General features: G+C 38.8%; 4 protein-coding genes and 2 pseudogenes across 6 annotated transcripts; 3 read left to right on the top strand and 3 right to left on the bottom strand.

Annotated features, from left to right (window-relative positions):
• The first annotated feature begins 276 nt into the window (after positions 1-276).
• Positions 277-1,377, top strand: LOC306666950 (E3 ubiquitin-protein ligase ZNRF2-like; annotated as a pseudogene). The gene has a single exon. The product of its transcript is annotated as an E3 ubiquitin-protein ligase ZNRF2-like (transcript).
• Positions 1,378-9,410: 8,033 nt separating this feature from the next.
• On the bottom strand, positions 9,411-17,498 carry LOC306666042 (HLA class II histocompatibility antigen, DQ beta 1 chain-like). Its single transcript, XM_079147851.1, has 6 exons — positions 17,301-17,498; positions 15,580-15,849; positions 11,879-12,160; positions 11,275-11,385; positions 10,783-10,806; positions 9,411-10,184 (listed from the first exon to the last, which is right to left on the bottom strand). The coding sequence occupies exons 1-6, from the start codon at positions 17,407-17,409 to the stop codon at positions 10,171-10,173; spliced, it is 810 nt and encodes a 269-aa protein (XP_079003977.1). The 5' UTR covers positions 17,410-17,498; the 3' UTR covers positions 9,411-10,170.
• A 23,557-nt stretch (positions 17,499-41,055) lies between these two features.
• On the top strand, positions 41,056-48,815 carry LOC306666949 (HLA class II histocompatibility antigen, DQ alpha 2 chain-like; the record flags this gene model as incomplete). Its single annotated transcript, XM_079149210.1, has 5 exons — positions 41,056-41,367; positions 45,294-45,542; positions 46,051-46,332; positions 46,566-46,727; positions 48,778-48,815. Exons 1-5 carry the CDS (start codon positions 41,286-41,288, stop codon positions 48,813-48,815), a joined length of 813 nt encoding a protein of 270 aa, XP_079005336.1. The 5' UTR covers positions 41,056-41,285.
• Positions 48,816-49,119: 304 nt separating this feature from the next.
• On the bottom strand, positions 49,120-49,935 carry LOC306665664 (eukaryotic translation initiation factor 4E-like; annotated as a pseudogene). Its single transcript has one exon. The product of its transcript is annotated as a eukaryotic translation initiation factor 4E-like (transcript).
• Positions 49,936-56,132: 6,197 nt separating this feature from the next.
• Positions 56,133-58,127, top strand: LOC306666057 (uncharacterized protein). The gene is made up of 2 exons (XM_079147872.1): positions 56,133-57,270; positions 57,304-58,127. Exon 1 carries the CDS (start codon positions 56,374-56,376, stop codon positions 56,788-56,790), a length of 417 nt encoding a protein of 138 aa, XP_079003998.1. The 5' UTR covers positions 56,133-56,373; the 3' UTR covers positions 56,791-57,270; positions 57,304-58,127.
• A 3,566-nt stretch (positions 58,128-61,693) lies between these two features.
• Positions 61,694-68,708, bottom strand: LOC306666050 (HLA class II histocompatibility antigen, DQ beta 1 chain-like). Its single transcript, XM_079147865.1, has 5 exons — positions 68,530-68,708; positions 65,163-65,432; positions 63,763-64,044; positions 63,100-63,210; positions 61,694-62,042 (listed from the first exon to the last, which is right to left on the bottom strand). Exons 1-5 carry the CDS (start codon positions 68,630-68,632, stop codon positions 62,029-62,031), a joined length of 780 nt encoding a protein of 259 aa, XP_079003991.1. The 5' UTR covers positions 68,633-68,708; the 3' UTR covers positions 61,694-62,028.
• Positions 68,709-71,604: the final 2,896 nt, after the last annotated feature.

The following is a 71,604-nucleotide window of genomic DNA, read 5'->3' as shown; positions in this document are numbered from 1 at the left end:
GAGATACAGCCAACAAAATCCAGAATGTGGAAATTTCTAATGGATAAATGGCTCAGTTTCTTCAGCAAACAATTTGCAAGAAAAAAAAAATAGAGAAAAGAGAAACTATACATTAAAAAAAAAAAAAAAATAGATGAAACCCATCAACCAAATGCTGGACTGTTTGGACTTATATTCAAACAACTTAATAAATTCTTAAAAGGCTGTCAGAAAAATTGACACTGACTGTATTCATCAAGTATTTACCTAATTTTATTGTGATAATGGCATGGCTGTATGTTTCTAAAAAGTCATTGTAGGCAAGACTCGGTGCACAGCAGCCCCGAGGACCGCGGCTGCGGCGGCGGCAGAGACTGGCCGGCGGGCGGGGCCCCTGGCGGGCCGCGCCTGGTGATCGGCTCCCTCCCAGCTCACCTCTCGCCGCACATGTTTGCAGGATTTAAGTGTCCTGTATGCTCAAAATTTGTACCCTCCGATGAAATGGATTTGCACCTTGTGATGTGTTTACAAAGCCAAGAATAACCTATAATGAGGATGTGCTGAGTAAAGATGCTGGGGAATGTGCAATACGTCTTGAAGATTTGCAGCAGGGAGATACTATATAGCACGACTGCCTTGCCTATGCATATATCATAAAAGCTGCATAGATGAATGGTTTGAAGTAAATAGATCTTGTCCTGAGCACCCTTCAGATTAAGCATCAGATTCCTGTTTTATAGGTTTTCTTGTCTTTTGAAGATGTTGAAAACTCTAGAGGATTTGAGAAACTGTCTCTGGAAAAACAAAAAATGCAGGCTTACTCAGCCAGAAATCTGGGTTCTGTGAGACTTGGTAATACAGAGATGGGCAATCATACAGGAAAAAAGAAAAAAATAATCCTGCTGAAGAGAGGACAGTAACCACAGAACTCAGTACACCAAACTTGCATATAAGGGACACACAGGGATTTTGAAAATGCTGCGCATCCCTTAATAGTCATCTACATAGGTAATACTGGTGAACACTTTGTATTCAGATGCCAAAGTTAACTGATTTAAAAGTTGATTTACTTTTTATTCAGTTCTCTAGAGCTGCGCAACTAGCTGTTTTGATTTGTTTTGTTTTGTTTCTTTTGTTTGGGGTCTCTTTAATTCCCCCAACATAATGTTTCTGCATTCACTTATTCTTAAATTGAAAAACCATATGAGTTACTTCTCATAAATTAAAGTCTTAAGTGTGAAACCAAGAAATGTAATCAAGCAGTAAAACATTCTCTGAATGTAGACCATGATCTCAAGTTCTTCCATTCCCCCCGCCCGCAGTGTGGAAAACTAATTTCTACATAGGAAAACTAAAATATGTGTATGTTTTTAAATTAAAGGTTTAATGTTATCAGAAAGCCACCCAAAAAGTAAATCAAGTTACATAACTACATTTTAATTAAATAAATGTAGAAATTGTCTACTGAATTGTAGTTTATGAAATATATTGTTTCCTCTTAAATAAAACTGCTGAACATTTAATCAGCAGTCAATCATCTTGCAGCTATGCAACTTTTAAAAAAATACAAATTATCCATTTTAAGTGCTGCCGGCTATAACTTTGTTTTAACGGGTATTTTTTGTTTGTTTTTTTTTTTTTCTTTTTCATGTAATTATTTTATTGTGCTTTGCATCTCCAGGCAGTTTCCCCATATTTGGGTAAAATGTGTAGCAGGTTATATACTTAATAATTTATGAAAAGAATAAAACAAAAATTTCTGGAGTGGAAGTTGGCCCATTTTTGAGGGATATTTTATATACTTTTAAACATCAGGATTTAATTGGGTGTCAGATTTATAGCAATTTGCATCTTTAATTTTCCAGATAATCTGGAGGTTAGCATTTGATAAATGATTTTTAAAGCAAATACAAAGATTTTGTTAAAAAAGAATCCAAAACCTCCATTGTGACAGCCAACAGTTTCATAGGTGCTTTTTAAATAGTTGTAGAAAATTATTTTCCCTCAAGAGAAACATTCTTCCCATAATTTTTTTTCATGAAATCTTATTTTATTTCACGTTTTCAGTTGTGTAAGCTTTCACACCCTCCCCTCATGTTCCCACAGGGAAAGCCTCTTAGACTGTGAATAATTAGTTTTCTACTACTGGTATATTGTGATAAGAATTACTTTGCTGTCTTCCATTCTTAAGAGATTAATACAGCTGTGGTAATTAACTGTTTATATTCTCCTGAAAATTGATTTTCTGATATAGCTTACTTGTGAACTCTACTTTGTGAACTGTACTGGCTTACGTTCACTTTTGCTTCTTCAACTTGTCCCATATTCTCAGTCTTAATAATTTAGCCTATGTCTGTCATAAGGCTCTGTGCTGCAGCTGCTACAATTGAAACTCCTGGGGTTTTAAAGAAAGTTTTAGTGTTTGTCAGTGTCAATGCTACTTTGATTATTAATATTGAATTTACTGAAATCTGTTTAAAACAACCCCTTTTTGTTAAAATTTACAAAGTTGTCATTTTTATTTTAAATTCAGTCTCTAATGACTTCCTAAAATGAATAATTTAGGGAAGAGTGGGGGTTTAAAACTGAAATGCTCCAGTTTCTATTCAAAATCGAAGTCATAATTCTGGAAAATACTATCAGTGATATTCTATAATGTCTCATAATATTTGTCAATCTTTATGCAAACATGGAATAGCTTAAGTTAGATATTTAAATATTCAGCTGAAACTACTGAACACTAAATACTATGGAGATTGAAAGCCTGGGTTGTCAAGTTGGTTATAGCTTTCTAGAATCTTTGTAAATACCTGTCTTCAAATAAGGTTACATGTGCGTATATAGAAAGCAATATGTTCTTAAATTTCACTTTAGTGCCACTTTTTGTCCATAATGGATTTATTGCCAATTTTGACATCCTATTTTGATCCATCTTTTTTTAATTTTTTGCTGTTTGCTAGAATGTTTAAGAGACAAAAATTGTTTTGTCTTACTCCTTGCTTTTTGCCAGAGAAGTAGACTAACCGTAGTCTTCATGTTTTGCAGATTTAGTTACAAATCAGATAGATCTATAGATTAAGAGCCATGTTTATGATTGAATAAAAACAATCATTTCTATAACTGATTTTTGGTGATAGAAGAAACATTGAAAAGTCATGTTATTAACTACTGCATAATATATACGTTTTGGTTTCTTAAGTGCAAGTCTTATAAATGAGAACAAACACACACCATATCAAAACCTCTGGGACACTATGAAAGCAGAACTTAGAGGAAGATTTATTTCATGGGGCACATTCAACAAAAGAAGTAGAAATCAACAAATAAACGACTTAACACTACAGCTCAAAGCCCTAGAAAAAGAACAACAGACCAACACCAAAAGTAGTAGGAGACAGGAAATAGTTAAAATCAGAGCTGAAATCAACGAAATTGAAACAAAAGAAACAATCGGAAAAATTAACAAAATAAATAGTTGGTTCTTTGAAAAAATAAACAAAATTGATAAACCCTTAGCCACACTAACAAAGAGAAAGAGGGAGAACACTCAAATTACTAAAATTCGGAATGAACAAGGAAATATCACAACAGACACGAGTGAAATACAAAACATAATTAGAAGCTATTTTGAAAATCTATACTTCAACAAAACAGAAAACCTCGAAGACATCAACAAGTTTCTAGAGACATATGACACTTAAATAAATCAATTTCAAGCAATGAAATAGAAGAAGTCATCAAAAGCCTACCAACAAAGAAAAGTCCGGGACCAGATGGGTTCTCAGCTGAGTTCTACAAAACCTTTAAAGAAGAGCTCATTCCAATACTTCTCAAAGTATTCCATGAAATAGAAGAGGAGGGAACCCTCCCAAACTCATTCTATGAAGCCAATATCACCCTGATACCTGAACCAAACAGAGACCCATGGAGGAAAGAAAATTTCAGACCAATATCCTTAATGAACATTGACACAAAAATTCTCAACAAAATTTTAGCAAATCACATACAAAAACATATTAAAAAGATAGTGCACCACGATCAAGTGGGTTTTATCCCAGGAATGCAAGGTTGGTTCAACATCCGGAAATCAATAAAGGTCATTCACCATATCAACAGACTAAAAGTTAAGAATCACATGATTATTTCAATAGATGCAGAAAAAGCATTCGATAAAATACAGCATCCCTTCATGCTCAAAACACTAGAAAAAATCAGGGTAGTGGGAACATTCCTTAACATTGTAAAGGCCATCTATGCTAAGCCCATGGCCAATATCATTCTAAATGGTGAAAAACTGAAAGCATTCCCCCTAAAAACTGGAACAAGGCAGGGATGCCCTCTTTCACCACTTCTAATCAACATCGTTCTTGAGACTCTAGCCAGAGCAATTAGACAAACCAAAGAAATTAAAGGGATACAAATTGGAAAAGAAGAACTCAAACTATCCCTGTTCGCTGATGACATGATTATATGTTTAGAGGAACCTGGAAATTCCACCAGAAAACTCTTAGAACTCATAAGTGAATTCAGTAAAGTAGCAGGTTACAAGATCAATGCTCATAAATCCAATGCATTTTTATACATAAGTGATGAATCTTCAGAAAGAGAAATTAGGAAAACTACCCTATTCACAATAGCCTCGAAAAAAATAAAATACTTGGGAATCAATCTCACAAAAGAGGTGAAAGACCTCTACAATGAGAACTACAGAACACTAAAGAAAGAAATTAAAGAAAACCTTAGAAGATGGAAAGATCTCCCATGTTCTTGGATAGGCAGAATTAATATTGTCAAAACGGCCATACTACCAAAAGTGCTATACAGATTCAATGCAATTCCAATTAAAATCCCAATGATGTACTTTACAGAAATAGAGCAAGCAATTATGAAATTCATCTGGAAGAATAAGAAACCCAGAATAGCTAAAGCAATCCTCAGTAGAAAGAGCGAAGCACGGGGTATTGCAATACCAGATCTTCAACTCTATTACAAAGCAATAGTAACAAAAACGGCATGGTATTGGTACCAAAATAGACAGGTAGATCAATGGTACAGAATAGAGGACATGGACACAAACAAATAAATACAATTTTCTCATACTAGACAAAGGTGCCAAAAATATGCAATGGAGAAAAGATAGCCTCTTCAACAAATGGTGCTGGGAAAACTGGAAATCCATATGCAACAGAATGAAACTAAATCCCTATCTCTCACCCTGCACAAAACTCAACTCACAATGGATCAAGGACCTCAGAATCAGACCAGAGACCCTGCATCTTATAGAAGAAAAAGTAGGTCCAAACCTCCAACTTGTTGGCTTAGGATCAGACTTCCTTAACAGGACTCCCATAGCCCAGGAAATAAAAGCAAGAATCAACAACTGGGATAGATTCAAACTAAAAGGCTTTCTCTCAGCAAAGGAAACTATCAGTAATGTGAAGAGAGAGCCAACAGAGTGGGAGAATATCTTTGCCACTCATACTCCAGATAGAGCGCTAATTTCCAGAATCTATAAAGAACTCAAAAAGCTCTACACCAAGAATACAAATAATCCAATCAACAAATGGGCTAAGGAAATGAACAGACACTTCACAGAAGATGTGCAAGCAATCAACAGATATATGAAAAAATGTTCAACATCTCTAGTAATGAGAAATACAAATCAAAACTACCCTAAGATTTCATCTCACCCCAATTAGAATGGTGATTATCAAGACCACAAGCAACAATAGGTGTTGGCTAGGATGTGGGGAGAAAGGTACACTCATACATTGCTGGTGGGGTTTCAAATTAGTGCAGCCACTCTGGAAAGCAGTATGGAGATCCCTCAGAAAGCTTGGAATTGAACCACCATTTGATCCAGCTATCCCACTCCTTGGCCTATACCCAAAGGACTTAAAATCAGCATACTACAGAGATACAGCCACATTAATGTTCTTAGCTGCTCAATTCACCATAGCCAGATTGTGGAACCAACCTAGATGCCCTTCAGTTGATGAATGGATAAAGAAACTGTGGCATACACACACAATGGCATATTACTCTGCCATGAAGAATGATAAAATTATGGCATTTGCAGGCAAATGGATGAAATTGGAGAATATCATGCTAAGCGAGATAAGCCAATCTCAAAAAATAAAGGACGAATGATCTCGCTGATAAGCGGATGAGGACATATAAGGGGGGGTAGGAGGGGTTAGCATTAGCGTTAGGGTTAAGTTTAGGGTTAGGGATAAGGAGGGTGGTAAGAATGGAGGAAGGAAGGACTGTATAGAGGGAAAAGAGGGGTGGAAGGGGTGGGGGGAAGGGAAAAAAATTACAGAATTAATCAAACATTGCCCTATGTAAATTTATGATTTTTAATTAAAAAAGTCATTGTATTTCAGATTTTCATAAATAAATATAAATGAATTAAATAACATATTTGAGAGTATCTACAAACTAAACCAGTGTGAATATAAGATCAAATGAGTGGGTTTAAAAAAAAAATGAGTGGGTTTACAAAATTTCCCATAAATTGATCATTGTTAAAGCTGGACTATTGATACACAGTACTCTTCTCTCTGCTAGTGTATGTAGTTGGAAAACAAAATTGAATACAAAATTGAAAAAGAAAGTATTCCAAGAAAACCAAAAAATTATAGGCAGTGAATTCCATTTGAAGTTATGTTAACTAAAAACCAAGTAGTTTATAGGAACCTCTCAGAAATATGACTCTAAATATGTATGCAGCAGTGAATAATAGCAAAGGAAAGTAATGTAATACTTTGTTATTGACTAATCTAAGCCTCATTGTTTGTATATTCACTAATTCATGAGTAATGCAAAAATGGTCACTGAGTATCAATTTTGTAATATGTACCATACTATATTTTTCCAAAATAATGTAAAAAATACATTCATTATTTTATAGAACTTAAACATTTGTTATCTTAACAGAACATGTACTCCATATATGTCTATTACATATATGACACATACATATACATATATTTATTTTCACAAACATACAAAGTGAAGAATTTATAAAGGAAAAAAATAACGTGAGAGAGTATTACATAGGGAACAGCTATAACCTGGTGGGATTTAGAAGAGATGTGGTAGTCTTCTGTTACTATAGCAAATACCTGAGACATATCAAATTTTAAAGGGAAAACGTTGGTTTTGGCCCATTGTTTTGGAAGTTTCAGTCCATGATCAATTGGCCCTATTCCTCTGAGCCTGCGGCAAGACAGCACATCACAGCAGGAGTGAATGACAGAGCAAAACTGCTCACCTCATGGTCAGGAAGTGAAAAAGGCAAAGAGACCAGGATCCCATGATCTCCTTCAGGATGTGACCTTTCAGTTCCCTAAATTCCCACTATGCCTAATTGTTCTCTAGTACACCCATACATTTTCCTCCAAGTTATATTCTTCCTAAGACTTGGTTCTTCTTGGTTAGCAAAATTGTTTAGAAATTAGATTCTTGATATTTTGATTAAGATTATACTGCCCAGTGAAATCTCAGTACAAAAACTACTTTCATGAAACTCCCTGGAAGAAAGGGAAGACTTTGACCTTTGTATTAAAAAAGAATCTTTCAGGATCAGTGAGTAGAGGGAAGGAATTGGGGAGATAAGGGAAGAACAATGGAATGGATCTGACCTAACTTTCCCATGTACATATATGAATATATCACAGTGAATCTACCATTATGTATATCTATGAGGCACGAATTTTAAAAAAACAATGAATAGCAGAAAGATCAGTAGATGAGAGGGAAGGAAACAGGGAGAGGGAGGAGAGGAAGAAAAGGGGAAGTAGTAGAGACTGAATTAGAGCAAATTATATTCCATGCTTTTATAATCATGTTAAAATCATCCTAATGTGAAGTATAACTAAAAGAATCAATAAAAAAAGAATCTTTCAGAATGTGTTTTATGTGACAATGTTGAACTGTACGAATGTCCTAGAATGTACTCTTATTCTGTTCCACTTATATTTCAACTAGAACAAATGGATCTCAATGTCTTTCTAAACTCTTTTTTGAGTCTGGCTCCATACTCAGTTTTTCTTCCCTTGCAAAGTCAAAAGCAAAGAGCTACCCATAGAGACTGAGGACTCTGAAAAAACCCAGTGCACGTTTTTCCCATTTCCCCCAAGAATGCCACTCCTTTTTGATCCCTGTAAGTAGCAATGATCACTCTGAGGAAGACGACAAAACTTCTGACTCCACTCAACATCTCGCTCTGGACAGATTCAGACCATGACCTTGGGAAGCAGAACCCCAAGTGTCAGTGTCTGCCTACACACCCACAATGTTCCTGGATGGTGATGTTCATTACAGTGGAATGAAAGAGGTAAAGCTCCCAAGGAAGGCTGGGTCTCCATTCTGATTTCATTCAGGGGAAGGACAGTCTTGCCAAAGGTTCCTCAAGCACAATGTGTCAGTGAGGGAGAAGGGAGGGCATATCTGTTCTTCAGGGACATGGCCTTCCATAACCTCAGAGATAAGCTCCCTGACATCTAAATGACAAAACCTAGAGACTGAGATGGAGACCAGCTTCCAGGGCTGAAACATCAAAGAGGCCACAGGGTATAGTGACTTCCCCAATAACCAGGTAGAGAGCGTCATCAGGAATCAACAGGTCACAATGTCCACAGATGAGACGAGCCCTAGCCTCTAAGATTTTCGGCTCAGCAGTGCAATCAGGTGAACATGCAAGAGACAAAAAATGGAATGCATGTGAACCAGCCCCTCCCATGAGGGACCCTAGAAGTAGAAGGAGCTCTGTCATTTGTTTTGTGGGTTCCATGAGAAACTTGGTGAGGAGGCTCTGGTAGCTGGGCTGCTCCATGTGGAGATGTAGACATCTCCATGCTGGAAGATCATTTCCAGCATCACAAGGAACTGGAAAATCCAGTCCTTGTTCATAATTAAGGGGCTGGACACAATCCCGGTTGTCTACATCCTGTGTACGAGATGAGGTTATTGAGAGTTGAATGCATTGCTCAGGCTTGGTCAATGGGATTTTTCCTATAATTGTTAAAATTTTGGTAGACATTCTAGAAATATGAAACAAAGACAGAAATACACAGAGAAACATAGGCAAGATGTGCAGAGAAGAGAAATGTAGAAAATAGAGATGCAAAAAGAAAACAGAAAAACAGATGCAGATAGTGACAAAGGTATAGAGAAAAATAGGCAGTGACATGTGAAAAAGACTAGATGAAAAGGGACATGCATAAAGAAGTATACAAGGACAAAGAGACACACAGGGAAAGAAAGATGCACAGACAGACGTATAACAGAATGAGAAAAGAGATATAGATCTCCTTGAATAACTGGATCTGGCTCTGGTACCCAAAAATAAAATAAAATAATAAAATAAAATAAAAACTCGACCCTGGTTTTCTTGTAACATGAACAAAATGAGTTTGAATTGGGTCTCTAATCATTTGAAACTACAAATAGTACTTTTATTGCTGGCTAGTTACTCAAAAATAAAATTAGCCTTGATCAACATGACTTGCCAGGATATACTTGAAACATCAGTGACCAGGTCACTCTATCTGTCCCCAAATAATTCTTATAATACTTACCAACCTGGAAGAGTCTGAGATAGTATAAGGTCGATGTACTGTACAGCAAGAGTTCACGGCTCTTAAATCATGAAGGATGTGACACTGATTTCCTACCCCTTCTACCTACCCTTACCCAGCATCCATGATGTTCTAGTCTTCTTTCAAGAACAACCCCTCCTCTGGCACAGGCAGGTAGGGGCACCACAAACCGTGTTCCTTTCATTTCACACTGCTTTCCACTCTCTGTTCAGTAAAGGAGATTTGGGATACAGATAACTCAGAATCATGTTTAATCATGGGGGGAAAAAACTCTTCAACCAGGAAAATGGTTTTAATGCATCCCTTGAGCAGTCTTTGGGGGAATGACAGAAACAGAAGAAGCCCTTGGGGTCTGAGTAGACACTGCTGGCAGTGCACGGGCAGAGGCTCCAGGGTCAATACAGGAAGCAAAGTCACAGCAGATCACTGGGGAGGGGGTCACAGGAGGTGAGCTGGCATTTGCACTAAAGCCACTACAGACCCTGATCTCAGAAGGAGTCAGACAGCCTGACATGTTGGGAACTCTGGGCAGGGACAGGCAGGCATTGCAGAAGAGTGATTGCCAATCCCAAAGTGCATTCAGGACTCAGTGCAGAAGCCCTGTGGATGAAAAAGTGGGGAGAGTGATCAGCACAGGGTACCCTGAGAGATCCCCACACTGCTCCCTTCTCCTGGATCCCCTATTGCATCAGACAAAGAAAGCTGAGGTCCAGGCCACACCGCTGTTACCTCATCCAATATCTGTGTAAAGGTGAAATCAGCTCAAGAGGACCCAGAACTTCATCTTAACATAGATGTGTGGGAGGTAAAGAAAGAGTCACGACCCTTCTGGGAAATATGAAGGGTTCGTTCTCTTTAGTAAGCTGGATGGTGACTCACCTTCTTCCCACCATGCAGCCTCTTTCAGGCACTGGCAATTGCCTACAGATAGTACCCACCGATGTATGGCACTAAGTTGGCATTGCCCAAGACATGGCTCTGGCTTCTAGTTTCATGGAAAGATGCCACCAAAGTTATGGCCAGGTTCTGGGAACAACCTCCAGAGCTTCAGAAGGCCACCTTCTCCCTCACTCTTGATCCCCACAGCAAGAAACACCAGGAGATGAGACCGTTGTGTCAAGTACCCCAACCTCACCCCATGTCCCTCCCTCTTATACCTGTGCTTCTTCCCTGCACTGAACAAAGGTTGAAATATTACCTGAAGCTGCAGGTCCACGAGTTCCTACAAAAAGAAGTTACAGAGAAAGGTCTCATTACATAACACTGACTCTCTCACACACCCCAAAGGGAAATGAACTATGCAATTTAATTGGAGAGTTATATTCTCTCCCATCCATGTTCTACAGGCCCTAAGCACCCCAAAATAAAATTCCCCAAAGTGAATGAAACTGTTACTAGACAGAAGGGAAAACAAGGCTCTGACTCTCTTAATGGATGAAGTTCCTAGAAAGAAACCAATGAAACACTAATGAACAGTAAGGAAATCCTAAAATTAACTCTGCCAGTCAGTTGTGTGGCAAGGCTCTTTCGGATTTCAACTTCTCCCCCTGGGTTTTTCCATCTCCTCCTGCCTCCATCCCAACCTCCTTGCTTTAGGACAGGAGGAAAAACTACCTCTAGAGGCAGAGCCTCCCTTAACGGAGGGTCTCAAGTATGGCCTGTCTTCCCTGTTTACCCCAGAATGCCTCACCTTTCTGACTCCTGTGACGGATGAGAAGGCCCAGCCCAAGGAAGATCAGCCCCAGCACAAATCCCCCGATGCCACTCAACATCTTGCTCTGTGAAGATTCAGACTGTGCCCCTGGGGAACAGAGTCCGAGTGTCAACATTTGTCCTCACACCCTCAGGGTCCCTGGCTGAGGGTCTGAAGTCCAGCCTGAGTTACAAGAGGTGGAAGTGCCAGGGAACCTAGGTTCTCCATGTGGACATATACAGGGGAGGGAAGGACCAGCCATCAGATCGGTGGACAGAATTGGTGGGCAAGGGAGAGGGGTAAGTGGATGCCTGTTCCATAGGAACATGTCCACAACCTTAGGCTCAAGATCTAAGACCCCGATCACACCATATTAGCCAATCCCTCTGAGCTATCAGTGCTGGGTTCAAGGGCCACAGTGTATACAATGATCTCCCTGCTATCTGGAGAAAGAGTTAAGTCAGGATTCTTCTGACATCCTTGCTAGGGACAAAGGTGTTAGTCTGTGAATCCAGGACAAGGGATGAGAAGGTTTAGGCCAGAAAGAGCTCTGCCTTCTGTCTTCTGGGACCCACAGTGAGAGAAATAAGTTGCCCCTTACTCCACTCCACTGTGACGGGGCTCTGGAGGCTGGGATGCTCCACATGGCAGGTGTAGACATCTCCACGCTGGGGAGTCGCTTCCAGCATCACGAGGATCTGGAAGGTCCAGTCCCCATTCCTAATAAGGGGAGTGGACACAACACCAGCTGTCTCCTCCTGGTCATTCCGGAACCACCGAACTTTGATCTGGCTTGGATAGAAATCCGTCACTGAGCAGACCAGCAGGTTGTGGTGGTTTAGAGCCTCTGTCCTGGTTGGGGAGATGGTCACCTTTGGCTCCACTGTGAGTAACATAAGAAAAGACAGAATGAGTGAAATGTGAGACCACACAGCAAGTCCTCTAGGAGTCTCTCCTCGGTACCAGAGTGGGAATCCCTGGATTCCAGATTTTAGAACAAGATTCATTCAACAAATATAAATTTGAAAATCACTGGGAATACAGTTAAACGGTCGACCAGGGTCCCTGCTTTTATAGAACTCACAATCTAATAACAGAGACCAAATAGTGAATGCTACTTCTAAGAGTTAATAATTTTTGAAGTAAAAGTAGAGGAGCCTTGCACACTCATACATTGCTGGTGGAGTTACAAATCAGTGCAGCCACTCTGGAAAGCAGTATGGAGATTCCTCAGAAAACTTGGAATGGAAACACCATTTGATCCAGATACCCCACTCCTCAGTTTATACCCATAGGACTTGAAATCAGTATACTACATGATGCAGCCACATCAATGTTCATAGCTGCTCAATTCACAATAGCTAGATTGTGGAACCAACCGAGATGCCCTTCAATTTATGAAGGGATAAAGAAACTGTGGTATATATACACAAAGGAATATTACTCAGCCATAAAGAAGAATAAAATTATGGCATTTGCTGGTAAATGGATGAAACTGGAAAATATCATGCTAAGTGAGTTAAGCCAATCCCAAAAAACCAAAGGCCAAATGTTTTCTCTGACAAGTGGATGACAATACATAACAAGGGAGGGGGTAGGGAGAAGAGAAGAATGAAGGAATTTTGGATGGTGTAGAGAAAATGGGACAGGAGGGGATGGGGGAAGGAAAGATAGTAGAATGAAACAGACAGTATTACCCTAATGTGTATGTATGATTACATGAATGGTGTGGATCTACATTGTGCACAACCATAGAAATGAAAAGTTGTACCCCATTTGCATACAATAAAAAAATTAAAGAATTAAAAATTTTAATTAAAAAAAAAAGTAGAGGAGCCTTGAAACAAACACCACCACCAAAGCATCCTGCTTGCCCATGCCTTGGTTCTCATGGACAAATAGAGCCCTGCTGAGTTTACGTATCGTGTCCTTTACATCGCAAGTCATTTCACTCTATTTCCCTTATTCCTTTACTATGAAACTATACTAAATATTCATTTTTTTTAATTTAAGGATATGGTATGTTCTCTCGTTTTTCTTTTTTTAAATTTTTTTTACACTCTAAGTGAATTTAATTACTAGCCTCCTATCCTACTCCACCCCCTCGCTATGAAGAATCACTTCCTTGTTTTGCAATCAGACATTACCACCTATGTTCTCTATAGAAAGTATTCTGAGATTTTTGCAGAAGTTGGCCTGGGTTAAGGAGAAATGTAGGTTGAACATATAAATATGACTCAGAGATGCCAAGTTTGGCAGGTTGTCTCAGAACCTGATTAAACTGATACTCATGAGGATAATATTTTCAGTTTGTATTTTAACCCTGAACTTCTTCCTAGACTTAGACTGAAATCCTGGCCAACTATATAGATTTACAAAATCTGTTCATCTTAAATAGATTAGAAGTAAAAAACAGGGGGCACAAATTCCTAAGAAAGATGTGAGAATTTTTTATGAAATAGGAAAAACATAAGTAATTGGTGGAATGATGATGTGGGTTAGAAGGAGAAGAGATTGTGAAAATTAAAAAGTGTTGTGAGTATGCATAAATAAACTGGGGTTAGACTAAGGATTGGTTCATTAGTGAATTTTCAGTCCTACGAACATTAAAAACAGAGAGGAATAGATTCATACTGCTGCTTTCAGTCATAACCAGTTTTAAAGAAGCTTTGCTCGCATTAGTTTTTTTGTTTTTTTGTTTTTTTGGTTTTTTTTTGGGGGGGGGGGAGGTACTGGGAATTGAACCCAGGGGCACTTAACCACTGAGCCACATTCCCAGCCCCTTTTTGTATTTTATTAGAGACAGGGTCTCCTTTAGTTGCTTAGGGACTTGCTAAATTGCTGAGGCTGGCTTTGAACTCGTCATGCTCCTGCCTCAGCCTCCCAAGGTGCTGGGATTACAGGTATTCATTACCTTGCCCAGTTTATCCACGTCTGAAATGCCTGCTGTGTAATTTGGGGAGCCTTCAAGATTTGATGAGTAATTTGGGGGCTAATTACCTAAAGTTTTTATTATGTATCACTATTAGCGTATGTAAATTGGTATTGCCAAACCCTATACCAAGGTGGCTGTGAGATCAAATGGCACAATAGATGGTGCTTGAGATGGTAACTGTCTAGAAATGAGTGTTCCCTAAATGGGTAAAATTAGTTTTTAGAATGTTTACCCCTAAAAAGGATGGTAATGGTGGGCGGCAGGAGTGGGGAATCCTAGATCAAAAGCAATCTAAAACAATTTTTATTCAATCATTTAATGATTTCCATTTATTTATTCTAAAACTTCAGCCCTTCCATTATGCCATTTGTTGAGCTTTTCTAAGAAATTAAAACTCTGCCTTACATCATTCAAGTATTGTTTTGGGGGCTGGGATGTAGCTCAGTGGCAAAGCACTTGCCTCACATGCTCATAACCCTGGGTTCTATCCCTAGTTCCAAACAAGAAAAGACAAAAAGAAAAAAGACAAACCCTAACCGAGTATTGTTTTTGTTCTTAGCAAACACTTTTTCCTTAGACTTGTGTTTGTAAATTCTAAATTATTAATATCCAAGTCAATTTGAGTTTACTTCAAAGAGTTAAGCAAAATAATAAAGAATAATTTGTTTTTAAGTTTTATTTACCTTTCTGTTTTCTCCTGAGCCTAAATGGATGGGCATCTGAGTATATATATTCATAAATTTAACAAAGTTTTTTTGAGCTCAGACTATACCAGTAATAATTTAGAATCAGGTACTAGGTAGGCATACAACAATCACAAAATAGTCTCTTCCCTCAAAGAGCTCTAGGATAAGTAACAGTCATTTAAGAAAACAGACTTACCATGAATTCACAGCACAAGTCAAAAGACATTATTTCATGGCTATGATCTATCACAGGTGTGCAAGGTGTCCTGCACTCTCTGCTGCAGCAGCCCTATCTCCAAAGCCCGTTAGGCTTCTCAGGGGCCGAGCTCTGAAGATGCCTCAGTGGGTAACTCGGAGGAGGGCCAAAGGAAGGTCAAAGGAAGGGCACCCTGGGCACGGGACTTAGGTAAGGAACCCAAGGAAGCTTGAAAACGGCGGCGCGGGGCGAGAACGCACAGAAAACAGAAATGAGAGCAGAGCACAAGGCAGGTAGGAAACTGGCCACGCTGGGCCACCTGCAGGGATGGGGCAGGCGGTCCCCCGCCCTCGGCTCACTCCCGCCCTCCGCCGCCGCCGAACGGGCGGGTGTGGGGAGGGGGACTCGGGTCCCTGAGGCTCCTGATCCCGCCCGGGCCCCGGGTTTCCGCCGCCCCCCGGGTGTGGGGTGGGGGCCGGCCTCACCTCGCCGCTTCAACGTCGTGCGGAGCTCGATCCCGTAGTTGTGTTTGCACACAGTGTCCACCTCGGCCCGCGTCTGCTCCAGGACGTCCTTCTGGCTGTTCCAGTACTCGGCGTCCGGCCGCCCCAGCTCGGTCACCGCGCGGTACTCCCCCACGTCGCTGTCGAAGCGCACGTTCTCCTCCAGGTTGTAGACGTATCTGGCTATCAGCCGCACCCGCTGCGTCCCGTTGGTGAAGTAGCAATAGCCCTTGAACTGGTACACGAAATCCCCTGCGAGGAATCACCAGGGGGTCAGGCAGGTCTCAGTCGGTCCTCCGCGGACTGTGACCCAGGGAAGCCGTGGTGGGGGGGTGGCCCGTTGCGTCGGATAAACCTAAAACCTGCCTCGCGACCCGCCTGGGCTCAGACCCGGAATTCTCCAAGCCGCTCAGCCCAGCGCTAACGCGCACGCGCACTTCGGAATCTGCCTAGAGTAGGACCTGAGGGTCAAGAGCCCTTCTCTAAGGGCAAGCCCTGGCACCTGTGAACCCCTGCCTGAGCTGTGGACCAAGGGAAGAGGGCCGTTAGGTTGAGCTCACACTGATCTCGGCATTACAGCATTTTACCATAGAACTCCTAGGAACCTCGGAGACAGTTATCCACATAAGCTTGAGAGTTGAAGGAGAATGAAAAGAAAGGCCTAGTAATTAAGCTTGCCTTGGTCCTCATGAGCATCTTCTCTTGGTCCCTGAACAAAATATCTTTCTTCCTGTGCCTGGTCTTATTCTCTGTTTTTTGCTACTTTCACCCAACTGCAGTGTGAGTTTCACTCACTCCTGAGTTAGATAAGACCCACACACCTCCCCAACCCTAGAAAGAGGCATTTATTTACAAAAAGAGCACAAGCTGGGGAATAAGGTAAATTATATTCCAGTTAAACTGAGAATTGACTGCTTGGACAGGTTACTTAACAGAGTGTCCCTATCAAAAATATAACTGTGTGAAAAGAAAGTCATAATAAATACCCTCACAAGGATATTAGGAAGATTGAGAGTTTATATAAAGTACTCCCATTTTTGAAGTGAGTGGTTTCTCAAATTGTATTGTATATTTCCCTTCTATGCCTAATTCTCTCTTCTAAATTCTGTCCACCATCAACCCAAGTCTCTAAATTCCATTCAAGTTATTATTTGACCAAAAATCAGTGCAACTTCAAGTTAAGACTCCCTTTCTGCTGACTTCACTCATTTATAATTTGCCTCCCCAAAATCTCCACTTGGAGATGTATAAAGTCTTTTTCCTCTAACACTGAGAATACAAAGACCATTGCTGATCTACACTTCCCCAACCCATAATCTCATACTTTTTACTCCACACAAGATCTTAGAAGACATTTGACAGGAGGACATATACAAATCCTTTGGTATCTTCTTTGAGAAATTTATTTTCTTCATAAATGGTTTCCTTTATCCTATCCTTGGCAGTAAAAATAAACTTTGTCTCCTTCTCTTATTATAATGCTCCCAGGTTTGAGCGTGTGGAGTGGGCATTGTCCCCACTTCAATATTAGAAGATGGAAATGAGAATTTAATGTAACCCTGTTTCTCATTAAGATGACCTCTATTATAAAAGACTGTCCTTAGATCATGGAGCTCCCCATTCCCTACATCCCAGGGTCCCAAGAGTCCCCAGAGCCTATTGCCCGGAGTGGTAACTCCAGAGAGCAACTGCCCTGTACTTACGTGGAGAATCCCTGCTGTCAGTCACCGGGCTGCTCAGCATCATCAGCAACACCATCACAGCAGCTTTACGAAGGCCTCTGGGAATCTGATGAACTATCTTGCCCAACATAACTGAAAACAAAGAAAAAAGTAACAGCAGTCAACACAGCTTACACTTGCTTTACCCACTTCAGAGTGACAGACTTATGAATGCTTCCATGCATATTAGGAGTGACAAGTCCCTAGGAAAGGAACCAATCAGCACTGGAGCTGAAGTACCTCTCATCCGTCTCCAGGTAGACATTTTTTATGAAGGCTCTCAATTCAATATCTGCCCTGTGTCTTTATTAAATTGCCCTGGATAAACATTTGAGGTGATGGTTTCCTCTCAATTAAAGAAGATGCCCTAATACTTCTGAAGAGTGGATGTATTAGAGGTTTAAAAAAGTGACTCAATTATAAACATCATTGTTATATTTATTTGAAACCTATTGTTCTTACACTTGGGGGATTTAGTAGGAGAATATAAATGGGAGTCATATTTCAGGGGACTGAAAGTTATTGTCACAGATACATTCACTTTTATTATATTAGACAGTCTGGGAACTTTACATTGTGGTGAGAAAAGCAGGGTTCTTAGAGGAAAATGGTCTTGAGCTGCAATTCTATAGCTAACATCTTGGGCTTTATAAGATGTGAATCATTTTTCATGAATTTTACACCTGAATCTTAATACATACTCATTTAAAAGTAATATAACTTATTTAGTATTGCAAAATGTTCTTCAACTGTCATGTGTAACTGTTGGAAATATCAGGTTAATATGTGGAACAGGAAAACAAGCAAAAAATATTTTTTGACCCTCAACCCTGCTGGCAAGTGATTATGCCTTATGCAAGAATCTGTTGCACTCATGATCTTTCAGTGAAAATATTTGAAATAAAGCTAAATTTTCTCTAATAGGTCAGCTACTTAAATCCTTCACAACCATGAAATAGGTCCATCTGATATCAGCAAAGACAAAACCCACAAACTCACAACTAAGGCATAGTCACCCTTAGTTTTGAGGATACAAAGCAAAAGATGTAGAAGAGCATTTTCTGAGATCTGACAGTGTTAATGATGGAGCAGATATTTCCTTACAGGTTGCACTGTGCAAGTCCTAAACACCAAATCCTGAATGGCAGAAGTATCAATGTGTTCTTTTAATAAATGTCTTATTTGTCAAGCTTCTCTTGCCCATGTCTAATTGTAAATCAGTTAGAACAGGGACTTTAAAATGTTCATGACAATACTAAACAAGATAATAACACACACCCCTCTCCCTCTCTCCCTGCCTCTCTATTTCTTATATTTTGTATTCTCTTTTTGAAAGAGAGGGAAGAATCTAAAAGCAGAATATAAGGAGTCTACCAGACAAAAAGAGGTAGAGAAGAAACCATAGGAAGTTTACATTGTGGCACAAGAAGGTATCAAGTTATGCCATATTCTGTATTAGGTTCACAGATGTTCAGTAAATGAGACTGAGAAGGTTGTCACTGAGCTCCCAACAACAGCTTTGTGCTCAGGATCAGGGTAAGTCCAGTATAAGTAAGGTCTCCTTTGGTGTGATGGATATATGAGAAGGAACATCAATCTCAGACCTGGAATGGGGTTGGGAGACAAGAATGGACACAAAGGAACTTTGAAGATTCCCTCTGTGTCCTCAGTCCCCACCACAGTGTCCCTCAAACTAAGCAGAGGGTTCCATCCCATCCCCTACTTCTGCCCTGAAGGAAAAGATCCCTCAAATTTATCCTGGGCCTGAGAAATGAAGGCTGCCTCAGATGGAGGATTTTTTGGTCTCAGAGGCCTCTTCACACAGATCTTTCACTTAGCAACACAAGTGTCAACTCAGAACCCCTTTTTCTGATTTGCTAAAATCTCAGGAGGCAGTGCTTTGGCCTTCCGCCAGCTGGTTCCCATGGCCCAGCCTTCTCTAGAGTTCTCCGTACTGCCCATGTCCCTGCTGCATTTCTCAGGGCAGCTGCTACTGGCCTGGCCTGGGGGGAAAGCTATTCAGACCAACACCTCATCCCGTGGTGCCTCACCCCAGTGACACTGCAGGACCTCTGTGAAGACATGGCAGTTAGCATGAGGGCAGTGTGCATCCCATGTGGTAGATGAGATAAAGAAACTGTCATTAACATGGGTAAAGGTTACAGGGGCCTTCCTTGGTTTCATCAGAGTAGAAGGAAAACATTGTGGACCCCTCCCAGGAAACTCAAGAAGAAATCATCTACTCCCTCAGTATCCTTCAGAATCTGTGCTTGCTCAGTAGGATTAAATGTGGATCTAAAAACCATTTTGTCATGAGAAAGTTCCCAGGACTTTATTCTGTATTCTTTTCAGAAATCAAGAAATGCATCTCCTAAGGATTCTGAGGCCTCTTCAGTGTCAGTAGTAATATTTTATTATAATATATATAAAACATATAACCAAATATTTTATAACATGTTATTGAATATATTATTAAATATTATAGAACATTAAATATATAATTAAGCTTAATATTAAATACATAAATATCATGATAATCTTATGATAGTATATATAATAAAATATATATTACTACTATGGAATAGTAATAGAGTAAGATAATAGAATATTATTTGCTTTAATTAAAACCTAACAAGTAAATTACTCCTAAATTTTTCTAAATCTTTTTTTTAATTTGTTCTAATTAGTTTTACATGAGAGCAGAATGCATTTTGACTCATTGTACACAAATGGAGCACAACTTTTCATCACTGATGTATAGAAACACATTTGACTTATGGGTGTTGATTTCATTTCCTATTACTTTGCTAAAGTCACATATGAGTTCTAGAAGTTTACTGGAGTCTGCTAACCGTAGAATCATGTCATCAGCAAATAGTGATAGTTTGAGTTCTTCTTTTCCTATTTGTATCCCTTTAATTTCTTTGGTCTGTCCAATTGCTCTGGCTAGTATTTCAAGGATGATGTTGAGTCAAATGGTGAGAGAGGGCATCCCTGACTTGTTGCAGTTTTTAGAGGGAATGCTTTCAATTTTCTCCACTTAGAATGATGTTGGCCTTGGGTTTAGCATAGATAGCTTTTACAATGTTGAGGTATGTTCCTACTATCCTAGTTTTTTCTAGTATTTTGAACATGAAGGATGCTGTTCAAATGCTTTTTCTGCATCTATTGAAATGATCATAATTCTTAACTTTAAGTCTATTGATGTGATGAATTACATTTATTGATTTCTGGATGTTGAACCAACCTTGCATCCCTGGGATGAACCCCACTTGATCATGGTGCACTATCTTTCTAATATGTTTTTGTATGTGATTTTCCAGAATTTTATTGAGAATTTTTGCATCTATGTTCATCAGGAATATTGTTCTGAAGATTTTTTCTTTGATGTGTCTTTGTCTGGTTTTGGTATGATGGTGATACTAGCCTCATAGAATTGAATTTGGAAGGGTTCACTCCTTTTCTATTTCATGGAATAATTTGAGAAGTATCTGTGTTAATTCTTCTTTGAAGGTCTTGTAGAACTTGACTGAGAATCTGTCTGGTCCAGGACTTTTCTTGGTTGGTAGGCTTTTGATGGCATTTTCTATTTCATTGCTTGAAATTGATCTGTTTAAATTGTGTATGTCTTCCTGATTCCAGTTTGGATAGATCATATATCTCTAGAAATTTGTCAATGTCTTTGAGATTTTCTATTTTATTTGAGTATAAATTTTCACAATAGTTTCTAATTAACTCCTGTATTCCAGTAGTGTCCATGGTGATATTTCCTTTTTCATCACAAATTTTAGTAATTTGAATTTTCTCTCTCCTTTTCTTCATTAGTATAGCTAAGGATTAATCAATTTTATTTTTTCAAAGAACCAACTTTTTGTTTTGTCTATTTTTTTAATTGTTTCCTTTGTTTCAATTTCATTGATTTCAGTCCTGATTTTAATTATTTCTTATCCTCTGCTGCTTTTATCAGTCAGGACACCAGAAACAGAGTTCTGATTGCCTAATTCAGAATGAAGGAACTTCAGAAATAGAAGGTATAAATGGGGGTAAGGGGGGGGAAAGAGGGTGAAGATGTGGGCCCATCAAGGGATTTTGAAATTCTTGGAGTCCAGCAAGAGTGGGAAGCCTGGAAAGGCAAGGGGAGGTGGCAAAGTTATAGTCCTGGAGGAACAAGTCACTGCCAGAGCAATTGTGACCCAAAGCAGAAATGAACAAAGAAGGAACACCATGGTCTTGCTCTTTTCCAGCCTTCTGATCTCCTGCTGGTGCCTCCCACTGGTTGAATCCAACTAGAGCAAACTGGAAAGTCTGGCCATACGATGCAATCCTTTGAAGCAGAGTATGGAGAATAGCCCAGGTCAGGCAAACTAAGAATAATCATTACATTCCTATTATCACACAGGACATCAACTATAGGGTGAAGCTAATGCTCTAGACAGAAGAACAAAGAGTTAGAAATAATTGGGCTTATGTTGATATGAGTAAGTACTTATATGAATAAGTCAATCAGCCTTAAAGACTGCTCTGGTGCTGACTTGTTCTTCTTTTCCTAGGGCTTTGAGATGTAATATTAGGTCATTTATTTGTTGACTTTTTATTCTTTTAATGTACAAGCTCAATGTAACAAACTTTCCTCTTAGTACTGCTTTCATAGTGTCCCAGAGATTTTGATATGTTGTATCAGTATTCTCATTCACCTCTAAGAATTTTTTTATCTGCTCCCTGATTTCTTCTGCTATTCATTCATCATTCAATAGCATATTATTTAGTCTCCAGGTGTTGGAGTAGCTTCTATTTTTTATTTTATCATTTATTTCTAGTTTCATTCCATTATGATCTGATAGAATGCAGGGTAGTATTTCTATTTTTCTATTTCTATTTTCTGTATTTGCTGAGAATTGCTTTGTGGCATAACATATCTATTTTAGAGAAGGATCCATATGCAGCTAAGAAAAAAGTGTATTCACTAAATGATGGATGAAATACTCTATATGTGTCCATTAAATCTGAATTATTGATTGTATTATTGAGTTCTATAGTTTCTTTGTTTAATTGAGAGGTGAGTTAAAGTCACCCAGTATTATTGTGGTTGTGTTCAGCATATTGTTGGGGTTTTTTTTTTTTTTAATCTAATCCGTCAGTCTTTGTCTTTTGATTGATGAATTTAGGACATTAACATTCAGTGTTATTATTAAGATATGATTTGTATTCTTGGTCATTTTGGTTTACTTTTGGTTTTTAACTTGACTTGGTTTCTCCTTTGATTGGCTTTTCCTTTAGTGTAGTTCCTTCCTTTGCTGTCTTTCATTGTTGTTTTTCAGTTCCTCTTCATGGAATATTCTACTGAGAATGTTCTGAAGTGCAGGCTTTCTAGTTGTCAATTCTTTTAACTTTTTTTTTTTATCATGGGAGGTTTTTATTTCATCTTCAAATCTGAGCACAGAGAGCAATCTGTGTTCCAAAGGTAGGCAATACACTGACTAATGATGGGCAATCGCAGCAGACAAATTGAAGGTAAACAGTAGGGGATGGGTGGACAGGGATGGCTGCCTCCCAGAAAAATGGTATTTCCTCTGCTTGAATCCCAAGTCATGGAGGGACAAGGAATGCAGCCTTCCTCTAGTCTGCGATCTTGGATCCTCCTTGTTATTTCTCATCACTACTCAGAGGATGAAGACTTTATGGTCTTAAAGTTATACATTTTACTTTATTATTATGGAGGGAAAGTGAGGCAGGAAGGCATATTCGATGTGTTCGATCATGAATCCATTTCATTTTTCCTACTCTGAATTGCCACCTCCATCCCCACTCAGAACTACCATTTCGACTATTATTTCAGATCTCAGAATCTGGTTCTCCTTTCTGAGGGCTGGTAATACATAAACTTGAGTGTAAAACAGCAATTTAAATCAAATTGATGGAAGAGCAAAAAAATGAATGAAACTTTGTGGGCTATGTGGGTTATAATGGCAGAGTCCAGAATCATATCTCATCTATCTTGATTTGATTTAGAGAAAGAGGAACTATCTGCTCCCCATAGCAGCTTTTGCCAATTGCCCACAAGCCCACACTGTGTCACATGTGTGGTTGCCCTCCATTTCTCACCTCATGATCATGGGTCGCGTGGTGTCTCACACATCTTTTTTTTTTTTTATTGGTAGTTCAGCCTCCCTTCCCAAAGACCCAAGATCCTAGACAGTGGGTTCCATCACTTAACTGTATTTTTTGTAGTTATGGTCCTTTACTTCAAAACCAAAAATACATTTCCTAGTTCCTACCTTTAAGAAGTTTAGATGTTGGAAAGTATACAGATAAGGGAAGAAGACAAGAGAAGAAACAAAAGTTTGCAACAGTCACTAAGAGGAATGTCAAGTACTGCTTCTTGGCATCAGATCTGCTATTATTCTCCCTTCCCCACACCATTTTACAACCCAGATTGTCAGTCTGTGAACATCCCAGCCAGCTATTAGTCCACTCGTCAGCCTGTGAACATTCTCGGCAGTCATTGGTCCAGATTGTCAGCCTGTGAACATTCTCATCAGTCATTGGTCTGTTATTAGCCTGTGAACTACTTAAGAATAGCTCCCCCACCATTTTTTCTCTCTCTCCTCCTGGCTTTCACTCTCTCTCTTGTGTGTGCGAGCTCTCTCTCTTTTCCTCTCATTTTCTCTCTCTCACCCTGCAGGAAGACACTTTGCCTGTTTGCTTAATTAAATCTGTTGCATGAGTTCCGGTGTCTGAAGTGGTTTCTGGGTGCTTTCATTGCTGACTAAAGACAAAACTGGAGCATGTCCAAGGCTCAAGGAACAATCAGAAGTACATAATGACAGCAGTGCCCACTGGTCCATTTGATGACTTTTCTCTCAAAAAGGAGTGGCATTATAGTACTGTAAGATGACAATGATTTGTTGGATTAATTCATAAATAATTTTTCAAGATGAGGAGGAGGAGGAGGGCATGATGGTATAGAAATCATAACAGGGTTGAAAGACTGGCATTATAGCTGTGCTTCTTAAGGAAGGTGATGACTCTAAGAAGTGAGAGTCAATGAGAAGCTTAAATGAATTAGACAAAAAAATCTAATATGCAAATTCAATGTTTTTTTAAATTTTCATTGTGATGTGTGAACCCTCTACATAAGCCTGAAAACTTCAGTAAAAGGTGTTTCATGCCATAGACTTGTATTTGTAGTGTATCAGGGTGGAGGAAGGATGAAATTCTAGAAGAGAATGTGTTCCATGGTCATGTACACTATGCAAGAGGTCAAGTATTCTAATATTAGAATGTTTTTGCCTTCATAACAAAAGCACCCACTAAAAATGGCTCATCCTTTAAAGATACTATGTTTCATAATGGAAAGTTCAGGAACAGAGCAGTCTTTAAGGCTGATTGACTTATTCATATAAGTACTTACTCATATCAACATAAGCCCAATTATTTCTAACTCTTTGTTCTTCTGTCTAGAGCATTAGCTTCACCCTATAGTTGATGTCCTGTGTGATAATAGGAATGTAATGATTATTCTTAGTTTGCCTGACCTGGGCTATTCTCCATACTCTGCTTCAAAGGATTGCATCGTATGGCCAGACTTTCCAGTTTGCTCTAGTTGGATTCAACCAGTGGGAGGCACCAGCAGGAGATCAGAAGGCTGGAAAAGAGCAAGACCATGGTGTTCCTTCTTCATTCATTTCTGCTTTGGGTCACAATTGCTCTGGCAGTGACTTGTTCCTCCAGGACTATAACTTTGCCACCTCCCCTTGCCTTTCCAGGCTTCCCACTCTTGCTGGACTCCAAGAATTTCAAAATCCCTTGATGGGCCCACATCTTCACCCTCTTTTACCCCCTTACCCCCATTTATTACCTTCTATTTCTGAAGTTCCTTCATTCTGAATTAGGCAATCAGAACTCTGTTTCTGGTGTCCTGACTGATAAAAGCAATCTCCAGTCAGCTTCTGTGGAAACACACTCTCTTATTCATAGAACTGGGTAGGGAGAGGCTGGTTTTACTTTCTGAGAAGTCTTGAGAAGACTGTCAACACATTTCATTGACCTGAATTGTATAAGGCCTGTCCAATCCCAAATCAGTCCATGACACAGGAAATGAGAATATCATTATTTAGACTAATCATATGACATGAAAAAAGTTGGAGATTTTAAAGCGTTTTCCCCTTTGACTATGAGAATACATACAAATTTGCTGAGGTAACTGTATTTATGTAGGTTCATCTCTGTGTCTTCTATTCTGTACCACTGTTCTACCTGCCTATTTTGGTACCAAAACCATGCCGTTTTTGTTACTAATTCTCTGTAGTATGGTTTAAGGTATTGTGATATCTCCTGCTTCACTGTTCCTGCTCAGTATTGTTTTGGCTATTTGAGGTCTCTTATTCTTCCCGATGAAGTTCATGATTTCTTTCTCTATTTCTATGAGGAATGTCACTGGAATTTTAATTGGAATTGCATTGAATCTGTATAGTGCTTTAGTAGAATGGCCATTGTGACAATATTAATTCTACCTATCCAAGAACATGGGAGATCTTTCTATCTTCTAAGATTTTCTTCAATTTCTTTCTTTAGCGTTCTGTAGTTTTCATTGTAGAGGTCTTTCACCTGTTTTGTTAGATTGATTCCCAAGTTTTTTTTTTGTTGTTGTTTTCTTTTGTTTTTTTTTTTTTTTTTGAGGCTATTGTGAATGGAGTAGTTTTCCTAATTTCTCTTTCAGAGGATTCATCACTTATGAATAGAAATGCATTAGATTTATGCATATCAATTTTATATCCTGCTACTTTGCTGAATTCATTTATTAGTTCTAGAAGTTTTCTGGTGGGGTTTTTTGGATCTTTTAAATATAGAATCATGTCATTGGCAAATAGTGACAGCTTGTGTTCTTCTTTTCCTATTTGTGTCCCTTTAACTTCTTTGGTCTGTCTAATTGCTCTGGCTAGTGTTTTAAGCACGATTTTGAATAGAAGTGGTGAAAGAAAGCACACCTACCTTATTCCAGTTTTTAGAGGGAATGCCTTCAGTTTTTCTCCATTAAGAATGATGTTGGCTTGGGCTTAGCATAGATAGCCTTTACAATGTTGAGGTATGTTCCTACTATTCCTGTTTTTTCTAGTGTTTTAAGCATGAATGGGTGCCATATTTTATCAAATGCTTTCATAGCATCTATTGAAATAATCATGTGATTCTTAACCTTAAGTTTTTGATATGATGAATTACATTTATTGATTTTTGAATGTTGAACCAGCTTACATCCCTGGGATAAACCCCACTTGATCATGGTACACTATCTTTTTACTATATTTTTCTATGCAATTTGCCAGTATTTTGTTAAGGATTTTTACATCTATGTTCATCAGTGATATTGGTCTAAAGTTTTCTTTCCTTGATGCATCTTTGTCTGGTTTTGGTATCAGAGTGATACTAGCCTCATAGAATGAGTTTGGAAGGGTTCCCTCCTTTTCTATTTCCCGAAATACCTTGAGGAGTATTGGTATAAGCTCTTCTTTAAAGGTCTTGTAGAATTTGGCTGAGGCTTTTCTTGGTTGGTAGGCTTTTGATAGTTTCTTCTATTTCGGTGCTTGAAAGTGATTGTTTCTCTTGCTGAGAAGAAGTTTTTTAGTTTGAATCCATCCCATTTATTGATTCTTGATTTTAGTTCTTGTGCTTTAGGGGTCTTGTTAAGGAAGTCAGATCCTAGGCTTATATAGTGAAGAGTTGGGCCTACTTTTACTTCTATTAGGTGCAGGGTCTCTGTTCTAGTGCCTAAGTCTTTGATCCACTTTGAGTTGATTTTGTGCAGGGTGAGAGATAGAGGTTTAATTTCATTTTCTTACATATGGATTACCACTTTTCCCAGCACCATTTGTTGAATAGGCTATATTTTTTGGCACTTTTGTGCAGTACGGGATAACTGTATTTGTGGATTTGTCTCTGTGTCTTCTATTTTGTACCTTTGGTCTACATGTCTATTTTGGTACTAACACCATACTGTTTTAGTTACTATTGCTCTGTCATTCTTTTTGATTCATTCTGTTATTTTTTCCCTTCCCCCCACCCCTCCCACCCCTCTTTACCCTCTATACAGTACTTCCTTCCTCCATACTTGCCCCCCTCCCTAACCCTAACTCTAACCCTAACACTAACCCTTCCCTCCCCCCCATTATGTGTCATCCTCCACTTATTAGTGATATCATTCGTCCTTTCGCTTTTTGAGATTGGCTTATCTCACTTAGCATGATATTCTCCAATTTCATCCATTTGCCTGCAAATGCCATAATTTTATCATTCTTTATGGCTGAGTAATATTCCATTGTATATATATATACCACGGTTTCTTTATCCACTCATCAATTGAAGGGCATCTAGGTTGGTTCCACAGTCTGGCTATTGTGAATTGAGCAGCTATGAACATTGATGTGGCTGTATGTCTGTAGTATGCTGATTTTAAGTCCTTTGGGTATAGGCCAAGGAGTGGGATAGCTGGGTCAAATGGAGGGTCCATTCCAAGTTTTCTAAGGAATCTCCACACTGCTTTCCAGAGTGGCTGCACTAATTTGCAGCCCCACCAGCAATGTATGAGTGTACCTTTCTCCCCACATCCTCGCCAACACCTGTTGTTGCTCGTATTCTTGATAATCGCCATTCTAATTGGGGTGAGATGGAATCTTAGGGTGGTTTTGATTTGCATTTCTCTTATTACTAGAGATGTTGAGCATTTTTCCATATGTTTGTTGATTGCTTGTAGATCTTCTTCTGTGAAGTGTCTATTCATTTCCTTGACCCATTTGTCAACTGGATTATTTGAATTCTTGGAGTAGAGTTTTTTGAGTTCTTTATACATTCTGGAGATTAGTGCTCTATCTGAAGTATGATTGGCAAAGATATTCTCCCACTCTGTAGGCTCCTTCTTCGCATTGCTGATAGTTTCCTTTGCTGAGAGAAAGCTTTTTAGTTTGAATCTATCCCAGTGGTTGATTCAAGCTTTTATTTCTTGTGCTATGGGAGTCCTGTTAAGGAAATCTGATCCTAGACCAACAAGGTGAAGATTTGGACCTACTTTTTCTTCTATAATCTGCAGGGTCTCTGGTCTGATTCCGAGGTCCTTAATCCATTTTGAGTTTAGTTTCGTGCATGGTGAGAGATATGGGTTTAGTTTCATTCTGTTGCATATGGATTTCCAATTCTCCCAGCACCATTTGTTGAAGAGGCTATCTTTTCTCCATTGCATATTTTTGGCCCCTTTGTCTAATATGAGAAAATTGTATTTATTTGGATTTGTGTCCGTGTCCTCTATTCTGTACCATTGATCTACCTTTCTATTTTGATACCAATACCATGCCATTTTTGTTACTATTGCTTTGTAGTACAGTTCTTTGTAGTAGAGTAGATCAAGTAAGATCTGGTATTGCAATACCCCCTGTTTCACTCTTCCTGCTAAGGATTGGTTTAGCTATTCTGGGTTTCTTATTCTACCAGATGAATTTCATAATTCCTTGCTCTATTTCTGTAAGGTACGTCATTGGGATTTTAATTGGAATTGCATTGAATTTGTATAGCACTTTAGGTAGTATGGCCATTTTCACAATACTAATTCTTCCTATCCAAGAACATGGGAGATCTTTCCATCTTCTAAGGTGTTCTTTAATTTCTTTCTTTAGTGTTGTATAGTTCTCATTGTAGAGGTCTTTCACCTCTTTTGTGAGATTGATTCCCAAGTATTTTATTTTATAGAGGCTATTGTGAATGGGGTAGTTTTCCTAATTTCTCTGTCTGAAGATTCATCACTTATGTATAAAAATGCGTTGGATTTATGGGCATTGATCTTGTAAACTGCTACTTTACTGAATTCACTTATGAGTTCTAAGAGTTTTCTGGTGGAATTTCCAGGTTCCTCTAAATATATAATCATGTCATCAGCGAACAGGGATAGTTTGAGTTCTTCTTTTCCAATTCGTATCCCTTTAATTTCTTTGGTTTGTCTAATTGCTCTGGCCAGAGTCTCAAGAACGATGTTGAATAGAAGTGGTGAAAGAGGGCATCCCTGCCTTGTTCCAGTTTTTAGGGGGAATGCTTTCAGTTTTTCACCATTTAGAATGATATTAGCCATGGGCTTAGCATAAATGGCCTTTACAATGTTAAGGAATGTTCCCACTATCCCTATTTTTTCTATTGTTTTGAGCATGAAGGGTGCTGTATTTTATCAAATGCTTTTTCTGCATCTATTGAAATAATCATGTGATTCTTGACTTTAAGTCTATTAATATGGTGAATTACGTTTATTGATTTCCTGATGTTGAACCAACCTAGCATCCCTGGGATAAAACCCACTTGATCATGGTGCACTATCTTTTTAATATGTTTTTGTATGCGATTTGCTAAAATTTTGTTGAGAATTTTTGCGTCGATGTTCATTAAGGATATTGGTCTGAAATTTTCTTTCCTTGATGAGTCTCTGTCTGGTTTAGGTATCAGTGTGATATTGGCTTCATAGAATGAGTTTGGGAGGGTTCCCTCCTCTTCTATTTTATGGAATACTTTGAGAAGTATTGGAATAAGCTCTTCTTTAAAGGTTTTGTAGAACTCGGCTGAGAACCCATCTGGTCCCGGACTTTTCTTTGTTGGTAGGTTTTTGATGACTTCTATTTCAGTACTTGAAATTGGTCTATTTATGTCCTCCTCGTTCAGTTTAGGCAATTCATATGTCTCTAGAAACCTGTTGATGTCTTTGAAATTTTCTATTTTGTTGGAGTATAGATTTTCAAAATAGCTTCTAATTATGTTTTGTATTTCAATCCTGTCTGTTGTGATATTTCCTTGTTCATTCCGAATTTTAGTGATTTGGGTTTTCTCTCGTCTTCTCTTTGTTAGTGTGGCTAAAGGTTTATCAATTTTGTTTATTTTTTCAAAGAACCAACTATTTATTTTGTTAATTTTTCCGATTGTTTCTTTTCTTTCAATTTCATTGATTTCAGCTCTGAGTTTAACTATTTCCTGTCTTCTACTACTTTTGGTGCTGTTCTGTTCTTCTTTTTCTAGGGCTTTGAGCTGTAGTGTTAGGTCGTTTATATGTTGAGTTTTACTTCTTTTATTAAATGCGCTCCATGAAATAAATTTCCCTCTAAGTACTGCTTTCATAGTGTCCCAGAGATTTTGATATGATGTTTCTTTGTTCTCATTTACCTCTAAGAATTTTTTAATTTCCTTCCTAATATCTTCTGTTATCCATTCATCATATAATAGCATATTGTTTAATCTCCAGATGTTGGAATAGTTTCTGTGTTTTACTCTTTCATTTATTTCTAACTTTAATCCATTATGATCTGATAGAATACATGCTAGTGTCTCTATCTTCTTGTATTTGCTAACATTAGCTTTGTGGCATAATATATGGTCTATTTTAGAGAAGAATCCATGTGCTGCTGAGAAGAAAGTGTATTCGCTCTTGGTTGGATGGTATATTCTATAAATGTCCGTTAAGTCTAAATTATTGATTGTGTGATTGAGATCTATGGTTTCTTTGTTCAATTTTTGTCTGGAAGATCTGTCCCGTGGTGAGAGAGGCTTGTTAAAATCACCTAGTATTATTGTGTTATGGTCTATTTGGTTTCTGAAATTGAGAAGGATTTGTTTGACATACGTGGATGAGCCACTGTTTGGGGCATAGATGTTTATGATTGTTATATCTTGCTGATTTATGCTTCCCTTAAGCAGTATGAAATGTCCTTCTTTATCCCTTCTGACTAACTTTGGCTTGAAGTCCACATTATCGGAAATGAGGATGGATACTCCAGCTTTTTTGCTGAGTCCATGTGCATGGTATGTTTTTCCCCATCCTTTCACCTTTAGTCTATGGGTATCTTTTTCTATGAGGTGAGTCTCTTGCAGGCAACATATTGTTGGATCTTTCTTTTTAATCCAGTCTGCCAGTCTATGTCTTTTGATTGATGAATTCAGGCCATTAACATTCAGGGTTATTATAGAGAAATGATTTGGTTTCCCGGTCATTTGGTTCATTTTTTAAATTTTGTTTATTTATTTGTTTGACACAACTTGTTTCCTCCTTTATTTGACAATTCCTTTAGGATAATTCCTCCCTTTGCTGATTTGCTTCTTTGTTTTTCATCTCTTCCTCATGGAATATTTTGCTGAGAATGTTCTGTAGTGCTGGCTTTCTTTTTGTAAATTCTTTTAGCTTTTGTTTATCATGGAAGGATTTTATTTCATCGTCAAATTTAAAGGTAAGTTTTGCTGGGTATAAGATTCTTGGTTGGCATCCATTTTCTTTCAGGGCTTGAAAAATGTTGTTCCAGGCCCTTCTAGCTTTTAGGGTCTTGATTGAAAAATCTGCTGATATCCGTATTGGTTTCCCCCTGAATGTAATTTGGTTCTTTTCTCTCACAGCCTTTAAAATTCTGTCTTTATTTTGTATGCTAGGTATTTTCATTATAATGTGCCTTGGTGTGGGTCTGTTGTAATTTTGTGTATTTGGAGTCCTATAAGCCTCTTGAACTTGATTTTCCATTTCATTCTTCAGATTTGGGAAATTTTCTGATATTATTTCATTGAATAAATTGTTCATTCCTTTGGCTTGTTTCTCTAGGCCTTCCTCAATCCCAATAATTCTTAAGTTTGGCCTTTTCATGATATCCCATAGTTCTTGAAGATTCTGTTCATGATTTCTTACCATCTTCTCTGTTTGTTCAACTTTGTTTTCAAGGTTAAATATTTTGTCTTCAATGTCTGAGGTTCTGTCTTCCAGGTGCTCTATCCTATTGGATATGCTTTCTATGGAGTTCTTAATTTGGTTTATTGTTTCCTTCATGTCAAGGATTTCCGTTTGGTTTTTTTTCAATATCTCTAACTCTTTATTGAAATGATCTTTTGCTTCCTGTATTTGCTCTTTTAACTATCGATTGGTGCGATCATTCAATGCTTGCATTTGCTCTTTCATCTCATCGTTTGCTTCTCTGATCATTTTAATTATGGACATTCTGAACTCCTTTTCTGTCATTTCTTCTGCCATGCTGTCATTGGGTTTTATTGATGTAACATCTAGATTTGTTTGCAGCATTTTCTTTCCTTGTTTTCTCATATTGTTCAGGTATCAGTGGACTGCTGAGATATTGCAGATTTCCTCTATTGACTTACAATGTCCCTGAAGATTTCTATATATATCCCCTCTTAGCCTTCAGTAGGCTGAAGTCTTGGAGGAAGTTAATAATGCGGTGCTCCACAAGGAAGCTGCCTCTCTAGGAGTGGTGGCCTTCAGGTGGGGTATAATCCCTGCTAGTGGGCAGAGGTGCCTCCACTTGTTGACCAATGGCCATCCAAAGGGGACCTAGGCTGCGGGCTGAGGCAAGGCCTGTTTGGGCCTGAGTCTCTGGTTTTACCATCCTTGTGGGGAAACCTCACCCGGCAGGGAAGACTCACCCGGTGGGGAGGTCTCACTGGTCAGTTCCCTCCTAGAGGTTCCCCTCAATTTACAGCTACCGCCTGGGCTGGGCTGCCTTCCTCTGCAAAGTTCCCAGGGGCCCGGACCTACCTCCTGGGCCTGGGAGCCTCACCCTTCGCAGATGAATCTCCTTAGGCTGCCCCTCCTCAGAGAATCTGCCCGCGGGCCTGGAACCTTCGCTCCGCCCTAAGCCTGTCTCTGTGCGACTCTTCCACCCAGAAGCCTCCTAGATCCTGGGACCCTGCTCTGCACCTAATCGCCTGGCTATGCGGCCCCTCCTCTGAGCAGCCACCTGGGGCCCCGAACATTCGCTCTGAGTCCCAGAGACCCGCCACACGCCTCTTCCTCCAGACAGCTGCCCAGTATTCTGGTGCGGTCACTAGGAGTCCAAGAAACTCACTTCGTGCCTCCTCCTCCCACCAACCACCCGTAGCCCTGGGCAATCAATCACTCCGAGTCGAAGTGACCCTCCCCGTTCCTCCTCCTTCTCCAGATAACCCCCCGGGTGTTCCGGACCGGTCGCTCTGAGTGGCTCTGAATCCACGTGACCCGCTGCACGGGTCCTCTGGGCAACCGCCCGGAGCTCTGGTGCGGCCACTCAAGACCAAGCGACCCACCACGCTCCTCCTCCAGGCAGCCCCCCTGTGTTCAGGAGCTGTCACTTTAAGTCCAAACAACTCACCACTCGCCTTCTCCTCTGAGCAGCCGCCTGGAGCGCTAATGCAGTCACTGCGAGTCCAAACGACCCACCGCGCTCCTCCTCCTCCTCCTCCTACTCCTCCGGGCAGGCCCCGGGGTTCAGAAGTGGTCTGAGTCCAAACAGCTCGCCACGCAGCCCCTTCTCTGGCAACCGCCTGTAGCTCTGGTGCAGTCACTCCAAATCCAAGTGGCCACGCTCCTCCTCCTCCTCCTCAGGGCAGGCCCCGGTGTCCTGAGTCCACACAGCTCTCCTCGCCACTCCTCCCCTGGGCAGCTGCCGGAGCCCCAGTGGTTGCTCCGAGTCTGTCATTCTTAATATTGATAAGTTGTGTTTTCTCTTCCTTTCCTGGTTAGGCTCACTATAAGTGTATCAATTTTAGTGATCTCCAGAAAAAGAATTATATTTTTATTTTACTTATTTTCTCTCTCATTTCTCTGATTTCCATGCCAATTATTTGTACTCTAATCTTTATTATTTCTTTTCTTCTGCTTAATTGGGGCTTAAATTGATATTCAATTTTCTAATTTCTTAAGAATCTTAGTTCCTTGATTTGAGATTCCTCTTAATTTATAGTGTATTTAGTGCTGTAATTATTTATTGAAACACTGCTTTAGATGTATTGTATAAAGTATAATATATTGTGTTTAATTTCATTCATCTCAAAATAACTTTTACCCTTTCTGATTTTCTCCTCTGACCCATGTTTCATTCAAAAGCACTGTGGTTTTTAGTTTTCAAGCATTTGCTAATACATTTTTGCATTGATTTCTAATTTATTTCACTTTAGTCAGTAGGCAATCTCTGTATAATTTGAATCCTTGAAAATTCATTGATCCTTGGATAATCCCCAAAGAAGCATTTGACATAATTCAGAGTCCATCCCTGTTTAAATTACCCAAGAAAATAAGAATCTATGGATATTTTTATGATTATATATGTACGAAGTTCTCTTGTTTTTACTAAAATACATCCATTATTTAATTTTTAAACTATATTGATGTATTCTCATAATTTTAAACATAAATTATAAAATAAAATATAACTTGTTGAAGTCTCAAGAATTCATTTGACAGTGGCAGAGAACTATGAAAACTATGCATGGAAAAGGGTCATGGTTTGTCCTAGAGTGAAGGCAGTGAGTGAAGTTTCTTTCCTAAGTATTTAATTTTATATAAGCAATTTCATAGCTTCTGAGTCTTCAAGCACAAGCAGAGTGGAAGTACTGCTTTGTTTCATGCTTCTTTGCTTCTCAAATATCCAAACCCACATCTCAGATAGCATCATTTACTAAAAATATGGTGAAAGAGTCAGTGAAATTAGAGCTGACCTGGTTGCCCTGCTCTGGGAAGGATTGCTGGCCTTTCCCAGGGAGGCCTGTGAGAGGAAGGGAGAGCAGCAGTGTGCCTGGAGTTCCTAAAGCTCAGAGTCTCCACCTGCTGGTATGCATGACCTAATTCATACCCTTCAGTTGTCAGTATCCTAGGCACCCTGAACTTCTCCCAGTACATCAATATTTTAGCACAATTTTTCAAAAGAAAGACCAAACATAACTCAAAAAATGTTTACTATAATTTAAGTCTCTGAGAGAGAGTGTAACAAGGATTTTGAATCAGCCACACGAGGAAAGTTCTGAAATTAGTGATCCTTTTCCCCACTATTTGTCTTGGTTGTTGCTCAGATTTTCTTCTTTCAGAAAAGAAATGTTTTCTGTCTGGTTCTTATCCTTTTATATATAAACTAATTCTTGATTGGCCTATTTCCTTTCTGAATGTTTTTAGAACGTTTTAAATGTTTTCCTTTTGTTTCTGATCTTGTAATCAAAAATTTTCATCACTACCTAACTATCTGGAGATTTTCATTATTGCTGTTTAATTCCTTTAAATTATGAATGAATCTTACCCATTCAAAAACTAATGTCTTTCTTTACTCAGGAAAAGGTCTTCTATTATTTCTTTTTCTTTTTCTTCTTCTTCCATTTTCTTTCTAGTGTCTTCTTCTAGAATACCTGTTGCTCAGCAATAAATTTTCTTAATTTTATGTGTTTCAATAGATTAAAAAGGAGTCTAGCTTTTATTTCTTCTTTCTCTCCCATCCTCTGGTTTTTCAAGACTGTGACACCATCACCTGAAAACTCTAAATTGATCACTGTTTAGTACTTCTCATCTGCTTTAAAGAATGCCCCTTCTTATACTCAAGAACAATTTAAAAATGAAATAACTTTAACACTGTCGTCTTCTTTCCTTTCTTCTTTATGGATTTTGATATGTGCATTTTTACCTTCTTTTGCCTGTCTTCTGTCCCATAACTGCATCACTGTGGCAGATGCACCATAGGAAGATCAAATGGTTAGAGAATTCAGTCACACAAGAATCCTCGCTCCTGTCCTCTCAGCTGTTGTCCCTCAACCTCCTCAGCAAAGAGCCCACAGAGGAGAGACTGTCTCAAAAAGACTGATGGATATGACTTTTCTCTCTGCTTGAGTGAAGCCCCTGAAATCCACTGAAGACACACAAGGTTTTTAAGAAATGCTGTTATCTGCACTGAGTGGGAGAGAACATAAGGTGGAAGCAGGCCGTTGGACTCCCAAAATTCCACTAGCAGGAAGCAAACTGATAAAACCGTTCAGTTGCAAACACATGCACCTTCCATGAAAAGAGAAGGATGATTCAGAGCAGACCCAAAATCCAGAGAATACAGCCAGGGACCACTGACGCCTAAAAGAATAAGTGACATTGCCACCCTTCACGAAGAAAGCTGGCCCTTCCCGCCCGCCCCTGTGAAATTGAGGGTGTGAATTACTCCCAGGCCTTGGAACCTAGCCAAAGAACTCTGGCTAGAGTTTTCCCATCTGGAATTCAGAACTGGCATAGACCAGTGACTCGTTTTTATCTTCTACTTTCTCCCCTTTTGAACAAGAATGCCTGTAGCTATTACCCCATGCCTGACCCACAGTTATAAACTGGGTACTTTGGAGGCAGATAATTTGTCCCTAGCTTCACAGGTCCACAGATGGGGAAGAATTCTATCCCAGGAGTTGTACTGAATTATTCCCAGGAGCCTCATCCTCATCCGGATCTGATTTACACAAAATTTTGGACATTGTGATGTTGTTATACTAGAATGAGACTTTCGGACTTTGGCATAAAATGTATGTGTTTTACATGTGGGGACATATAAGTCATTAGGGCCAGAGGGTAGATGCACACCAGAGTGACCCCTAATGAGTCACCCTTGTATAATCTCCTCCCCTCTGGTGCAAACAGAACCTGTGACTTGAATCTCACCAGTATGATGTGGCAAAGATGACAAGGCTTTGCTATATGACAAATATAATAGAATGTCATTCCCTTGGTTAGAAGTTATAGGCAAAGGTGATAGAACATTGTTCCATGATTGTGTTTTGTTACATGAGACTTTATCTTAGCATACCAGAGAGATTCTCTCTTGCTGTCTTTGAAATAAATTCCATGTTGTGTTCGCACCTATGAAAGTCCATGTGGCCCATAGGAGCTGAGGTGCCCCTGGTCAGCAGTCTGCATGAAAACAGGGCCCTCGGTGCTTCACTGACAAGTAGGTGGATCCCGCCAGTAACCTGAAAGAGCTTGGAAGTGGATTCTTCTCTAGTCAAACCTCCAGTTAGGAATGCAACCTGGCCTAGCTTGATTGCAACCTGTGAGACCACAAGTAGAGGACCCAGTGAAGTTGCAACTGGACTTATGGCCTACAGGAATTATAAGGAAATGCATTTGTATTATTTCTAACTGCTGTTCATGGTAATTTGTTTTGCAACATTAGGAAACCCAGGCAATCACTGATACTCGTTTGCCTATTTATCCCATTATCATTTTCTTTACTGTTTTCATGTCATTTTATAGTGTCCTTTGTTATGTTTTTCAAAACTTAATTCATTTGTAATATAGTATTCATTTTTAATGTGATTTTTGTCTCTTTTTTTTTCCTGAGTTAACTCTTTGTCTTTTTGTATTCTGTCCATTTCATTTCTAATTTGAATTTTCCTTCAATTCATGAATGCTTGATTCCATTTGGGGCCCAGTGTTACAGTTTCCTTTGGCTTCATACCTGTGTTGCTGTGGTTCTTGTTCTTCTCCCTATCCTTGTATTGGACACACTATGTGCTAGCTAGCAGAGGCTTTAATAGATCACATCTACAGAGTTTTGTTTATTCTGTGATGTCTATTTTCCTGTACTATGCACAAAGGTTTTGTGTATTAGGGGAAGAATTTCTGAGGATTGCTGAGTTTCTAGGTTCAAGACCACCCTCTAGGGTTAGTACAGTGCAGTGCAGCTTTAATAATGCATCAGAAGCTAATTGGGCTTCTGGTTTTGTGATTCCTTTTTGTTTCTGAAAGTAATTCAATTCCCTCCACTTACTTCCTTTTTCTCTTTACTACTGTGTCTCTTGGAGGAGCCTGAACCATTTAAGTCCCCACTGTACTCCCTGGATCAACACCTTCCCAAGTCTATCTCCTCTGATTCTCTCCACACTTAAGCCCCTTTCATTAGATTCCACAGCAAGTGTGGAACACAGTGCCCTGTATTCTAGGTCCCAGGCTTGTTTTCAAAATGTCTTCACTTAGATTAGAAGGTGATTTTTGCAAGGATGATTTTCTGTCTATTCTCTTGAGGCAACCACCCCCCCACCCGGACACACACACACACACACACACACACACACACACACAAAACCTTCTTGTCTGGTCAGTCTCCATAAGATTAGTCATTCAACAGCATTCAATGTGACTTTGCTGGATTTGAGCATTTATTTCCCTAATTATGCATTAATTCAAATATCATAGTATTTTTGCCTTTTGGTTATACTGTAATAGTAAGTAAAATATGAGTTTCTTGTCTGCCTTAGAACATAAATCAGAAGAGGAGAGTTAGAATATTATTAGCAAAGTGAACACATCAGGTGAACCAACAATATATCAAAACATGAGATTCAGTTAAAGTAGAGCTTGAGGGGAAATTAATCCCTTTAAATATGCACATGGGAACTTAAGAGAAGTTTAAAATTAGTGATATGAGTTTCAATTTTGAGAAGTAGAAAAAAGTCACAGACTTAAAGAAAGTATAAGATAGAAAGAAAGAATAAGAAAAAGTAAAAGCAGATATCAATGAAAAATGAAACTGGCAAACAGAAATATCAGCAATTAAAGATGATTCTTTGTAATGATTAATAACAATTTATAAACTTCCAGGAAAGAAGAGAGAAACAGAAATTACCAGTAAGAAAAATGAAAGCAGGTCTGTGATCACAGATCCTACAAACACCAAAAGAAAGAAAGGAGATTTACGAAAAGCTTATGCCAACTAATTCAACAACTGTATTTTTATATATGATTTAAGTTATTCATCAACTAATTATAAAGTATGACTTACCATTTCTGTTTTACAGGTAAGAACACTGGACTAAAATTATGTACATCAATTGTCCAAAGCCACATAACTGAGAGAACTTAAATTCCTGTCTTTTTAATTATACAGTACCATACAGTACCCTCGGTCTCACTCAAGCTGTTCTACCAGATGCAACTTCAACCACAGGTGGATGCTGTGACTACAAAGAGGTTATGGAACTAATAGCAAAACTTTAATTTTAAAGCACTTGAAAAAGTACAGATTTTTGTTGTATTATACATGTTGACTAATACTAATTTGAGTGTCATTCAGGGAATCACTTAGAAAACCTGCATTAAAGAAAATCAGGAACTATTCAGTTTAAGTATACTATTCAGTTTAAGTATAACATTCTTTATCAAATAATATTTGCCTAAAGTATGCTTCTAAATGTTTGAGAATACTAACAAATTGTTAGGAAATTTTACATGATTTAACCTTCCATCTCCTTCCACTAAATTAGCAAGAGAAACATTTTGATTTCCTCATCAAATAAAAGGAAACTTGATGTTAATTACCAAAAAGTTATTCATTTTTTTAATTTAGATGATTATGCTAATAACTTTGCTTTGCTAAATGTAGAGCTACCATGTTAGGCTCAAAAACAACCAAGAAGTGGTTAAAAGTGTAATGAATACCTGAGCACAGTGGTGCACATCTGTAATTGCAGCAACTTGGGAGGCTAAGGCAGGAGGATCACAAGTTCAAGGTCAGGCTTGGCAAGTAAGTGATACACTGTGTCAAAATAAAAATTAAAAAGGGGAGCTGGGGATATAGCTCAATTGATAAAGTGCTTGCCAAGCACAAGGCCCTGGGTTCAATCCCCAGCACCACAAAAAAATTTTAAAAAAAAATTAAAAAGGACTCGGGGTGTAGCTCAGTGGTAGAATCTCCCTGGGTTCAATCCCTAGTACAAAAAAAAAAAAAAAAAAAGTGTAATGGATAGAGGAAAAACAGGCAGAAAAAGTAACTGATCTCCCCCAATCTTCCCCAAAGTTGCATGGACAAATGCTTGCATGCACACACTCATGCACATACAAATCTGCCATCTATTCTTTGGTAGCAGGAATTTGCCAGACTTTCCTTCATCCCATCTGAGTTCTGAAACAAGACACTTCCTGTTTGTTTGATGGTGTCCAGATCTCGTGCATTAAAAATCTCAGGCTACTAAATGAATTTTTTTATTAAATAACAATAGGTCAAATATTATGTCATTGCAAAAAAAAAAAGTATTTGATCTATTGCTAGAAAATCAAGAGATTTGTGAAGATAGAATATGAGTTAGAATGATAAAAAGAACACTTAGAGTTTGTTATGCAGAAAGTTGGAGGCTACACAGTAAATGGAATGGAACCAGAAACACCTTCTGGTTAGAGAGGCACATGTGGGAATAGTGAAGCATAAGACTGTTAGTAATTTCAAAAATCTGTGCCCAAAATACTAAGGCTCACTTTAGATAGATGTGAAACTCCACAGGACCCTCATAGTTTATGGGAGGTATAATTAATGAATACAATTATCACTGATGGACATATCCACAAAGTTCAATTTAAAATATATAACGCCATACCCAGACAGACCATAAGGAGCACATGAGGCAGAAAAAAATCAGGAAGATGTCGAAAAGGACATGTTGGTGTGGGTGGTTCCATATGATGTGATACTCTCACTTGATACTACTACAAATTTTATAGATATTTAGAACTCTGGAGCTCTTGAGACTATGAATGAAGAACTTGCTTAATTGGAAGTACAGAAGTAGGAAAAAAAATGGTACTTGATTTATGCTAGTTGAGATCTTTTTGAGAATAAGGCTAACCTAAAATATAGAAAGACACATAGAAAGCAAAATTTTGTTTTTATTCAGTTTCTCTAATGTCCCAGTCACCAAAAACATCATGAGGAGGGATGTAGAGTGGGGTGTAGTGGGGCATGACACAATGAAGATTTCCTGGGGCAGTAATAATCAATATGGACTCAATGGACACCGTAATAATGACCATCCGTGAGACTTCCAAGCAACCTCCACCTCCATGCCCCTCCCTAGATATGCACAGTCTGCCAGAGTGCATGGAGTTTCTGTTCCTCTCCTCCCTTCTTCTATAGATGAAAGTTCCCTCTGCTCCATTGTGAATCTGTGCCCCTAGAACATTCAAAACAAGGGAAGTTCACAGACTCCCTCCAGGTCTCTTGGTAAAATTACTTCAACCAGCAACTGAGGTGTCAGCTCCAGGAATTTCCCTAATGGGCTGAAACCTGAGACAGCAAAGGTAGCTCTGGGCTCCTCCTAAATGGCTCCTTCCAGTAGTTCTCTTTAGGTCACTTTCTTTGCACAGTTCTCATCACTTCCGCATTCAGAAAAGTCACTTCTTGAGGTTACCCTTGGAGGAGGATGACCATGAAGAAAGCTCTGATTCTGGGGGTCCTCACCCTGATGGCCATCGTGAACCCCTGTGGAGGTGAAGACATTGTGGGTGAGTGCACGGTTGAAGATTTAGGATTGTGAAAGAAAACTGAAAAACAAAACCTGACTGAGTTTGTTGTCCCATAATAGTATATGAAACTGCACTCAGTTCCCCTGAATCTGAATTGTTATACTTATTTTCCCTCCAAGAAACCAAACCCCCTAAAATCTAATCTTAGTTAGTAGACTAAACCCAATTCTACAATGTCCTCCTCTCACTGAGTATTCACGAAGGGCATTATTCTCTTTCTAACATCAAAACTAAATAATATACTTTTGAGCATTGTTACAGCATTAATTTATGATAACTCCTGATATTAGAGATCTTTCTCCAGATATATTTCTTTCCTTTCACAGCAATTTATGAGCCTACTACTCCTCACTCACTTTAAACTCCTTCTCAAAGTGAATGTTAATTTATTCTTATTTTATCCATTTTCTTAGAATAACTAAGACCATAAATGTTTTGTGCCATATAGGAAATAGCATGTCACTTTTTGTTTGTTTGTTTCCAACATGATTTATATTTTCCAAGTTTGGGCTTTAGAGGCAAGGAGAATGTATTTGACTAAAAATCATTAGAATTAGAAAAATTAAAATAGTAGAATGACATTGAGCAAGTCAATTCCTTATGCTGATCTTCACATTTCTCATGTGTACAATTAATTAATACACTATTCTAAGAAAATATACAATCAAATAAAATAAGCAATCAAATGTGTATTTTAAATAGTAAAGAGTTCTGTAAATGCCAAAGTTTGGTATTATTATTACCATACGTGTAACATCATGTTTGTTACCATAAGTGTAACATCAGAAAACTGGGATGATGTGTGATGGAAAACCTAGGGACTTAAGGTTAGTCTCAGCTGGTCAGCCCAAACTCCAAGTCCTATCACATCTAATCAGCAAAGCAGTAGAAGGAGGACAAAAACAGATTAAATTACATCATTCTTTAACTTTCTCTGCTTTTCCATTCCATTTCTACAACACCTTCTGAATCTATGGCTCGCCCATAGATTAAATTACATCATTCTTTAACTTTCTCTGCTTTTCCATTCCATTTCTACAACACCTTCTGAATCTATGGCTCGCCCATTACACTTCTTTAGACCTTTACACTGCTATGTCATGGACATTGACAACAATTATTAAAATCTAACCTACCCCAAAAAATCCAAGCAAAGTATAAGAAAAACAGAATACAATGAAATCTTTAAAATATTTCCTAATCATGATTATTTCATTTATTTATTTATTTATTTACCTAACAGATGTTACTGAACTCCTGACTATGTACCATGAAGTCTACTAAGTACTCGAGGAACAGAAGTGAATAAGACGTAACATAACATAACTAAGATGTGACAATTTGCATGAAAACAAATTTAATTTTTAGTTAATTAAAATATAAAAACTAGCGAATTTTTAAAACTTACCTCTCAACAAACTTGAAGATGGAAAAGACAGAAATGGGGACTTTGACATCAGACTATGCAAAATATGAAACCATGTGCTGTTTGTTCCCCTCCCAAAATTCATATGTTGAAATCCTATCTTCCAAAGTGATGGTTTAGGAGATGGGGACTTTGAAAGGTTCTTAGACTGAGACTAGCACCCTTATAAATGATTTCTAAGAACTCTCACTGACTTTTTCTTTTCTTTCTTTCTTTTTGTTTTGTTTTGGTTTGGTTTGGTTTGTTTTGGTTTGGTTTGAGACAGGGTCTCACTAAGTCGCTTAGGCCTTGCTAAGTTGCTGAGGCTGCTTTTGGACCTGTGATCCTCCTACCTCAGCCTCCTGAGTCACTTGTACTACAGGTGTACTCTCTTGCACCCAGCCTTACTTGTCCCTTCTGCTATGTGAAACTATAGTGAAGAGATGGACCTCTAGAACATGGGCCCTCCAAAAGTCACATCTACTGGTGTCTTGATCTGGGTTTTCCTAACCCCCAGAACTGAAAGAAATAAATTTCTGCTGTTTATAATTCAACCAGTTTATGGAATTTTGTTAAAGCAACCCCAAATGAACTAAGATAGAAAAATAGGTACCTGGAGTGGGGTACTTATGTAACCAGTATGGAAACAGCTTTGGAACTGGAAAATGCATACAGGTTGCAAAGGTTTTCTGCTGTGTGCTATCAAAACTCTACACCATCATGGACAGAATGATGGTGGACCTCTTGTGGAGGCCCAAAAGGAAAAGAGAGCTATAAAAAGAGAGCCTGAATCTTTTAAGAAAATAACTAAATAATATCTAAGAATATCAAAGTAATCCAGAACAAAATGCTTGTAGATATTCAGAAGTAAAGTTCATTCTGATGAGGCCTCCGTTGGAAATGAAGAGCTTGTTATTTGAAACTGTGGTTAAGGTGATCTTTATTATGGCAAAGAATTTGGCTGAATTGTGTTTGTATCCTAGTGTTTTGTGGAAGGTAGATCTTGTGGGAAATTAAATAGTTTATTTGGGTAAGGAAATTTCTAAGCATAGTGTTGGAGGTGCAACTTGGATTTTATTGGCTGTAGTATATGATAAATGACTTAAGACGGAGTTGATCATAAAAAAAAAATAAGCAGAACTTTAAATTTTGGATAATTCTCAGTCTATGCGTATTGTTAAAAATGAGAAGGCCTCTTTGGGAAAGAGCAGGATATGGTCAAGGGACCATTTGATAAGGAGATTAGTGTGGATTAGTCATCTCAACCAAAGCCAGGTGTTAGTCTCAAGACAATGGGAAGATTAGTCAGCCATCTAAACAGAAGCCAGGACCTATTCCAAGAAGAGTGACCTCAAATGCAATTCTGAGATCATTGGAGTTGCTACCCTCCATCACAGGCCTAGAGGGCAAGCACGCTGGAAACCATGAAGCCTCTGCAGAAAGCCCCAAAAGGGCAACGCCCAGCAGATCCAGGGGAGCAGCACCAAGGCACAGAGTCAATACTTAGTGCCATCATACGGAACTGACATAGGGGTGGAGCCTCCCAAAGCCATGGGATCAGTACCTTCTGAAGCCTTGTAGGCCCAAATACTACCATGTAGGTGACCAACAGGCATACTTGGCAGCAGTCACTGAGTCAATGGTGTGAGCAAAGGCCCACCACTCAGGCTGGATTGGAACTGCCATCCAGTGGACTTGTGATGCTTGCCTGTGGCCTTGAGAACATCCGTGATAAGTGGAGTTAATGACCTTTTCATTGGTTGATGCAGAAGGAGCCTCTCCTCACGTAAGCAGCTGCATAATCTATGTAACCAAAAGCTTTGTGCACAATAAATGGATTTTGCTTCACCACCACCTCAAGCGAGTCCCTGGTGTCTATGTGTAGGTGATGCCGTCGCCCTCATCCCTCCAAGGAAGAAACCCCGTTCAATACTACCACGCAAGACCCACTCACCTACTCCCACCTCTAAGGACTTTGTGGTCAAAACATCAAGTCAAGGAAAATTATTTTCTGGCTGCAAGTTTTGGGACTTGATCAAGACCTGTTATTCCTTTCTGTTTTCCTATCTCTCCACTTTGGAACAGGAATGTCTATCCTATGCCTGCTCCACCCTTGTACTTTGGAAGCACACAATATGTTTGATTTCACAGGTTCATAACAGGAGAGCAATTTTCCTTAATATCTTGAGTCAGGGATATCTGATTTAGATATTTGGATGGGAGTTTGGACTTTAGACTTTTAAGTTGATGCCAAAACAAGTCAAGACCTCTGAGACTGTTGAGATGGAATAAATGCATTTGGGAAAGATGTGAATTTGGGAGTCCAGAAGTAGAATAATACAGGTTGTTTATAATATTTTGTTATAGCAGCCCAACAGAGTAATACACTGCAATATTTGCAGCAGTTTCCTATGTCTTCTTGTTTATGAAGATTTTTTCCCTCTCTCTATATCCCACCTGCCCACTCTTATCTTCATACTCTGGAATGGTCATTCCCCAGCTGACCATGTTGGCACTTATGGCACAAATATCTACCAGACATATGGTGACTATGGCCAGTTTACGTACGAATTTGATGGAGATGAGCTGTTCTACGTGGACCTGGAGAAAAAGGAGACTGTGTGGAGGCAGCCTGAGTTTAGCAAGTTTGCAACATTTGAAGTTCAGAAGGCTCTGAGAAACCTTGTTGTGGTAAAAAAAAATTTGGACACCTTGATTAAAAATTCCAACTTTACACCTGCCACCAATGGTGAGTGTCCACATTCTGCTTCTCTTCAGTGCACCTACCTCACATTTCAGGCCTGATCTCTTCCTTCCCCAGGGGTAGCTGCTCTTTCCATTACATCATAAATTCTTCCCCCCTTCTAGTGCAGGTATTGGCAAATACTTAGTCCACATCACATTCATTTAATCTTTAGATATCTCTCTGCTAGATTCCATGAGATGGTCCTTAAATTAGGATATTCTAAACTTCTTGGCCTAAGAAGTTCTAAGCTGGTTCTCTCTCTCTCTCTCTCTCTCTCTCTCTCTCTCTCTCTCTCACGCACACGCGCACGCCCTGTGGATTCCCAAACAGAGGGACATGTTCTGCATTTCATAGTGAACAAATAGAAGCAGTAACTGGTATAAAAATTATTCTAAAATGACAGAAAATATCTCTCATTAGTATCTGGGGAATGCTAGGCTCCTCCAAAATGATTAAAAGTCTCAAGGTATAATTATCATAAATGCCAATAAGTGTGCTGTCTTCATTGTAGAAATTCCTGAAGTGGTGGTGTTTCCCAAATCTCCTGTGATCCTGGGCATTCCCAACACCCTCATCTGTCTAGTGGATAACATCTTTCCTCCTGTGATCAATATCACTTGGTTTTGCAATGGACATTTAGTTCCAGAAGGTATTTCTGAGACAACCTTCTATCCTAAGAGTGACCACTCCTTCCTCAAGTTCAGTTACCTCACTTTTCTCCCCTCTACTGAGGATTTCTATGACTGCAATGTGGAACACTGGGGCCTGGAAGAGCCGCTTCTCAAGCACTGGGGTATGTTTAAATCCCATCATCCTTTGTCTATCTACCAATTCTATCTCCGACCTATATTGTCTCACCTTAACCCTTTAACCCCCACTGCCTCAACTTTATTCCCACAATTGCAAAGTTGTCTAAACGCTGACTTCACTCTTTCCAAAGTCTGGGTGTCTTGTGCATTTCCAAACACACGTACCATTTTCCCCACAGACACACACTGTCCTGTGACTATGTCTCTTTTTTCTCAGAACCTGAGGTTCCAACCCCCATGTCGGAGCTGACAGAGACTGTGGTCTGTGCCCTGGGGTTGGCTCTCGGACTCATGGGTGTTGTGATGGGCACCATCCTCATCATCCGAGTCCTGCACTCCCGTGGTATTTCCAGCCACCACAGACCTAGAAAACAGACAGGTAAGGACGCAGACATGTCATATCTGGAACAATGTCACTGGAGGTCGTGAAGCTAGGAGTGGAGGGTTGGCATCCTGTATACCTAAATGTGTTTGAAAAACTTCTGGGCTAATTGAAGAATGGGTTGACCTTGGGACAGGGGCACAGGCCCCATCAACCTCATGCCATCTGTTGTTTCAGTTATCCAAAATTTACAAGAAAGAAGAGGAATGGCTGACTGACTCTAGCTCTTCATGCAGGACTAGCTATATGACTTAGATCCACTTCCTGTTCTGGTTCATCATATGGCTCCTTCCATGTCCTCATCCCTGCCCTGCTTGAGTGGAAGTTATGAAAAATTTTTCCCTCAGAGATCACTTACTCTTATAAAATCTCCCAACTTAGTCTTCTATTCATTGCCTACCTTTTCACAGAGGGACAGTTTCCACCCACTTACCCACTTGGCTTTTGCTCACCCTCATCCAAAATCTGTGTGAAATTTAAATAAATAAATCTTTCTGTGCTGTCTTTGCTTGAGCATACTTTCCCTCTGTCTTTTTCCTAGAACTGATTTAAGTCATGCACAAGAATGAAAGAGTTTATGTTGAAATTTTAGCAGATTTCTCAGACCATTAACTTCTTTATTGGGTCATGTTAATAACACCACACCCAAAGTATCAAAATGATATTATAGCATAATAAAAGTTTGTTTTTTTTTTCCATTCCGTAGTTCCTTTTTGCTCTCACTCTTTCTTTACCCTTTTACGTATCAGTGAGCTGGTGAATACTTATACCTAAATGTAATATTTTTCTGAAAAAAAAAAGCAAAGCTTTTAGTTTTGAGTTTTCAAATAGAATTCTAAAAGCTATGGAAGAAACAAAAACCTGGAACTGAAATATTTTTGAAGTTAAAAATTGTATTTTTGAGAACAAACAATCAAAACATTTTCCATAAATGTTGGATTTGCGAAGACAGCAGAATGATACAAGATGTCTGCTCCCATTTTTCACCATAGATGAGATGGAAGCTCTCTGGATTGGACAGACAGAAGATACAAGTGTGAACAAGAAAACATGAAAATGCTGTGGGTGTGTCCTAGAAAGTGCCCGATACATGGTTCCTTTTGTGGGTAACATCAATGAAAAAAAATGAGAGAGGCAGTAGACTGGCAGAGGCAGCTCGAGCCCCCTCCCCCGTGGACACCGCCATTTATAATAGTATAAATACAATTTAAATTCACTCCATGCTCAAGCTCATAAATCGTCATTATTGACATTATAATTTAGAGTGTTTTATTACACAAAATGTTATGAATTTCCTGAACATGTAAATGACCCAATATCTTAAATGTATGCCCTTCAGTAACCTCAAAATAGGTCATTGAGGAGATGGTGATTCTAACTCACAGCATTTTTACTAACAGACCTAATCTAGGTTCATGGGGTATATGCATATGGGCAGCATAGGGGAAAAAATGCTGTATATGTTTTGTTTACAGTTTTGTACACTGTCTTAAAGTGAATGGGACTGCTTTTCTACTTGAGCCATGTTTAACCAAAGCAAAATTACCTAAGTAATGCAAAGTGTTAAAATACAGAATGAAGATATGAAAACAGGCATACTAATTCTAGTTAGGAATGTAATTATGATGTTACATTTTTTATGAACCATAATTATGTTTACCACAAACATAAATCACTGATTTGAATGAAATGCATAAATTTGTGGCAAAGTTTTGTAGTTACAAAACACACACAAAAATCAAAGAATGCACAAAATTAATGTTTATTCCACTTTTGTGTCATATTTGTGGATCCTTCACTAATGTTACATGAGGAAAAAAAAACAAAAGCAAAACAAGTGGAAAACTGGAATCAGAATCATTAGTGTTACCAAGTAGGGAAACAAATAAATTAAAATCTAGTGGTCATCAGCAAGAGTGCAGCAAAGATAATGCTGTCAAAAGAAACAAAGAAAATTGCTAGAAAAAATGTATTCATCATACTCTTTCAAACCAGCAAAATATGCCCCTGCATACAGTGAAATAAACTCAATTTTTTTCCTATTAAGGTATAGAAATGCAGGTTCTGAATATTGTGGATGAGTAAAACATATTTGTAATGGTAATTCTACTAAGCTAATACAAAATGGGCCAGAAACACATTTATGGATTCTGAGGATTATGTTGACTGTAATTCTTTGATTGGGATAGTGGACACTTTAAGAAAAAATTTTAAAAATGAACATAGGAGTACAAGACAAAGGCAAATGAGACTTCTTTTATATCTTAGCAACATTTAGATGGAACCAAATTTAAATGCAGTTCACTCTGCTTTTGAAGAGGATTTGGTTCAGCTCCCAAATCTTGATTGCTTGAAGCAGTCTTCTATGAGAACACTTGGCAGGTGCTTCTTAAACAACAAACCTATTTTTAATGGTAGAGCCACTCTTAGTAGCTGTGTCTTCATGAGACTGATAACCAATCGCTCTTTCCTTGTACACTCTCCCTATACGTGTAAGAGCCTCTCTCTTTTCACATTCAGTAGTCCATGTTGCTATCTGATCACCTCTAGCTCTAACATTAACAACAGCTCTGCATACGTGATCACTGTAGTCATCAAAAGATTCTCCAATAAGGCACCGCAGTGTCTTTAGCCAAAAGTGATCAAGGTCACTTCATCTTTGCTGTTTGTTTAGTGTAATGAGCTATCTTCCACCCAATTTGTTTTTCTCATCTTCCCATATAGGCTCAATACCATCCTTAAAAATTGACTAGTCAAAACCAGGCATTAAATTACTAGACAACTGGCGATGGTGTATAGAGCCCAAAAGTCTTCAACTGTATCAAACCTAGAGATCAGTAGAAGGTTTGCTTGCCAAGTTTTACTTTTATCATTTTTAAAAAACAGTGTGCCCATCTATTCTGTAGAGGATGTTTTATATAGTATCCTGGGTCAGCAGCTTCCTGATGAGATTCTGTTTTCTCCTCTTCTGAACACAGGGGATTAGAAATAGGGGTGCTTTCCAGTTCCACAGTCACCATCCTCAATGGGTCTCCTCAGTGATGTTTGAGGTTAAAGTACAAATGCCAAACTTAGTCCTGAAACTGGAAGTGGCAGGTCTCGTATGTGACACAAATCAAGACAAGAGGGAAGAAGTGAGTACTTCATGGAAAAGCAAAAATCTTATAAACAAAAAAAGAGGGAAGTGGTATCATAAGTTACTAAAAAGTTGAAAAGCAGAATTTAAAAATAATAAATATGGCTTTGGTATCCTGTGACCTGTTTGGTATCTTCTGATCTGTTTGGATCCGATTTCATTCCTGCAGATATTCATTTTTAAAAGCATGAATGCTAAATTGTAATTTTGGGTAACTTCACCAGAATCATTTTCTTTTGAAAATACTGACAAAAAGAACAAACAAATAATTTGGATCTAAATAAATTGTCTTCTCTTGTGTTGTAAAATTGTGAAAAATAAAAGGTATCTTGCAGGTATTGATAGGAATACCAAAGAGGTTGATCAGTTATTCCTATGCTTCTAGACTCTGTTTAAGGATTTTGTTAACTATATAAAAGACACACATGGGCTCTCAGATAAGCAATGGAGGACAACAGTTTTAACAACTCCATCATATTCAGAAATTAGATTAATTTCTTGCCTTTCTCAACTTACAAAGGAATAAATGTTACTGGAAACCTATTACTTTTTTAAGCTAAGAAATTATATTAGAAAAAAAATAAGTGTAGTTTAGGGGATAAATTAAGTATAGGTCCACATTCTCGGTAAAATGTGAAGTGCGGTGTGGGAAGCCATCCTTATTTAGCAGAATCAGACTAGGTTGAACCATGGGACACAGATGCCTGGCTTCTAGGAACTGCTGGGAAGCATGTGGCACTGCAAGGGAGTGGTTCCCTGTCTCCTTCTGGAATATTCCCCCTTAAGAGAATGGCTCCCCCAACTCCACCCTATCGGGTCCATCTCAGAAGCAGCTCCTCCCAGTCCTTGCCCCCTTTACCTGTATGTTATAAATAAAAGAGAGTTGGACAAGTTGTTGTTATAAGAGGCCAGAGCTGGTATGGTCAGACCCCTCATGCCCCATCTCATTTAAAAAGAATATTGGCTTGTGTGTGCATATTGAGCAGATAAGTTTTTTGGGTAATTGAGTGATATACAGCCAACATCATCCTCCAGCAGTTAAACCCTTTTCTCATCCATGCAGTATATAGCAGAGAGGCCCCCCACAGTGCAGCACATTTCTCTTTTGCAGTTAGCCTGCCCTTACTGACGATCACACAGATAACTCATCTTAAACTGGGTTCCACTGTCTAAGATAAGGACTTGGGTAGAGGTGGCTTAATTGGGAACAAGAATGATGGAAAAGGATGGTGAAAGGATAAAGGGGAAAAACACACAAAGTAGGCATGTGTGGTTAAAATTACTACTCTGGGCAATGGAGACGATTTCACTGCACAGCAGGCACAACACCCTCCCTGTCACCTGAAGGGCCAAAGTTATTGTCTTCTACCCCATTGGTTGAGGATTCCCTCCAGGGGCACTGACACCCCTGAGTTCCTAGGCTACACTTTAACAAACACCTTCTAGGCTCCTTTATCACTGAAGACGCTCTGAGTAGCAGAACAAGATGTGCTTGGAGTCTGAATTTCCTCATAACATCCCACAGCAACTGCCGCTGAAGACACATTTGGACTCAGTGCTATGGCGAGGGTACCATATTCCACAGCTTGCATTGCAAAGATCCAATGACAAACCTCATTGAACCTATCGTATCATTGAGTCTTCACACTTATGGATGATTATAATCGTTATAAAAGACCTAATAAAGAAGGCAGTTAGAGCATATTCCGATCCCTGATAGTCCCAAGGCTGTTGGCATTCATCTTCTCCCCGCTGCACGTTCAGGCTTCCCTTACTCTGGGCCAGCATCCAAACTGTCCAGCTGGTTCCCTGATGGGGAACCACCGGTGTCATGGCCTCAGTCGCCTCACCTTCTGATCACTGTTTTCTTATATCTAGTTTATCATATTTTTCTGGCTCTTTTAAAGCCACTTTATCTTTAATCTTCAGTAACTGGATTCAAATGTTTCTGGTGCTGGTTTTATTTTATTTTATCCTTTCTGGACTTCACTGAGCTTCTTCAGTTTGTAAATTTATGTATTTGAATATGAATTTATTTCTTTCTCAAGTGCAATTTATGAAACTAATCTCTTTCCCCTCTTCTTTGGGATGCCAGTGACATGAACCTTAGACCTTTTGATGTGCCACAGGTCTCTGAATCCCTGTTCATTTCTTTACTCTTCCTTTTGTTTTTTAAATTGTATACCCTATATTCAACCATCTTCAAATTCATTTGCACTTTCACCTGATATTTTTATTGTGCTATTGAATTCATCGGTGAATTCTTATTTCACTTTTGTCATTTTTCTAATTCCAAAGTCTTTTGCTGGAGCGTGCTGGGGATTAAACCCAGGGGCACTTAACCACTAGCCATATCCCCAGTCGGTTTTTTATTTTTTAGAGACAGGATCTCTCTAACTTGCTAAGGGCCTCACTAAATTGTTGAGGCTGCTTTGAACTTATGATCCTCCTGCTTCAGCCTCCCAAGCCACTGGAATTACAGGCATGTGCCACCACACCCAGCTCCATTTTTTTTTTAACATGGTGTGTTTCACTGCTGAAAACTTCTAGCTGAGAAGTGATCACATTTCTCCAGGATTGTGTGCCAAATAAATTCAGATTATATTCTGCACATTTTGAATATATATTGTGGGCATATGTTCTCTTAATGCTTCTCAAAAATGTTGAAATTTTTGCTTTAGCAGGCAACTAACTCCATCAGATTTAGAAGGCAAACTCTGTCTCCCCTCTGTGGGCAGTAGTTCTGATGCCAGTACAGCTTCTCAATCCTTTGCAATGCTACTCTGTGCCTGCCCTGGGCATATGCCACCCAATGTTCAGTCTGGCACTTGGGCAGTTGTTTATTATATAGTTCAGCACCTAATGCCTTTGGTGAACTAGAGGAAGACTGTGCCACTCAGGTGCAGCTTGGGGAGTCTGGGACTCCCAAGACTTATGATGAAGCACTTACAGAATGGCTCCTCTGTGAGATTTCTCCCACACACACTCCAGTTCCCATAGGTCCCTTCAACAGTTTCTCAGTCCAGAAAGATGGGCTTCTCTCAGAGCAGTTTCCCGTACTGTTATATGATTCCACACAACAAGAGCAGCTTTTGAGGCAAAATGGCAAAATAGAGAAAGAATAATGTGAAATAACCCCACGCTCCTTAAGTCACAGTTCTTATGGTCATAAAATGGATTTTTCTCTCAGGATTTTGAATGCCTCCACCATTGCACCTTAGTGCAGCTTCATGATTTTGGCCATGCCTAGGACAGAGCTAGAATAGAAAAAATAAATAACAAAATAAATAACAAAAAGGTGTATCTCCCAAATGCTTTCTCTAGCTTTCAAAAACCTCCTTTCCAATCTTCTGGCTAGAAACAGGGAATGCCTCTTGGAGTTTCTTCTGTCTGCTCCATGACTACAGTTTCCTCAAAGCCAGGAGAGAAAAAGAGGAAAGAACCCTGAACCTATTCAAGTTCAACTTCCCTCCTGCTGCTGTTTACTTTTCAAAGTCCACAGATGGCCGCTTTACACATTCTATTCAATATTTCTCATTCTAATTACTGAGAGAGAGAAACTATACTGGGTTATGTTCCAACTTAACCCAGTACAAAAAAGATTCTCAGCATTATTGTTAAAAGATGTTTTAGATGACTGTAGGATTCTAGATTTGTCTTGGGGCCGGGGAGGTTCTTGGTGCATTTTAAAGATATCTTTCCATTGTTTTCTGGATTCTATACTTTCTGTTGAAAGTCAGCCTTAACTCATCCTTATTTGAAGATAATGTACTTTTTTCTCTGGTCATTTGAAAGATTTTCCTTTTATCTCTGGTTTGCAGCAAATTATTCATGCTGTTTCCAGGCATAGTTTTCTTTGCTTCTGTTATGTTTTATGCTGTTTTATTGTATGCTAATATATTATAGTGAGTTTGGTGTCATCTGACTTAAGATTGGGGTTAATGCTTTAGATTAATGTATACAGATTTTGTTTTATTACCTAATATGAGCCAGATAATATTCCAAATTAGAGAGGTAGTGTTTTATAAGATAAACAAGGTCCCCACTATCAAAAAATCAGATAAATGTTTAATATTTATCATATAGTAATGAATGCTCCCTAAAGAAAAAAAAAGTAATTGAGAGAGTTATTAGGAATGGCCATTCTCAAACATACTATCTGAGCTGAGACTTGAATGACAAGAAACAGCCAACTATTCAAAATCTATAGCAAACCACTTCAGTCAGCAAGAACAGTAAGTGCAGATCACCAAAGCAGGGACCAATTTTCACAAGTGAGAGCAACAAAGAGGGAGACAGTATAGTTAATCGGGAGGCAAAAAGAATGCTACGTCATGAATGAGCAAAATCATAGAGAAGAGAAAGACATATCAAGGGAAAGTTACTTGGATTTCTCAGTTATTTTCTGAAAATTCCCTGGCCACAGCTGACTGAAAGGGACATTGTGGTAATGCTGACTTTTCTCCACCGAAACCAGAACTTATGGTTTGAGAGATAAAGAAGGAATAAGGCCATCATTCAATAAAGAAAACAAGTCATAAAAATATCTTAAAATAGAGCATAAGAGACAGGCAAGTCAATTATTTCTCATAAAGAATTATACCTAAGTTAATATTCTGTGAGTTTGAAGGATAAGATTTACTTGAATTTGTTGTTTTGTTTTGTTGTAGTTGTTGCTGTTACATGAAGTAGAAAAGGCCTGTTGGGCCTAAAAGTGATTTGCACATCATCTATTCTGTAACAATACCATCCCTCATAATTTCCATAGAGGAAGATTCAATCTGGAAATTACTTATGTTACTAATAGAAGTGAAAAAAATTTTAAGAGTGCCCTATTCCCATACAGTAGTGGATTGACTTAAGTCACCTCTCAACCTCTTCCAGCACATCGGTCCTGACTTCAGAAAGTGCAACACTAAAGAGGACATTTCCTAGGTAACCTTTGATGTCATTTAGGTTTGACTAATCAGAAGCATTCTGGTGAGAGTAGGACATGATTAAGTATTCTTTCAACTGAAAAGGTACCTTATTTTTCAGAATGAGGAGAGATCTTCATATCTGATAACTCACTTTAGGGATGTAAAGAGGCAACATAGCGTGAGTCCACTTTACCCGTACAAATTGATCAAAGCAGCTCACTAAATGGAGGCGCTTCCCCATGTGGCTGTTCCAACAAATGTGGTTCCCTGGTTAAAGAAGAGGTAGTGGCTTCCTCCTTTGCCTTATTCAGTTCCTTCTATTCCCCTGGTAATTCCTTAAGCTATATTTAGCCTTGTAATAAACTCTTACCTTCTTAAAATCAGCTAAAGAAAATTTTGTTCTATAGCTATTCTTTTATCAATATTTTATCAATGTCTATCAGTTGAATAGAAGAGAAAATCCTTGATGACAATTCAACTCCCTCTTCTGCAATACCTATGACTTTGAACTCCTTTGTTGAGCACCATATTTAAGAACATGGCTTTGAGGTTTGTGTCTATCAGTGAACGGAAGACTTGAGCAACACTGAAGAATTAGCCATCTTCTGAGTCCATATGAAATTTGAATTTTTAGTAATGAACAGGAATCTTAGAGAACCCCCTTTTTAACATCTTTACTCTGGTTAATAGAAATCAGAATTTTTCTCTTGCCTCTGGCATAATCAAGAAAAAGCCTTGGAGTAAGAACTTCAAAATAGGTCAATTTTGAACGAAACATGAATGGCAGCTATAGCAACATCCTCTTGGTAGTTTACTGGATGTCCCTCCGAAAGATAGAGTTAAAAGGGGAGACGAAGCTATAATTGCAGAAAAGGAAGACCAAAACTATCTTTTAGACGGAGAGTATAAATGTGATACAGAAAATGCAAAAAATTCTAAAGATGGCTTATGAGATTTATAAGAGTTTAGCAAAATTATTGACTTCAAGATCTTATATGATGAAGCATTCTACTTCTGTTGAAAACACGGTATTAAGTTTTTTGTTTGTTTGTTTCTTCCTACCCGGGATTGAACCCAGGGGCACTTAACCGCTGAGCTTTACATTTTCTTTAGATACAGCGTCTCACTAAGTTGCTTGGGGCTTTGCTAAATTACTGAGGCTGGCTTTGAACGCGCGATCCTCCTGCCTAAGCCTCCCAAGTCGCTGGGATTACGGGAGTATTGAAGATTTAAAAAATAACATTATTGCAGTCAGTTCCGGCAGAGAGGGTGGTGAGAAACAGAGCGCGGCCTGCTCCCCGGGGTCCTCTGGGGCCCTCCGCCCCAGGCCTGCTGGTGAGCTGGGGGACCCGAGCCCAAGTAGCGGCCTCTGCTCTGCAGAGCTCGGAGCTCCCGCCGCGCCTGCGCACTGGCTGGCCCAGACCGTGACGGACCGGCGAGCCTATCTTGGCACCTGGGCGACCTGATGGCGGCGGCGACCTGTTGGACCCGGACCCCGCGGGCTGCCGGGTCTCCTGGCCCAATCCTGCCCTTCTGCCGCTGCTAAGGACGTGGCGCCGTGGGTGGCGGCGGGAGGGACTGGAGAAGAATGGCGGCCCCCGAATGCCTCGGAGGCCCGCGGGGGCTTCCAGGGCCAAGAGGGCGAGAGGACGCCGGAAGCTTGGCCACGGGTTGCACAGCGCAGCCGGCAGACCAGGGCCCTCCGAGACCCCACCGGCTCCTGGAGACCGCACCCTGTCCGCGCAGGCGAACAGCGGCCTTAACCGCCCTGGACGGAGAGCGATGCCCGGATGAGGACGGGCGGAACGGGAGGCCGGGCGCTGGGGTTCCTTCTGCCCAGAGCCTGCGGAGGAGCCGGCCGCGTGCGACCCCCGGGGAACGCCCTCCACGCTGCGGGAGGGTTTGCCGGCGTTGGCGGAGGGCCTGGGTAGGTCGTGAAAAAGCGGCTCTCAGCAATCCCGCGACCTTTCAGAGCGTGTGCTGCAACTGGACGTTCCAGATGTAGAAGGTTGCCTGACAGTCGATGGAGTTAGCAAATAACGTCTGTTAATGCCCATTTTTTTTTTTTTTAAATGAGAAATGTCTTCTGAAAGTGACTTTGAAATGGAGTTGTTAGACCACCTCTAGGAGTGACGCGTTTCCAGGTTGGTTCAGTGGGTTAGAGGACATGGAGAAGACGACGGTGAGAAGGGGGAGGTCCTGTGCCAGTCTGGTTATACTTAAAAGACATATAATAACCATTGTTTGTGCATTTTGTTCCTCATTACTGCGTATATAGTTGAAAATGCTGAGTACTTTTTTGGAACTACCTAGACTTTCTAGATCTTCTAAAGTGCCTGATATATGTTAAAAGTGGAAGTGGTAAAATATAACTCATTTTGTAAATTCCTTTTTATTAAAATTCTTACGTAATGTTTTGGGTGAAGGCAATAGCCAAACCCCCTGTTGAGGAGTACAGAATGTATGCTGGTACAGAAGTATGAATGTATGTATACAGAATGTATGTATGGAGCACCAGGCCACTGTGTTTACCATGAGGCAAGAGTTGTTCCTTATGTCTGTGGGTTTTGTTTACTTTGTTTTGCTGTGTATCTAGTGTGTATAAAAGACAAAAGAGGCCTAATCTGCAGTTAGTCTTTCTAGATGTTAAAGAGGTTGCCATTGTATGACAAAAGTAGAATTTGTAAACAAATTTTGTATGTTTTGTTTTGAAGTTCCTAGGAAGGATTGTCTTCTAAAAATTTGAGCATTGTAGCCCACTGGGTCAGTGAAGGGCCAGAATGCTCATGTGTTGAAGACATTTTCAAATTAGAACTATCATTACATGTGTGCAGTTTATTCAAGACTGTCATGTACACGGTGGACATGATGGACAAATTAAGTCCTTACTTGAAACATGTACTCTGTCCAGATGTTTAGAAGTGTCCAATGTATGTTAAATATAGAGGTAGTAAAATATTGCTTTATAAATATCTTTTTGCTAAAATTCATATGAAATATTGTCTTTTGGGAGTGGAACTGTTAAACCACCTCTGAGCAGTATAGTACTGTCTGCACTTGTTCAGTGATGTGGAGGAGGTGGGAGGGAAGCAATTGCAAAAGGTTACTGTGTTCATACTTGGACATTTTCAGACATGCCTTTTGTTTTGCTGTGTATATAGTATATATTTTGGACAAATGAGTCCAAATTTTGCAACATCTAGTCTCTAAATGTTAAAGAGGTTGCCAGTATATGACCAAGTAGTTAGTAAAATTAGCACATTTTGTACATTTTGTATTGAAATTCATTGAAAACTTGTCTTCTGTAAATGACTTTTGAATATGAATTTGTTCAACCATCTCTAAGCAATTAGCATATTTTGTACATTTTGTGTTGAAATTCATTGGAAACTTGTCTTCTGTAAATGACTTTTGGATATGAATTTGTTCAACCATCTCTAAGCATTATATATGCCTGTACTTGTCCACTGGATTGAGAGTAGAGAAAAAGAAGTGAGGAGGGAAAGATTCAAGGACAAAATGGTTATTAGAAGATACCTCAGATTATAACCATTGCTACATGTGCAATTTTATTTGCCAGTACTGTGTGCATAGTGGATCAGTTCTTATGTGGAATATCTAGTCCTTTTATATATTTAGAAGTGCTTGATAAATTTAAAAGTAGAAGTAGTAGAATAAAACTTTTTGTAAATAGCTTTTAAAAACTGAGAGGAGGGCTGGGGAGATAGCTCAGCTGGTAGAGTGCTTGCCTCACAAGCACAAGGCCCTGAGTTTGATCCCCAGTATGGCAAAAAAAAAAAAAACCACTGAGGGGAAATACTGTGTTTGAAATTGTTAAACTGTCTCTGGAAGAATACAGTCTTATTCATTAGGTTAAGGGAGGTGGGAGGGAAGAAGTTGTAAAAAAGTGTTTTGTTGGAGTGTGCTAGAAAGTTTCAGCTTACCTATTGTCCTGTAGGGTGCATTTCATTTAACTTCACTCTACTGTATATATTGTATATATACTGGAGAAAGGAGTCCTAATTTTATAATATCTAATCTCTAGGTATTAAAGAGGTTGCCAATGTATAACAAAAGTAGAGTTAGTATACTAACACATTTTGTATACTTTATGTTAAGATTCATAGAAAAGCAGTCTTCTGAAAAGGGCTTTTGCAAGTGAAATTGTAACATCATCACGTGGCACTCAGATGTGACATGTGACATAGGATAAAGAAGTGGAAGAAATGAAGGATTCTAGGCCAGAATAATCCTACTTAGAAGACACTTTCAGATATAACCATTGTTATATGTGTGTAGTTTATTCAACACTACTGTGTACATAATGAACAAACTTTAAGTCTTTATTTGAAATATCTAGTCTTCCTAGTTATTTAGAAGTGCACAAAGTATGTTAAAAGTAGAGGTAGTAAATAAAACATTTTGTAGATTAAAAAAATTATTGCATATTCCAAAATGGGAATATATAAAAACACAAAAGTTAACACTGAAAAATAATAATGCAATCCAGCTATATGGAGATACCCCACCATCACTACCACTACATGTGTCAATGTGACAATTTTGACATCATGAGTGAGGGAAGGAGACACTTCAGACATCAAGTGTATGATAAAATACGTGGTATTGGTACAGGAGTCCAGAAAATATATACCAAGGAAAAGTAAAAGGATTCCAGGAACCAGCTAACACATGGAACATGCTCTTCAGGGGGCAACCAGCAAATATGTACTAAGTACTTACTGGATACCATAGGACATAGCATTTCAAAAGTATATGATTTGATTATTTAAACATAAATAAAATGGCAGGTCTCCAAGAAGCTAAGCTACTACTAATGTCTTTTTTAGAAAAACCCAAGTAGCAGGACATCCTAGGGATCCATACTTGAAAGTGTTTATAATCTGACTTATATGAACATAACAAATCTCAAATGATGTGAATACCCGCCCTAACTTTAACAACTTCATTTTCCCTAATGACCCCTCCAGAGGAGATAGGAGTAGCAGATGTTTGTTGGAAATGAGTGTGAGGGTGCTCTATTATACAACTCCAGTACGGTACTGCACGTGTGTCCTAGTGGCTTTCCTCCTCCACCATCTGGTAAGAGGTTGCACAAATGAGCAACTGATTTCACCCAGATTATCAGACACCACTTCACACTGAGCAAAAGTGATTGCTGATTATAGTTTTATTATAGTTATGTTATTATTTCCTCATGTTTTGAAAGTAGATGAGTTTATCCTCTCACCATAATTTACAGGGCCAATAAGAACCACCCAAAGCAAATGAAGAGAAATTCATATAACCAGAGAACTTAGATTTGGAGGGTGATATGATTTGAAATTCTCTTTCTATAATGAGATAAATGAAACTTCAGTTGTATAAGAACTACACAAATTATACTTGAAGCATCATGGGTGTGGGAGCTGAGGATCAAACCCAGGGCCTCATGCATGCTAGGCAAGTGCTCTACCACTGAGCTGTTCCCTCAGCAACAAATTTTTAATGGGTAGAAAAAGAAACAGAGGAGACTTATATATAATGGATTATGATAGTAATGTTAGTCTTACTACTATTGTTATTATCTATCCAGCCTTGCTCTTTTTTCATACTTTTTTTGGAGAAAAAATAATCTGCCTTCCTGCCATAGAAATTGGTTCAAAACTAAGACCTGACTTAGAGTCCTGCATCCCATGGTTAAAATGATTGGTTGAGAAATTGGAATGTCAGTCCATCAGGGCTTTCTCCAGATTGTTAAACTGGAGTTGACGTGTTTGGTCTCTTACTGTTCCAATGATGGGCTGAAATATAGCCATATTTCCAGAGGAGAAAATAAGGCGAAATAAGGAAAAGTATTACTCAGACACTCACAGAGAGTGCAAGCAAGAGAGAAAGAAACACACACAAAGATGGAGAGAGAGAGGCAGAGAGATAGATATAAAGAGAGAATACAGACAAGGAAAAAGATAATCATCCATAGAATGACAGAAAGAAATAACCATGAGCACACAGGCCAATGGATGGATTGAGGGGGAAAAAAAAAAAACAGGTAGACATACATTCTAAGGTAGACAATAAATAAAAGACATGTGAGAGAGAAATTCATGGAGGAATGAAAATGGAAGAAAGTTAGAAAAACCATCTAATATTAAGAGAGGGTCCTTCAGATAGAAATAAAAATGCTATGATAATGAGACAGTAGAAAGAAAAAGAAGGACATGAGAGAAGAGAGTGAAGATGGGAGGAAAAGGTCAGAGAGAAGGGAGGGAGCTAAGAGAAAAGGGAGAAAACAATCTCATTTTAGTCCTTGATCTAAGCATTTTTCAGAAGCCAAATTCACTTAAGAAATTTTTAATTAGAAACCAAAAAATTTTTTCCTTAAGATAGTAGAGTTTCCGGATGCAGTCAACATATTACTTTCTAATAAAACCCTCACTGGCAAACATATAATCTGGTAGTTCAGATGCAATCCATGATCATTGTCTTTTTGTCTCCATGTACATAGTCAACATGCCAGAAGATATTTGTGGGGCCAGATTGGTTAATTTATAGTAGTAGATATTGTTAGGTAACAAGACTGGCACAAAAATAATTCCAATAGCTCAAATATGTAAAACTAATTGGACTGCATAGAAGCCAGGAAAGACTGCTGCACACAATCCCAATTTACAAGCCCCCAGATAATGGACAATTGAACGTTTTCACACCTTTTCACATACTTACATGGCACCTGAATTAGACCAGGTATGGGAACCCATGACTTCCCCTAGTCTCCTCACCTTTGGGACATCATTGAACTAGCCCTCTAGAATCTGGTCCATCCTTTATCAGTATCTCCCACCACCACTTTTACTCAATCAGAATCAGAAACACAAGGGACTCACAAATCTATTTAATTTTGAAAAAAAAAAAAAAAGAAAGATAAAAGAGTTCAACGTTTAATTCAGACAGAGAACAGGATCAGAAACATTTTGAAAATACTCATAGCCAAACAGATATAGCAGGCAGCACAGGGAGCAAAGCTTCCAGCATCAGACAGAAATTCAAAAAAGACCAGAACAAAAAGAAGACCTGGCATCTGCTGCTCAGGCACATAAGGACTCAGGTCTTGATGGGGGACAGGGAGGGCAGAGGTGGCTTCTTCGTGGGCCTGAGAGAAGGGAGGCTAGGAACTGTGCACAAGGGTAAAGACAACAGAAGACCAAGGAAAAAGGGGTAACAGGAAGAAAAACATTTGAAATCAGTGCATGAGCCCTGAAGGAGAGAGAAGAAACAGTCATAAGTTAAATCCCTAAAGAAAGTCAACCCCCCTGCCCACCACCCCTGGGCCTTTCTACAGCTCAGAACACTAAGGGTAATCTTGTACCCCACCGAATCCTCACCATCTCTCCTGGTATCTGATTAAAGAGGATACTATGCTCAAGTGAACACAAAGCTTCTGCAGGGGCACATGGAAGAAAGCCCCAGTTCCATCACCAATCTAAATGCTCTGATGAAGTACAGGTCACAGACTTAACTGGACAGGTAAGAACTGTAACCTCCTGTCATCTCGCCTCACATTGAGCTCAACAGCACTCTGTAATCTAGGGATCTTGGAGCATCATGCAAGCCTCACTGAATTGTTGGGTGGTGTTCTGGAGAAAAATATCTGCAGTTTCCTGCAGAGACTACAAGAAATGTTCCAGACTTTTCCCCCAAATTAACTCACGTAAGAAGGAGTGTGGCATGAAGCCAAGAACAAAGTAACTGAAGCATGTTAGGGTGTCTAGTCAAACCCAGCCAACTCCTTTTTCTATCTTGTGTTTGTTACAGTTCTGGGCAAGAGGAATAGGGATCTTCCTTGTGGGTGGAGCTTTGGGTTGTTATATCACTAGCAAGAATGAAAAGAGAAAGGGAAAGAAAAGCTCCTTAACCTGGGCAAAGGAAGAGGTGCTTCTGTCTCTTTGTCTCAACCTCCAAAAGAAAATGAGAAGAATGTCCAAATTGCTCTCTCTTCTACTCCAGTCTATATGCACCAAGGATTCACTGTCATGAAGGGAGATCACCCCAAAGTCACTGAGTCAGTCACTGCAAGTAGTGAACAGAGACTCTGCATCTTTAAGGAAGTCACATGTTCACTGCCTGGCGTAGGTAAGGATGGAATGAAAGCTTCTCTTCTCTGTCTAAAAATAACCCTCCACCATTGGCCTCTGTGATGAAGCAAACTTAACCTGGGACAAGAGTTCTTATCTGGGATCAGATAAGAAAAGCTACAACAGAAAAACTTAGTCCTAGCACCCCTAGTTCCTCATTTTCTCCAAAGGTGACTTACCTTTCTTATTCCAAAGGTGGACAATAAGGCCCAAGCCAAGAAAGATCAGCCCCAGCACAAAACTCCCAATTCCACTCAGCATCTTGCTCTGGGCAGATTCTGACAGTGCCCCTGGGAAGTAGAAACCTGTGCATCAGTGACTGTCCCCACATCCCACAGAGTCCTCGTCAGGAAGCCTGGAGTCCAATCCAGGATATAAGAGGCAGAGGTGCTCCATCACCGAATAGAGGAGGGTAAAGGGCATGCAGAGACCCCAGGGGAACAGTGCAGGTGGATGAGGGTTTGGGGAAGGAGAAAGTGGGTCCCCAGGGTAGGTCTATCTGAAAATCCACAGACCATCTCCAAACATCTGCCTTAATGTCAAAGCCCAGAATTTCACCACTTCAGAAGATACACTGCCAAGCTGAACCGCAGCCTGGGGATTAGGTTGCATAAGGCAAAAATATCTTGGCAAGAAAAATATCTTGTGCCTTTTGACTTGAGACAATAGGATCTCAGGCCTCCATGACTCAGCACAGAAATGATACCAGGAGTTTTGTAGGAGAGGAGGCACAAACATGTACAACACAGCAAAGAAAGGGAGGGACCCCCGTGCCCACAAGATCCAAAGTCCTCCCTGCCCTTGCTTCTTTCAACTTCTGGTATCAATGAAGTGACCCTTACACCATTCTACTGTGATGGGGCTCTGGAGGCTGGGGTGCTCCACGTGGCAAGTGTAGACATCTCCATGCCGGGGTATTACTTCCAGCATCACCAGAATCTGATAGGTCCAATCCCCATTCTGAATAAGTGGTGTGGACACAACTCCAGAAGTCTCTTCCTCTTTATTCCGGAACCATCTGACTTTAACTTGTCGAGGATAAAAATTTGTCACCGAGCAGATCAGCAGATTGTGGTGGTTCAGGGACTCTGTCCTGGCTGGAGAGATGGTGACAACAGGCTCCACTAGGATGAATAACAACAAAAAAGAAAGTCAGAGGTTAAGGCAGCAAAGAGTTTCACCATGGGCTTAAGTCCCTCCTTTGATACTGAAGTGGAGAAAACAGCACAGATTAATTAATGTTCACAAATATCAAAAGTTTCACCCATTTGTGGAAGATTTAAAAAAAAAAAAAAAGTTGATCACATAGAATTAGAGGGTAGAACAGAGGTCACTGAAGCCTAGGAAAGGAATAGTGAGAGGGTGGATAATGGAAACCAAACCTACTTGGAGGAGAGAACTTATAACATTATATAGCAAGTATAGTCTACAGTAATTTGTTTTTAATTTTTTTAGTTGTAGATGGACACAATACACTTACGTATTTATTTTTATGTGGTACTGAGGATTAAACTCAGTGCCTCAGGCATGGTAGGCAAGCGCTCTACCACTGAGCCACAACCCCAGGCCTAGTCTACAGTAATTAATTACACACTTTGTAATAACTAGAAAAGAACAGTTTGGGTTACCAATACATAGAAATGATAATATTCAGGAAATGGAAATGCCAATCTCCCCAATTTGACCATAGCATATTGTGTTGAATTACAATACTGTATCTCATAATAAGTACCAATATTATTTGTTGATTTTTAAATGGAAAAATAAATGAAATTTTCCACTTTTTAAATATATATGTCAGCAATGCACATACCACCATGGTCCCTTAAGATTATTCTGCCAAGTAATGTCTTAGTTATTTTGCTTTAAATATACTCTGTGATGTTCACAGAATGAAATCGCCTAACAATTCTTTCCTCTTCCTTATTTCCCCACTATGTTGTGCTACTTCACCACAGGCTCAAAACAGTGGAATCAACCAATCATGGACTAAACTGTGAATCAAAATAAACCTCTCCTCTATTTAAGTTAATCATCGCAAGCATTTTATTACATAACTCAAAGCTGACTAACACACTTTCCCAACTCTCTCCTGCCAACTCTTTCAACAATTTTTTCTTGAATTCAAATGCTCTCCCAATCTTACCAAAATCCTAGGAGTCACAAACTACAAAAGTCACCTTCCCCACAGGCCTTCCACCTAGTTCAGAGGTGAGCACACCTTTATGGGTCCTAAACTCACCTCTCCGCTGAACAGTGAAGGAAGCCGTCTGGTAATAATTGTGTCTACACAAGGTGTCTACGTGGGCCCGATACTCAGCAAGGAGGTCCTTCTGGGCATTCCAGCTCTTGGCACTTGACAGCCCCAGCTCTGTTACAGCTACAAACACCCCCACATCACTGTCAAAGCGCAGGATCTCCTCTTTGTTGTAAATTTGTCTGGCCACAAGCCTTACTCGCTGAGTCCCATTGATGAAGTAGCAGGTGCCCTTAAACTGGTACACAAAATCCTCTGCAGGAGAACCAGGACACGTTAGATTTAGCACAGGCTTGCACCCCAACCAACCCTGTGCTTGGTTTGGGGAGACACAGGGAATAAAGAAACATAACAACACAGACCAGTGTCTAAATAAACTGCTGAATTTTTATTCCCAGGATGAATGAGTGATTTCTCTACTTCAAATCCTGCCTTGAGCATTTATTGTAGAAAATAAAACTGTCAAACAAGAAAAATCATGGAATAATGTTTGTAATGTAGAAACAAAATTGCCAGCATTTTCAAACACTGGATCTGTAAATAACAAAAATCCTAAACACTAACTAAAAGAATTTAAAGTAAGGGAGAATTCAGCAAATGGCTGAATACAAGATCAATTTTTAAATATACATCAGTAACAAATGTGAAATAAAATTTCAATTATACCATTTATAATGGCATGAAAATTTATAAATAGGTCTTATAAAAATATATGAGAATTCTAAAAGGGAAATAATGAACTTTTATGAGATACTTTAAAAGGGTCCTAAATAAATAAAAAGATACACCTGTACATGAATTGTAAGACTCAATATTATAAAGATGACATTATCCCAAATGGTCTTATAGATTCTGTGAATGTCATTTAGAATTCCAATTTTTTTATTACTTAAAACTTTACAAGCTGATTCTAAAATGCAATAAAGGTACATAAGGTAAAGATGGTAGTTAAACACCATGTTATGGGCACAGACATAGACAAATAGACAGCATAATATATTCCAAAGTAAGTTTCATGCATTTATTTAGAATAAATTTACAATAGGGGTGGCACTGTAGGTTAGTGAGGAATGATTACCTTTGTTAATAAATGATGTTCTAATAAATGAATGTATATCAGAAGGGGGAGTAGATATAAGGCATATTTCTTGCACCACATATAACATAGACCAAAGTATTAATGAAATGCTACAAATCTATTAGGAGATAAAATTAGAGAATATCTTCATGATGTTGGAGTTGTGACAGATTTCTTAAATCATTAAAAGCACATAAGGAAGACTGATAAATTCAATTCATTAAAATTAACAACTTCTGCTCAACAAAAGATAGCATTAAAAGAGTGAAGCCAAAAAGTACAAATATTTGCAAAGCATGTACTAATGATAGGCTTGATTCGAAATATATTTTTATCTTTTTTAAAAATTGTTTTCAGTTGTAGATGGACACAATACCTTTATTTTGTTCATTTTGTTTCTTTATGTGGTGCTGGAGATCAAACCCAGTGCCTCCCAAGTGCTAGGCAAGCACTCTATCACTGAGCCACAACCCCAGCCTATTTTTATCTTTTTAAAATAAATAAGAAAAAGATAAATATGGGGAAGAATAGAAGTTTAGTGGATTAGACAAAGGATAACGAATGGAAGGAAGGAGGGACAGGAATAGGAAAAACAGTAGAATGAATCAACATAACTTTCCTATGTTCATGTATCCACAGTGAAACTCCACATTGTGTACTACCACAAGAATGGGATCCTAATTAGAATGAGTTACATCCATGTATGTATGTCAAAATACACTCTCCTGTCATGTATATCTAAAAAGAACAAATTAAAAACAGAATAAATGCCAGTGGACAATGAACTTGCAAACTTGCTGGTTTTCATTGGTAATCAAAGAAATGCAAATCAAAAATACAGTGACATACCACTACACACTCAAGAGACAGGGAAACATTAGTTAGTTTAAGATACCAAAAAGCCGTCAAGAATTGTATTTTCCTATGAACAGTTCATGAAACAACTAATTTGAATAACAGTTGGACATTGTCAAGTTGAAGATAGGCAGACCTTTTGACCCATTAATTCCAATCTAAGTATATATTCCAGTCTAGAGGAATGCAGACCCAAATGTTTCAGGATACATTTTCTTTTAAATAAGTACAGCCCAAATGTCCATTCATTTAAGAACAGGTTAAGTACATTGCTATGCCCTCATAAAATGGAATATACTACCCAACAACAAAAATGGATGAATGTTGCATCAAAGATTTGTGGCAAGTTTTCTCACACATAATATTCAGCAAAAGAAGCAAGAAAGAATACAGCATTTATAGAACATTTAGAGGGTGAAATACTAATCTATAGATTAAGGATATATTCAAATACATGCTAACTATAACGAGCAAAAAAATTAGGATTCATAAGAGTCATAATAGTACTTATTTCTGGAAAGTGAAAATGGGTATGATTGGAAAGAAGCACCCAGGAGTCATTTGGGGTGTTGGTAGTATTCACATATGTTTAAACTATCTAGTGATTATTTGGATATTTCTTTGTAATTCTTTTTATATGTGTGTGTTTTGTAATGTCTGTGTTGTGTGATTTTCCTAATAATTAGTGTAAAAATAGAATAATTTTTACCCCAGAGTCTTCGATTTGTATGTGTGTATGTTTTAGAAAGACTGAGTGAGACAGATGATGTAACACTATCACTACAAGGCTTGGGATTTAGTGGGTGCAAAATAAATATCAATTCTTTTTTTTTTTTTCACTATTGTCATAGCCCCCATTCACATCAATACTACGAGTTCCTAATTAACCCAGAATTAGTAACTATCCCTGCCTATCCTTATCCCATTCTTCCTCCCAAGTCCCACAGTGTCATCTCCATGACCCAACTGCTTACCCGCAAGGCATGGGTAATTGTGTTCTTCAGGTATTGAAGGTCCAGGGACCATAACTGCCTTGAATTTCTCCAAACCCAAGTCTTGAAATAGATGAATACTGTTGGGCCTGGAAAGTCCCCAGAGTGGCCAGTTCTTTTAATTTACCTGATGCTTCTCAAGTACCTCATTTGCATTTTGTACTGGGTGTGGACATGTACTTTGTCTTTTTCTTCCAATTCTGAGATCCCAAAGTCCTTTAGAGAAGTTAGCCTCCCTTCCACTGCAGAGGTTGAGAAAAAAGAATCTAGCAAAACTCTGAGAAGGAGAAATCTGGACTCTCGTAGGAGTCCTTCCAAATTCTACCTGTGGTTTGTGGAAAATACAACAGACCTAAGCTTAAGCCCCAAAGCCCCCAAGAAATAATTTCCAAATCTGGCCTCTGAATAGCAGCTGTCCTGCACTTACTTGGGGTGTCTCTTCGGTGAGCCATGATAGTCCTCAGCACCATGAAAACCACCATCACAACTCCAGCTTCTCTCCAAGGGTTCCTGGGGATCATCATAGTCATTGTTCCAAACTTAGAACAAAAGCAATTTAACAAAAGCACTTGTCATTCAGCACAGCTGCTACCAATTGACCTGACGTTTCACTTCACAGAAGATGAAAACTAGGAAATCTCCTATGAATTTTAGGATTGGACAGTTCCTAGGAAAGAAACCAATCAACCCTAGACTTAAGTCCTCATTCGTCTCTGGGTAAACATTTTAAATGAAAGTTCTCAACTCAAAAATCATCCATCGTTGAATACATCACCAGTGAAACTCCACATCATGTACAACCTCAAGAATGGGATCCTAATTAGAATAAGTTATACTGAAGAACAGCACCGCAAAAAAAAAAAAAAAAAAAAAAAAAAAAGAATAAGTTATACTAAATGTGTCTATAATATGTCAAAATACACTCTGCTGTCAGGTATATCTAAAAAGAAATTTAAAAATAAAACAAAAAAGCATAAAAAATTATCCATTGATCATCTACTAGGTGTCTAGTGGTGAATCATCTTAAAATATCATTCAACTTATGAAATGCTGAAGATATGTTAGGAAGATTCAGGAACCAGAATATGAATCAAGGCTTGTCTTCTTGTGACATTTATTTAACTTCTATTTATAATGTTTGGGGTTTGATGGTGGCTAAGGATGCCAGGCAGAAGGAAGAAGTGGAATGCTATTCCTTGAGACATAAAATTATTATCTAAGAGCTCTTCATTTTTTCCCCTAGACTTAACACTATGAGCACTGAGATACAATACAAAAGGGAACAGATTTTAAGAAAAATGTATTTGTATCACAGTTGAAGAAATTATTGACTTTGTGACTCTGGACAAATTACATAATCTCTATTAGCCTTAGTCATTTTACCTTTATCATGTAGACAGTTTCTCTTTGATACCATTGATTGTAAGACAAAATAAAATTTTATACCTATGACATATTAATTACAGATCTTGGCAAAGAGCTAGAACCCCAAGACAAAGCTATGTTATGCATTTTTAAAAGGCTGTGATGAGGAAATAGTTGAGAAAAGTTCACTGAGTTATTTAATCAGCTGTGTGCATTATCAACACATGCATCTTATACTGGCATTCAGAGGATGCCCTTCAGGAAATAGTTTCACAAGAATGACTTGACATCTCTAAGCCTATTGATACCCCAGTTCCAGCAACCACCAGAAGGTGAAAAAGATTAATAGGAAGTAAACAGGTTAAACTGAAAGTTAATAGGAGTTTTTTGAAATCAAATCTAATCCAGAGAATACACATGTAGTTATTATTATAGTTATCACAATTGTTTCTATTAGTATAACGATCATAGTTACCATTTTTAAATTTTAATATGTACCTGACACTGCACATTTAAAATATGTTGTCTCAGGTAATCTTCTGAACGAACTATAGAGTAATTATTATCATTTAAATTTTCAAATGTAGAAGCCATGCTTCAGTCTGAGTAATTTGCCCAACGTCACAGTTTATCATTTGTTTTAAAGATGTGCCTTTAGTAATCCAGTCTTAAGCTTTATATAAATACTTCAGTCATTTATATTAATAAGTGTTTGAGCAAAATATTGAAACAATGAAATTACATAATTTCAAATAATACAGCTTTTGTAAATCCATCAAATACATTACCAAGAACAAGCCTCAGGGCTGTCAATTTAATTTGAAGAGTGATAGTGACCACAATACTCTATAATTGTTCTGCAAATTAACACCAAACTCCATGTATTAATATCAAATATGAATTTAGTTCATATTTGTTCAATCAGGTATTAACTGATTTCAGTGCTTTCAAAGCCAGGTGCTATGGCACACACTTGTAGTCCCAACTGTTTAGGAGGCTGAGACAGAGTAGCTTGAGCCCAGAAGTTCAGAACCAGCCTGGGCAACATAGCAAAACTCCTCTCTTAAAAGAAAATAAATGCTTTCAAAGTACTTACAATGTTTGAAAATGAGACAAACATTCATTTTTTAACCCTTTCGGCTGCACTTTCCTAATGAATTACTGAGTAATTCCTTTAATTTTTATTGAGCAGATAAAATCTTGAGGTAAGTTTTTGAATTAATTAATTTGGTAAATGAATGTCTTTCATTATGGCAAAGGACTGGAAATGCACTGAGGAAAACAGAACTCGAATTGATCAGACACACCCCTTGTACCACTCTTATACATATCTGGATAAATTTGGGCTTCACATAAGGAAATTTTTTGCATTGTCTGCTTTTGGTTTTATCCCTCCCTATTACCTATAGTATTCTGATTTTCTGTTTTTTTCAAACTTTAAATGTTCAAAGATCAATCTGAAGAATTCAATAGGGATTTAATAACAATTTACTGAATCCCTAAAATGTGCGGCTCTACATTCTGAAAATATAGATAAAATACCTACCTCTGCAGTGTGTATATTCCATTGGGATAAGCATGCTACAATATTCAAATCAAACATTTTGCCACCCATTACCACTCTACCAGGGGTTACAAATGTAACAGAGAAGAAAAACAGGCATGCTCCCTGCCTCATGGACCTTAGATTCCAACAGATGTGACAAATAGGTATTTTTAAATCATGTTAAGATCTCAGAGATGAGCATTCCAGGCAAGAGAAGGTGCAAAGAGTGTGAACTTCATGTGTCTAAAGAAAAAGGCGATTGTGGTTTTAACGGAGTAAGTTGGTTGAATAATCGTAAGGAACAAGGTGGGAGAGGCAAGCAAAACAAAGGGGGGCAGAATATGTAAGACATGTAACTCCCATTAGGAGTTTTCATTTCTTCCTAATGGCAATTAAATCAAATATTTCTACCCTAATACATGCTGTCACATTTCATAAAGTCATAGAGAAATATGGAAGTTTTCACAGCATTTTTTTCTGGTTTTGTTGTTGCTGTTTCTTCTAACAAAAGCTTTGTATTCTTTTTTTCTAGTTTTTTTTCCTTTTTCTCCACTTTTTTCTGTTTGTTTTGGGGGGTTTATTTGTTTGTTT

This window comes from Sciurus vulgaris, assembly GCF_902686455.1.
Source record: "Sciurus vulgaris genome assembly, chromosome: 7".
NCBI lineage: Eukaryota > Metazoa > Chordata > Mammalia > Rodentia > Sciuridae > Sciurus > Sciurus vulgaris.
The sequence above is the reverse complement of the archived record's forward strand: the minus strand, read 5'-3'. Positions and strand labels throughout refer to the sequence as shown.

What these genes read in the sequence shown, in the direction of transcription:
- LOC306666042 (XM_079147851.1), bottom strand. Translation starts at nt 17,409, where the DNA reads ATGTTGGGCAAGATAGTTCATCAGATTCCCAGAGGCCTTCGTAAAGCT. An exon ending in CACGACGTTGAAGCGGCGAG is followed by an intron (nt 12,161 to 15,579) that starts GTGAGGCCGGCC and finishes TGTTACTCACAG; the next exon opens with TGGAGCCAAAGGTGACCATC. An exon ending in CCGTCACAGGAGTCAGAAAG is followed by an intron (nt 10,807 to 11,274) that starts GTGAGGCATTCT and finishes TTCTTTTTGTAG; the next exon opens with GAACTCGTGGACCTGCAGCT.
- LOC306666057 (XM_079147872.1), top strand. Translation starts at nt 56,374, where the DNA reads ATGGCGGCCCCCGAATGCCTCGGAGGCCCGCGGGGGCTTCCAGGGCCA.
- LOC306666050 (XM_079147865.1), bottom strand. Translation starts at nt 68,632, where the DNA reads ATGACTATGATGATCCCCAGGAACCCTTGGAGAGAAGCTGGAGTTGTG. An exon ending in TCACCGAAGAGACACCCCAA is followed by an intron (nt 65,433 to 68,529) that starts GTAAGTGCAGGA and finishes GTTCTCCTGCAG; the next exon opens with AGGATTTTGTGTACCAGTTT. An exon ending in CCCCATCACAGTAGAATGGT is followed by an intron (nt 63,211 to 63,762) that starts GTAAGGGTCACT and finishes TCTACTTCCCAG; the next exon opens with GGGCACTGTCAGAATCTGCC.